This window comes from Salvia miltiorrhiza, chromosome 6 (genome assembly GCF_028751815.1).
Source record: "Salvia miltiorrhiza cultivar Shanhuang (shh) chromosome 6, IMPLAD_Smil_shh, whole genome shotgun sequence".
Lineage (NCBI taxonomy): Eukaryota > Viridiplantae > Streptophyta > Magnoliopsida > Lamiales > Lamiaceae > Salvia > Salvia miltiorrhiza.
Genome location: NC_080392.1, coordinates 9458836 through 9519783, shown reverse-complemented (window position 1 = coordinate 9519783; position 60948 = coordinate 9458836). Strand labels below are relative to the sequence as shown.

General features: G+C 38.5%; 2 protein-coding genes, 1 long non-coding RNA gene and 1 pseudogene across 4 annotated transcripts; 2 read left to right on the top strand and 2 right to left on the bottom strand.

The window, feature by feature from the left end:
* Nucleotides 1–1600: 1600 nt before the first annotated feature.
* On the top strand, nt 1601–33712 carry LOC130988510 (uncharacterized). Its single transcript, XR_009090124.1, has 4 exons — nt 1601–1692; nt 1842–1898; nt 33155–33181; nt 33330–33712. It is a non-coding gene; the product is annotated as an uncharacterized LOC130988510 (long non-coding RNA).
* Nucleotides 33713–36351: 2639 nt separating this feature from the next.
* LOC130990462 (uncharacterized) lies at nt 36352–39441 on the top strand. Its single transcript, XM_057914695.1, has one exon. It carries the CDS (start codon nt 36352–36354, stop codon nt 39439–39441), a length of 3090 nt encoding a protein of 1029 aa, XP_057770678.1.
* Nucleotides 39403–39518, bottom strand: LOC130991041 (5S ribosomal RNA; annotated as a pseudogene).
* An 11965-nt stretch (nt 39519–51483) lies between these two features.
* On the bottom strand, nt 51484–54060 carry LOC130988495 (cation-dependent phenylpropanoid and flavonoid 8-O-methyltransferase 1-like). 2 transcript variants are annotated; one of them, XM_057912367.1, is made up of 6 exons: nt 53877–54060; nt 53369–53498; nt 53205–53284; nt 52375–52519; nt 52156–52287; nt 51484–52082 (listed from the first exon to the last, which is right to left on the bottom strand). In XM_057912367.1, exons 2-6 carry the CDS (start codon nt 53429–53431, stop codon nt 51795–51797), a joined length of 708 nt encoding a protein of 235 aa, XP_057768350.1. In that variant the 5' UTR covers nt 53432–53498; nt 53877–54060; the 3' UTR covers nt 51484–51794. The 2 variants fall into 2 exon arrangements, with proteins under 2 accessions (XP_057768350.1, XP_057768352.1); XM_057912369.1 differs by having other exon boundaries at nt 53369–53455; nt 53877–53946.
* Nucleotides 54061–60948: the final 6888 nt, after the last annotated feature.

Here is a 60948-nt window from a genome sequence, read left to right as displayed (position 1 = left end):
CATCAAGATCTACGGTTGATTCATAATCCTGTGGGATGGATTTATGGTCCTGAGTTCGAATCCCAAAGGTAGCAAAAATTTATTTTTCACAATTCATACCTTTATACAGAAAATTCATACGTGTTCTATATAAAATTCATACATTAAAAATTGCTCTTATTTCTTATTTTAAGATGTGCTCTCACGGTAGCCCACCCCTATATATATATGCGTACAGTGTGTGCAAGAGAATTATTATATATTAAATGTATAAATAACTTGGAAGATTTACCTGTCACAATTATTGCACTTATTCGAAATTCTTGTTTTAGTATAGTCTTAAATTCTCTTTGTGATGATTGAAAGTATTACTGCAACCCCTCCCTATTTATATAAGTTTTAAGCTCTTATATTCAATGAATTCAGAGTAATATAGGGTTGATGAGTCATTTAGTAGGCTACATATAGGCTAGCTTAGTTATTTAGTTAGGAGTGCTCCACGTACTCATATACATGCTTATTATTATTATTATTATTATTATTATTATTATTATTATTATTATTATTATTATTATTATTATTATTATTATTATTATTATTATTATTATTATTATTATTATTATTATTATTATTATTATTATTATTATTATTATTTTGTTTAATCCTTAGCCACCTATATATATATATATATATATATATATATATATATATAGGGTAGGGATCCATAGAGAATTATATTTTTCGAGAGAATGAAAAATAACGAATAAGCCTATAAATTTTACGAATAGATCAACATAAATAATGAACAGATGTATTCAGTAAATATGGTAAAAATAATGAAAATCTCGCCCATATCAGGATTCGAACCATGGCCAAAAATCTTATTCATACGATATATTGATTTATTCATCGAAATTTCAGACTTATTCGAACGCATTCTCTATTCTCAAAATATTTATCATTCTCCATGGATCTTCTCCCAATATATATATATATTTATTCGGATATAAGTATATATAATTTGTACGTTGATCAACTTTTAAGAAATCAAATTTATATGTATATATACATACCCATAAAATATATATAATTGTTGATATAATTTCTATTTGTAAATCATATTCTTGAACCTATTTTTTTTCTTTAATTTTAAGTTATTTTTTCTAATTTATATTTTAATTTATAATGTGGTTAAAAAATGTTTTATTTATTTAATTTTTGGTAGTCTAGTCTTGCCCTAATTAGAAAAAAATAACTTAAAATTAAAGAAAAAAAATAGGTTCTAGAATATGATTTACAAATAGAAATTATATCGACATTTATATATATTTTATGGGTATGTATATATACATATAAATTTGATTTCTTAAAAGTTAATCAACGTACAAATTATATATACTTATATCCGAATATATATATATATATATATATATATATATATATATATATAAATATAGGTGGCTAAGGATTAAACAAAAAAAAAGATATATGCATGTATATGATTACGTGGAGCACGCCTAACTAAATAACTAAGCTAGCCTATATGTAGCCTACTAAATCACTCATCAACCCTATATTACTCTGAATTCATTGAATATAAGAGCTTAAAACATATAAATAGGGAGGGGTTGCAGTAATACTTTCAATCATCACAAAGAGTATTTAAGACTATACTAATACAAGAATTTCGAATAAGTGCAATAATTGTGAAAGGTAAATCTTCCAAGTTATTTATACATTTAATATATAATAATTCTCTTGCACACATTGTACGCATATATATATATATATATATAATATAATCACATACTATATTTAAATTTCTTAGTCTATTATAAATTATTTATCTTTTATCTGATTAGGTGCGGCGCGACTAGAATGTGAATTACTCAAGTTAATTTTCAAAGCTCAAGTTACAGGTGTGAGATTTATTTCAATACATGCTGTGGTTAATCTTTGTCCATTTTAATATTATGTGTTTACCATATGTGAGTTACAATAAATTATATCGCTAGGGGCCCGTTGAATGGGTCCAGGATGGAAAGATCCTTGGTATGCCACAATGCGATATACATGTTAAAGTTATGGTTGCAACCTGTCACAGCCCGCCCTAACTAAGGATAGTTAAGCCGAGTGATCTACGACTAGGGATGGGGTTAAAGAAGAAGGGGAAGAAAAGGGGCGTCATTTATAGCCGTAAAACTTACTCATCTTAATAAAACTCGTCATTTTTATTCATGAATACTCAATTGAAAATAGTCTATGAAAGACAGCATAAAACTTAATTAATATCATTAATCAAGTTATACATCATATGAAACCATTCTCTTAAGACTCAAAGTATGACATAACATACTATAACATCAACAACATCTTGCAGCGGAAAGTAGCTAGACATATGTATGAAGACATATTCTAGACAGGTTAACTATTTATTAACAACCCTGGAGACTCCGCTCATTGCAGCACCATCATCACATCAGCTCAACCTGCACATTTAGAAAACATATGCAGGGCTGAGTACAAAAGCACTCAGTGGGCACGTATGCCTAGGTATAAAAAATACATGCTTCAAAACTGTAAATTGTCATGCCATCATAAACAGTACAGCAAGGGAGTTTTTCGCTAAAAAGGCCCAAGCTTACTAAGTTCATTTGTGATTCTTAAAGTTCGTCTGCAGACTAAGTTCTCTTGTAATCTATCATATCTGGAACTGTGTGCCGGAGAGGTGGCCACCTCTCACGGTCACTTGACCGGCCAACCCGCTAGATGACTCACGGTCACTGGTGTACACTAGTCCTGGCAGGATAGCTATCAACTGCTCAGGACCCGAATTCGATTGCATCATTGGCAAAGCCAAAGCAGATAGATATCATACTAAAATTGAAACATTTTATGGCAAGACAATACTTGAAATAACTTTAACTCAAAGATTTTGTCATGAAATAACTTGCTTGAATGTAACATTTAAACTCATTTGATATATATGAAACTGAAATTAACAGTTAGATCATCTCATGCATTCATTCGTATAAGAGGCCTACGATACGTAGGGGATCTCTATATACGTATAGTAAAAGTAATGCCCACCTGATTGCAGTGTATTGCTACTTAAGACAATGATTCTCTTTCCTTAGCGCGATAGGTTACTCAGACGCTTTTGTTTATTTGAACCTTTGATAACACGAAAACATGTGTTCGAGTGAATAATAGAAAAGATAACAACAAATGCAGTGAATCACTATTCACTCATTTTTCTAACTACCCATATTTCCTTAAACGACTATATCTAACTCATATACAATCGTTCTTCCTTTATCAAAATATTTCATGTACCTTTGAGGATGTAGGAAATTCCATTTTATATTATTCATTTATTTATCTATTATAAATAAAGAATAATTCTATAAACATAAAACGTTTTCCTTTTCCCCATTTAATAATGCCAATCACCAATATATATATATATATACACATCAATAGCTCATTTATAATCTAAAAGTGATATTTTATCAACAATAAAACTTTAAAATCCTTAATAGGAATTATTTTGAATCATTTCCATCTCAACAAAACTGTATAGATTCAACTTCAACTAATAAACTGCTTTTACTCCGAACTCGTATGGAGTCGAATTTTATATCAATAGAAACCTCTTTGAGTCTAGTTTAATTGAAAAAAAAATATGTTGAAAAAATACAAGTAGTTTAAGAGATATAGCGATTTTCCCATCGCTTACCAGATTCGGCAGTTTCTGCCAACTGAAAGTCCAGATTTTTGAAAAAATAGCAAACGTTACCTGAATGAGCTCAAAGTTTATATGTAGATATCTAACACATATATCTTCATACAATAAAAATTTGAGAGCTAAATATCAACATATGGTTACTGAAATAATTACCCTAATCATCTGCCTCACGACAGTTTCAACAGATACTGGCAGTAGACTTCTCAAATTTTAAAAGGGTAGTAAACGAAGTTCAAATAACATGAAACTTTGAACAAATATTCACCACACTCCCATCTATACCCCAGAAATTTCCCATAATATAATAGAAACGGGAATGCATCGAAATAAGGGCGTCAACTTACCCTTGTCCAAGTGAGCACTAATGGAAGTTGTCCGTCGGGGGTTTTCCGGTCGTCGTTCCGCGATGGTGTTTAGCCGCGAAGGTCTACGACTTAGTTTTCCTCGTGCGAGGTAGATCAGGATACACAACGGTGGTTTCTCGATCCTTTTTCGTCGTAAGGATAGTGAGAAACGAAGGCCGTAAGTTGGCCGGTGGCTAAGTCGGGAATTCGACGTTGGCTGCCGAAGGATATTGCGGCCTTTGGTCAAGAAAATATAGAGAAGGCTTCGGCCTTTCGATTGTTGGGTTTGGTAGCCTGAAGATGGAGGAACGAGTACACGTTCTCGGTTCAGAGCCTAGTGGCCGGTCGGCGAAGAAACAGCCCGGCGAAGGGAGCTCACTTGAGCTCTTGCAAGTAAGAAATTTTAAAAAAAATTCTTCTAAACTTTCTCTTGCCTCACACCTCTTGCTGCACTTCTATTTAACAAAGGGAGAAAAAATATACAGTGTTTACAACACTCACAACACTCAACTCACAACCCGTTATACCCCGAGAAAATTACTATCTAATTTTCTCACACCAAAAGCTTCTAACTAAGCTTTTGTCTCAAACCCTCAAACTCTCGTATTTGAGATTTTACTTCAACTTACTCTTGCTCTCTCTAACAGAAAGAAGTATTTTCTGCTTTGGTGTGTTTTTAAACTGCTGCGAATCCTAGTAATTTATAGGCAAAACTGGAATAGTGTTACTGTAGCAAAGGTTGAAAAATCATGCGCATTAGTCCAAAGCAGCCAAAACTTTTCTGCAAAGCACCAACTTTTTTTTTGACAAATTGTTAGCACCAACTTTTTGACTAACAAGGGAATAGTGTAGGAATTGATGTGTTGGATGAAAAATCGAGACATACGTGTAGTGCCGTGATCTAGTTTCTCCTAGTTCCTGTAATAATTCTCCAATTCTCGTTTAATAAATACTCGTCGTATTTATATAAATTAAATCCTCAATCTTGAGATTTAATACGTGAAAGTCGAAATTAATTCGCGACTTAGTACTAAACATATAAAGCGTGAAATAATAAAATTATTATTAACATAAACTCGAGTTATAATTCTAGCAATTCAATTTAAATAACACGATTTATGAATTCGGTTATAAATCTAAAATTTCTAATACTATTGATTAAATCAATCAACTGGTAATGCAAGGTCTCAAACGTGTAGCTAAACCAATAATTTAATTATTGGTTTGATTCATGATTGAATATTAAATCGCAGCTCTGTATCTCTTATACAGACTTTTGCTGAAATAATATTATCTGAATAAAATAGTCACAATAAATAATTAAAAGAATTTTATAACTAATGCACATGTTTAATCTAATATATATTTAAAAGAGCGGGGCATTACATACTACCCCCTTAAAATAAATTTCGTCCCGAAATTTGCATACCTGGTATTCTAGCTTGTGATACTAGTCATTCGTTTCATTCATCTCTTTTGTAGCCTTTTCCATCCTGTGATGGTTCCACTACATGACGAGAACAATATTATTGCCTCGTAACACTTGAACCTTGCAATCTAGTCACTAAACTGATTTCTCTTAAGCCCTGAGCTTGGACTATCTCATCTTTCTTAATCACATACTTTCTTAACTGCGAGACGTAATATTCAGTGTATACATCCACAATCCTCCACTAACCATTAGTGCACTATTCCTGACTTTCGTGAATCCTTTCGTTTTTATTATTCTTGAGGCGAGACACATTTTCTCACCAATATCCATTTTCATTTCGTGCTTTCATAATCCTTTCTTGCAATTCACACTTAACTATTGATGCAACTACACAGCTTGATATTGTCTCCGGATGGTGAACAATTACTAAACCGAATAAGGCAATCACCAATCAGTACTTCATATTTAGTGGTGAAACATCTTATCTTAATTTCCAATTGATGGTACCATCATAAATCTTCACTAATTCGAATCGTCTCTGTTGTCTTACATTGAAATCTCTTTGCTCGAAAAAGCACTTCAAATTCTTGTCAGCTATAAGGACCTCACACTTAACTCCGTAGAGATAGTATCTCCAAATTTCCAACACGTGCACAACCACAACGAGTTCTAAGTCATAAGTCAAGTAATTCAACTTTGGGGCTAATGAGACATAGTGCTCAAGTTCTCTGAAGTTTAAAACAAATACTTGCTTCCTTTGAACATTCCTATTGATGGAGCTTTTGATACTATAGCCGAAACAATCACCCTTCTAGTGTGAGGTTGTTGGCTCTGAGGCTGGGTTAGATCTTAAGTCCTATTCTAAAGTTCTTTTTCTATTCTCGAATTTTCTGTTGTTTTCTTCATTCCATTTTCTTTCCTTCACCACATTTGGAGCACGTCCTGACATTTTGTTGAAAATCCTATCATACTAGTTATCTGCCCTGGTTCTCCACTTGGGATTCCAGAAGTTGCTTTGTTTCTACCGACTATCGGTCAAAAGATAGGTTGATGCTTAGTGTATCTTTCTAACTGTGAGAATATCACCTTCTAGTACTTCGAGAATTGACAGCAAACTAAGTCATTCTAGTCATTACTGTGCTTATCGTGGTAAAATAAGATCTTATTGTGACAACTACATAGTGTGAGTCTATACATTGGGATGACGCCCTACTCAAGGTCAAAATCCTAATTGACGATCACCGAGATCTTAGTTATATGGGCTGACCAGACCCAGCACAATGAATCACTCAGTCAAGTGGGAGCTTCGCCCCCAATCATGTCAACTTCTTATCTCTTATAAAGCTCTAAGTCAACTTCTAACTTAAAGCACTTACTAATAAGTGTTTCATCATAAGTTATTGATACCATGAAAGTCCATTCTATGTTGTTCTAGCCAAGCTATCATGACTAACATCATAATCATAAGCAACATAAGTTCTTATGTGAAAAACTTAATCTCACCGCTATTGAAATAGCTCAAGTGAATCCTTAGTCTTAAAGCATTGCCTCTATGTTGTAACATCTCTATGTTAAACATTTCTATCTTACCAGTCTTTACTTAAATCGATCAAGCGGTGCTATCACGATTAACATTCTCAAAGCATTCTTGGGTGGTACTCAAACGGTTTGTAAGAGGACCCATTATTCTAATCGTATAGGCAGCTAGCCTAAAACGACAACATAAAGCTTTTTCATTCATTCATACATACATACTTCTGTTTCTTTTGAAACCTTAACATATATGGACATTTAATGTCCCTTTCATGAAAACTTTGCTTATGCCGGAAAGATTCAAGGAATCTAACTCGACCATACATACATACATACATTGATTCGTTAAGGGCTCGGGTTGTCCCAAACACGAAATACATTCATTGAGTCGTTATGGGTTCGGGTAGTCCCAAACACGACAAAAAGCATTGACATAGCATCGTAAACATAAGGCGCACATTTTCTTGAAAAACTTTCATAACATCTGAAATACATATATGTATATTTTTGAAACTATTATCGTACCTTTGTTGCGGCAGTGTGACGGCGAGCTGAGGGTTACTGACATTCTTAGAAGTCTAGAGATACTATTCTAGACTCGACATCAAAACTTATGATTATCAGAGACATGAAAGGAAACTTATGCTCTATCTCATATTCTATCTCCTTACTCAACTCTATATAAACTCTCCACTCATCTCAAATCCTTAAGTTCAAGGATAGGTTTCAAGAAAATCATGGTTCCAAGTCTCGATTTGTCTCTCATATAAGGCTCGTCTAATCTCATTCAAACACATAGACAACACAATCACCTAAGGCCCATAAGAAAAACACAATCAAACATTATCAAAACATGCTTTGTTTTTACATTGACTCAACTTCAAAATCTAACCTGTTCTGACTCCGACACCTCCTGGACTCGAGACTCATACCAAAAGAAAGATCTTCGAGTCTAGTTTCATATAAAAAAGTAGAGTCAAAAACTCCAAGTATTGTAGGAGATATGACTGTTTTACTACAGTCTACCATATTCGGTAGTTTTGAGCAATCGAAAACTTGGATTTTTGAAAAATAGTAAACGTTGTCAAACTGGGCTCAACTTTGGTGGATATCTAGCTAACACTATAAGGTTAATACCATAAAAATTTTGAAATCTAGATCACACAGGAAGCTACTGAAATGAATGACTCTTTCTTCTGTTCTCTGAAATTCTCGGTAGTAATGTGCAGTTTAGGTTTTGTATTTTATAAAAATAGTAAACGAAGTCCAAATGACTTGAAATTTTACCGGTGTGCTTAAGACTCATGTAGGGATTTTCTATAAAATTTTCAAAGCTATTAGACATCTAAAAACCATCGATCACAGTAGGTCAATAGGCCTACGAAATTCACCAAAATCTCATCTCAAACTCTTAAATGCTCAACCCAACATCCTTCAATGAAAACCAATCAAAGCTCATTTTAAACACATATAGTACTTGAAAACATTCAAGCACATTATAATACTCATCATACTCAATCTTGACTCTCTTCTTACATCATAACCTCAAATCTTAAGTAAAACATTTCAACGAACGCATCATTAAAATTCTCTTCTCATTTTCGTGCTCAAAATTACTCAAATACTCAAACATGATCTCATTCATCATATAAATCATTATACACATATAGATTCCCTTTTATCATGTAAACTAAACTCTAATGAAACTTCATGTATTATCATAAAACTCTTAATAAAACATGACAAACTTTCACATAATGGTCATAAAGCAATTAGACCTCATTTTATCAATCATCGACTTCTCAAAATATGAAAACTCAAAAACTCATACAAACTAAACTAAGTCAGAAATTTCTTAGCCAACAAAAGACTTACTCAAACATAATTATACACTAATATCATGCTCAAATACATATATCTTAAGCCAAAATCACTTAAATAACACATAGGCAAAAAGTCCTGATTTTTATTAAAGTAAACTCTTTGAAATTTAATAAACACACATGATACCTTAATCCATTCATAGATCTATCAATCTTAGCCAATTAATCACACATATAACCCATCAATTTACAAATTAGAGCATAGATACACATATCCCTAATTTTATTAAACTAACTCATATCAAAATCATCAATTGACATCATATACTCAATTTACTCCCTCCTCCTTAGAATAATGTCTACGTTCCACATAGGCATTAAGTGCAAGGTTCTTGTTTTCATCTTTAGTGGTCCTAACTCAAATTCTAATTTAGAAATCATGTGAGAAACTGTAGTAGCTCTTCCTACAGGAGTGATTACTCTTAACTTGGGACTAGCTCGTTTTGGTTCGAGTTTGAAGGTAACATGCTTCAAACACTTAAAGAATGCAAGGCTCCTGTATTAAACAGGATTCTAACTGGTGCATCCAATATCTTGCCCATACTACCTTAAAGTCCTGCCTTAAACCAGCACTTAAAACTCAAACATCTCTTCATCAGTATCCATCTTCTGATGAGCGAACGTGATAGCTCACAGAGTTCTCAATTATACTCTACAATCGATTTCTTTCCTTGAATCAAACTTCGATAATAAGTCTCTCGCTGCTTACTGTACTCCTCGGTACATATTTCTCAAGAGTAGCCTTGAATTGTTCTCAGGTGTAGTTTACCAGTTGCTCGGGTGTTAAAGTCCTCTGACGTGCCTCTCACTAGTCTTATACATCAAGAGAATCTACTAGGATAACTCAAAAGTTGTAAGAGTTCAACCCTAGAATGACATCAAAACAAATTGTTTCAAGAGACTCAAATGAATGACCAGAGGGTAGAATGAAGTAACTACCAGGTCGAACAAAAATGACCTAGAGTAAGAACCCATCTGGCTTTTCAACCGAAAGTTGAAACACATGGGTTTATAAACCCAAAACACGTCTACTGAGATTTGGATCATGCGGACTGGCCAGGTCCAACATAATCACTCCCCAGTCACACGGGATATACTATCCCGAACTTGGAAATTATGTGTCTTCTAAACCCTCATAATACTATACAAAACTTAAGTTGATACCAGCAAGCTAAAAGCTTAAACTCAGGGTCCTATGTTCTAGACTCTTGTTTCGAAAGTTCAATATTTTTCGACTCTCCTCTCATGTTGCGGTGGTGGTGGCGGAGTATTATCCCGCCTATCCTTCACATCACACTCTTGATGATATCTTTGAGGCATTTTTGAAATCACAAAAGGAAAACTCAACTCGACCAACGCTCTAAGCATCCTCGAAACTCAAGTTCAATTTACTAACTCAACTTTAAGGAAACCTTCACGGTCACCTTAACATTCATCTGTAAGGCAATAAGCACTCACGAAATGCTAACAAAAAGACCACTCTGGTCAACCTAATATATATCCATCAGTAGAATGCCTCTTTTTAGAGGACTTACATAAAGGGGTTATATAAACCCTACAAAAACCATAGTATCTATCGTAATGTCCCTTCTAAACCGACACCATTAATGGTGCTATGTCTCGGTTTGGACTTCCTACGGTAATTGTTACCAGTTAACTCATCTAGTTGCTACTTTAGCACACTAGGAACATCCATCTATTTAACATCAGTAGGGTACTATATTCGCATGCTTATCTATCAGCATGTCAAAAGCTCAAGTATCAATATCTCCTAAGTAAGTTATATACATCGCAATATAATTGAAACTAATCAAAAACAAGGGTGTACTGCTCATACTCTCAAGATCATCCTTAGCTCTAGCCTACATCGGCTTCTCTTCTCATTCTCATCAACTCTAGCCCTCCTTGGCTACTTCTCATCCTTTCAACCCTAGCCTTCCTTGGCTCTTTCTCATCCTTTCATAGTCTATGAACATGTGTTTGAAAATCTGCTAGGGTATCTCTGTACCACATACTGTACGCCTCGTCCTCGTATCCGATCTTCCCTGAGTTCGATCTCACAACAGTCCACTTTCGTGCAGTGCCAACAGTCCTGGCCAACCTATAAGGAGAACTTAAAGGTGACTCTAGGAACTAACTCTACTTGGCTCCAGCAACAGAAATAAACAAAACATAACTTAGCAAAACTCCTACTAAGTAGTACTGTTATCTTAAAACTCAAGCTCAAAACATCTAAATTCTCATCTCGTCCCATCTTTACTCAGTAGGGAATCTCTCTAAACAATGATATTAGATCCCTTAATCTAAATCATCGTGACTTAGTAAGACAACTCAACAATTTTCTCTCAAAGCCATCTCCAAAGACTATGGCTCATGATACCTCCTCAAGTACCATTAAGGTTGCGTGAGCAAAACTCGCGTCACAAAACAACTCAACATATCGTACAATATCTCATTGCAACATGCTAATAACTCATCATTAATCATGCTATTATACTCAAGCTCATAACTCAAACTCATAACTCAAACTCATAACTCAAACCAACAAGTACTTAAAGCAATTGCTAATTCTCTCAAGCTTTAGCTCTAAGTTCTCATTTCATCCTTCTACTTAGAAAAAAAATCTCTCTTAACAATGACATTAGATTCCTTCATCTAAATCATCGTGACTTATCACAATTGCTCAAACAATTCTCATCACAAAACATCTCAAATACATCACATCATAACTCATAATTATGCATCCTCAATCATATAACATCATATGATATAAACACTCTCATGATTCATCATGTAACGTCAACATATGCTCTTACAACATAATAACTCATTATTAATCATGTTGTCATCCTCAAACTCAAACTATGCACCTTCAAAGTGTAACATCATAACTCATCATATAACCTCAACATCATGCTCTTCAAAATTTAATGTCAAATAAACTTTGAAATTTTACATACCTCGTTGAGTCTGGTGTGATGGTGCGCTGAGCTCACGGTTGTTAATAACTATTAGTCTAGTGACTCATTCTAGACTAAACTCAAGACTTATAATTCAGAGCTTTCCTTCGCTCTGATACCACTTTGTCACAGCCCGCCCTAACTAAGGATAGTTAAGCCGAGTGATCTACGACTAGGGATGGGGTTAAAGAAGAAGGGGAAGAAAAGGGGCGTCATTTATAGCCGTAAAACTTACTCATCTTAAGTCTAAGAAACTCCCAAATACAGCACTGCCTTCGGTTTCTTCTCTAGTCACGCCTCTTCCGAGATCCGTCAGGTTACAGAGCTCAGCCGCCGACCTTTGTGCGCACCGCCAGCCGCCGTCCAGACGCCGTTCAGAGCTCAGCCGCCGTCCCAGATCTGCCGCTTCCCATAACAGATCCGAGAGTGTTGTCAGCTCCGAGCCTCCGAAGTCCGGCCCCGCAGCTCCAGTCTCCAGAAGCCGCAGCTCCGACCTCTGAGCCTCCGAAGTCCGACCGTGCAGCCGACCTCTGAGCCTCCGAAGTCCGACCGTGCAGCAGCAGCACTGCCTTCGGTCTCTTCTCTAGTCACGCCTCTTCCGAGATCCGTCAGGTTACAGAGCTCAGCCGCCGACCTTCGTGCGCACAGCCAGTCGCCGTTCAGACGCCGTTCAGAGCTCAGCCGCCGTCCCAGATCTGCCGCTTCCTATAACAGATCTGAGAGTGTTGTCTCCTCTCAACTCTCAAGCTTTCGTCGATTCAGACAGTCAGAGCCCAGCCGCTGACCAAAGCCAAAGCCCAGCAGCCAACCTTCGCACGCATCGCCAGAGCTCAGCCGTCGACCTTCGTGCGCACCGCCAGCCGCCGTTCAGATGCCGTTCAGTGCTCAGCAACAGATCTGCCGCCTCCCAATCGAGTGAGTGAGTTTCACCTCCATCCCAGATCTTGCTAAATATGGATGCGAACTGAATTGAGTGCTCGAGATAGCAAATTACCTCGATTGTGTTCAACTGATTGGTTGTTGTTGGAGTTGAGTGAATGGTGATGACAGATTGTTGGTAAATGATAATGGCAGAATAGTTCCAATTTAAGAGATGGGAGATGAGGTATGGAGAGAGGTGAGGAGACGAGGGGTGGTGAGGACCGGAGAAGATGGGATGGTGAAGAAGCAGTTAAACCAAAAGACTCAAAGGTTTTCGAAACATTGGAAAGAAAGAGACGAGAATGAAGCAAAAAGAGTTACATTCTTTTTCAACAACATTCCAGAAGAATGTAGCTTCGATTTTTTGAGGAGAAAGTTCGGTTCCGTGCGAGAACCGACAGACATCTTTTGTCCAAGAAAGAGAGACAAAAAAGGGAAACCTTTCGGTTTTGTTCGCTTCGAAGATGTGGAAGATAGGGATGGTTTGCTAGTGCAGTTGAATAAGTTGTGGATTGGGAGCTATAAAATTAGGGTGTTCAAACCGAGATTCGAGAGAGAAGTGAAGGTCCAAGGAAGTAAAGGGAAGGGAATAGAATCTGACGCAGGTAGAAAGCCGGAAAAGCCAAAGCTCGTGCATGCCGCAAAAAGGATGATGGGGGTTTCTTTTAAGGAGGTACTCACTGGATCCAAAGAAGGAGAGTCAGGACTTTCAGATTTGCTTCAGTTTAAAACTTCGGATGAGGAAACACGATGGCTAGATGGAGCTTTCACGGGTTTCATCAAAGATGAGTTCTTGTGGGAAGAGATTAATGAGGAAATCAATAGTGAAAGTGCTGGCAAACTGAAAGTGACGACGATGGGAGGAAATTTGGTGTTGATTCGTAGTGTCTGCGACGCGCCAACAGAAAAAGTTTTAACGGAGATGGATGAATGGAGTGAGTTCTGGTTTCAATGGAAGAGGAAATGGAACGTTGTGGATGTGTTCCAACAACGAGTGGTGTGGACGAGGTGGGCAGGGATTCCACTACATGCATGGAATCCTCGTTTCTTTGAGTTGGCAACTGCAAAGTTCGGTCGGGTGTTGAAGATGCATGAGAAGACGAAAGAAAAAGAAAAATTGGATGTTGCTTTGATTCAAATATCCACGGGCCTTAGATCCATTGATCAAGTGACGGAGTGTTGTATTAATGGAGCAAGGTTCACGTTCCGCATTGAGGAAATTCACGAGAATCCTTTCACTTCCATGATCGGAGAGTCGGAGCTCGAGGATTCGGGGTCGGATTCGGGATGGACGAGCGGGGAGGACTCCATGGATCCGGCATCTGCAACCTTCGGAGATCGGAACGAGAGTGGTGAAAGGGATGGTGATGTTTCGGTTCTCCAAGAAATCATCGTTTCGTCTCCTTTGATCCAAACCGTTGAAGACACGTTTGTTGAGGAAACTAATTATGAGGGGGCGGTGAAGGGAGGATCGAAAATGCTTTTGAATTTGGTTGAGGTCGAAGGTGAGACTCAGCCATTCGTTAAGGATGGGCAGATGGACTGCCACGCTTTTCAAAGTCCAAATCAGATTTTGGAGGAACAGAATTGGACCGACTTTCAGAATGTACAGGAAAAAAGTCCAATTGGTGGCTTTACTGGTGATTCTGTTGATGGGCCAGGAAGAAGCGTTTATGAGGGAGGTCATACTTTAATGTCGACCCAAGCGCAAGGAGAGAATAGAAGCGCTATTCCGGAAAGGGAAGAAGCCGATTCAGTCGTGTACAGTGATTGTCAAGGTGCCAAAAATGTGGTGGAGGACAAGGCGTGCAATGAGGAAGGGCAAAGGATCGAAGTCAACGAACTTCAGATATTAAGCTCTGAGGAAGAAAGTCGTTCAAAGCAAAGCAAAAGGTATTCAAAGCAAAGCAAAAGGTTTGATGAACAAAATTCAAAAGGAAAAAAAGGGAGAGAAAAGAAAAAGAATAGAGCCAGGGAGAAAGAGAAATGGGAACACTTCATTTCAGATTTAGAGCCAATTGATGGAAGGGGGGAGGAAGCGGCAGAGCAGGAAAGAGAGGGGGAGAACGAAGAAGGGCAGGAGACGACAGTGGGGGAGCAAATTTCAGGTCAGCAGATCTGGGATTTTGGAAAGAAGATCGGGCTTTCAAGTCAAATTCCAGATGAAGATGTTGCTCGACAGATTGAGGCGCAAGGTAATTTTCTTTCTTGCGTAAATGCTAGGAGTATTTTGAGGAATGTTTAATGAATTTGTTATCTTATAACATTCGGGGCTTGGGGAGTGTTGCGAAGCAGAGAGATGTTACTGATTTGGTGAAAGGGCAGAAGATCGATTTTTGTTGCTTGCAGGAGACAAAGATGGAGGTGTTCAGGGATTTGTTCTGTAAATCTTGGTGGGGGTCTAATTATACAGACAGAGCGATTAGGAATTCGGAGGGAAGGGCAGGAGGAATTGTAAGCTTGTGGAATAGGGAGGTTTTCGAAGCTTCTAGTACGTGGGATTTACCGGGGGCGGTGGTGGTGAATGGTAGGTACAAGGAGGGTGATATTTTATGTTGCATCATCAACGTGTACGCACCAGTAGACACAGGGGATAAGCGGATCTTGTGGGATGTCTTAAGCTCAATTGTGGAACAAAATACGGATAGGAGTGTCTGTATCTTGGGCGACTTTAACTCAGTTAGGAGGAGGGATGAACGTGTGGGCAGTGGGGAGACGTTTGGCGCGGCTGATGCAAGAAGTTTTGAAGAATTTATCCAGGAGAATGATTTGGAGGAAATTAAAACTCAAGGCCGGAAGTTTACTTGGCACAAACCAAATGGAAAGTGCAAGAGTAAGATTGATCGCTTCCTCGTTAATGAGAATTGGCTGGCTGCTTGGGAACGGACGTCGGCACGAGGACTTCAACGTTCAATTTCGGATCACTGTCCGATTATTCTCACTACAAGATCGGAGGATTGGGGACCAAGACCTTTTCGGTTCCTCAATGCATGGGTGAATCATTCGGAGTTCGAGGAGATGGTCAAGCAGGTTTGGACAGGGACTAAGGTGGGGGGATGGAGCTTTTTTGTGGTTAAGGAGAAACTGAAAAAACTCAAAGAGGCCTTGAAGGTGTGGAATCGGACATCGTTCGGTGACATTGATCACAAAATTAAAGAACTTCAGAAGGAACTTCAAGAGAAGGATAAGGTGGATGAACAGAGAGGTCTTGAAGAATCAGAGGTGATTAGGAGAAATGAGATTCAAGCCCTGCTCTCCCTTCAACTGAAGAATAAACAGATGATGCTGCAACAGAAAGCCAAAATCAAATGGCTCAAAGAGGGAGACACTAATTCGGGTTTTTTCCATAGGGCAATTCGTGGGAGACGTGTTAAAAACGAGATTGGCGGAATGCTCTTTGATAACTCGTGGATATCTAAACCGGAAGAGGTTAAAGCAAGAGTGAGGAATCATTTTGAAGCTTTTTTCAAAAGAAAAGAACGACTGATGCCCGATTTCCCCCTGGACTTCATGAGGAGGAAAATTTCAAATGACGAGAGGCAGTGGCTGATCAGGGATTTTGATCTGGACGAGATTAAAGAAGCAGTTTGGAGCTGTAGTGGAGACAAGAGTCCGGGACCCGATGGATTTAACTTCACATTCTGGAGAGCGGCGTGGCACGTGGTTAAAGAGGACTTACTCCAGGTTTTGAAGGAATTTCATGAAAGCGGCAAAATACCGAAAGGTGGTAACGCCTCTTTTATTGTTTTGATTCCGAAGAAAGAAGGGGCTGGGTCGCTCGATGATTTTCGCCCAATTTCTCTTATCACTAGCTTGTTCAAAATTGTGGCTAAAATCCTGGCTGAGAGATTGAAGAGGGTTATGGGGTCGATCATTTCCGATAATCAAAGTGCTTTTGTCAAGGGTCGCTTCATCCTAGATGGGGTGGTTATCCTGAATGAAGCTATTTTTGAGGCAAAAAAGAAGAGAGTGGGCCGTATTTTCTTCAAGATTGACTTCGCAAAAGCATACGACTCTGTGCAATGGGATTTCTTGGATATGCTTCTCGATCGACTTAACTTTGACGGAGTTTGGAGGAAGTGGATTAAAGGGTGTCTGGAATCTGGAATGGCAAGTGTATTGGTGAACGGGTCATCGACGGGAGAATTCAAAATGGAGAGAGGTTTGAGACAGGGTGACCCGTTGTCACCTTTCCTGTTCCTTATCGTGGCGGAAGGCCTCAACGAGTTCATTGAAAGAGCAACGGAGAGGCAGTTCCTGGTCCCGGCGAAGATTGGCAAGGATAAAGTGCCCATTTCACATCTACAGTACGCGGACGATACTATCTTCTTGTTGGAGGCAGATGACAGGAATATGGAGAGCGTAAAAAAACTCCTGATTCTCTTTCAGTTCGCCTCGGGTTTAGCTGTAAATTTCGAAAAAAGTTGTCTTCTGACAGTGGGAGTGGATGACGCAGTTGAGAGGAGATGGGCATCGCTCCTCATGTGCAAGATCGGTTCCTTTCCGTGCAACTACTTGGGTACTAAAGTGGGGGGGCGCAGCAATGGTGTTGGAGATTGGAAGTTTTTGATTGAAAAAGTTTCAAACAAAGTGGCAAGCTGGAAGAAGAGACACCTTTCGTTGGCAGGGCGAATTACTCTAGTCAAGTCGGTGTTGCAATCCATTCCGGTATATCAATTATCTCTCGCTTTCATACCTAAAGCGGTGATTAAGGAACTTAATTCACTGTTCTCCAAATTTTTGTGGGGAGGAGGCACACAGACGGGGGGTATCACTTGGTTCAAGTGGAATGCCTTGTGCCTAAACAAGGATTCAGGAGGTCTGGGGTTTCGGAATATCGATTGGTTTAATCAGGTCCTGTTAAGTAAGTGGCTCTGGAGATTTTTAGGGGAGGGGAAAGCTCTGTGGGTAAGGGTGATCAAATCGATTTATGGGGGGCTAGTGTGGGGGGAAGGGGGTGAATGTTCGGTGGCGGGAAGAGGTGGACAGAAAGGGTGGTGGCAGAAAATTGTGGATAAGGAAGGAGGAAGGAGAGATCGGTGGTTCATCAATAATTTGAGGCGAAGAATTGGGGATGGGCTTGATACCAGCTTTTGGGAGGATGTGTGGGCGGTTGACAAACCCCTTAAGTTTGTGTTTCCGAGATTATATAATTTGAGTCTGAACAAGAAAAGGCTGGTTGGTGAAAGCGGATTTTGGGAGGGAGGGTCGTGGGTGTGGAGGGTGGAGTGGAGGAGGGAGTTAAGGGAGAGGGAGAAAGGGTTTGCGGAGGATCTCCAGTTGGTTATAGCTGATTTTGTTCCTTGTGTTGATGTAATAGACGGATGGAACTGGAAGGCGACACCAGATGGATGCTTCACAATCAAGTCGGCATATGAAATTGTGGCAAAAATAAGAGAGGAGCAACAAGTTTTACCTTTGGAGATGGCAAAGGTTTGGAAGGCCCCAACACCAAATAAAGCCAAGGTGACGGCATGGAGGTGTCTTAGAAACAGATTGGCAACATGTGATAATCTGAGTAGAAGAAATGTCCAGATCAGCGTGGAGGAGAGATGGTGCAATGCCTGTGTTTCTAGTGAGGAAACGACGGAACACCTGTTCCTCTTTTGTCCGAAAGCAGCGGCAGTGTGGGACCAGATCTTTCAATGGCTTGACATCAAAACGGCAAATCCGAGAGGTATTTTTCAACACTTCATTTCTTTCATTGCGGCTGGAAAAAAGAAGAGAGAAAGAAGACTGCTTAAAGCTTTGTGGGTGGGAACAGTGTGGTTGCTCTGGGAAAGCAGGAATGGTAGTCGTTTTCGGGACAAGGCTTGGGATATTGATAGACTTGTTTTACAGATTAAGGGGAGACTTTGGAGTTGGAACGAGGCGTACAAAATCGTGGAGTTAGGAATTACTTTTACTTCTTGGTGTTCCAAAGATTTCAAACTTGTTTTGTTGTTTTGATTGGCATTCCTGATGCCTTGATCCCTTTTCTTTTAATAAAATTTTTACTTTACTGATCAAAAAAAAAAAAAAAAAATAAAACTCGTCATTTTTATTCATGAATACTCAATTGAAAATAGTCTATGAAAGACAGCATAAAACTTAATTAATATCATTAATCAAGTTATACATCATATGAAACCATTCTCTTAAGACTCAAAGTATGACATAACATACTATAACATCAACAACATCTTGCAGCGGAAAGTAGCTAGACATATGTATGAAGACATATTCTAGACAGGTTAACTATTTATTAACAACCCTGGAGACTCCGCTCATTGCAGCACCATCATCACATCAGCTCAACCTGCACATTTAGAAAACATATGCAGGGCTGAGTACAAAAGCACTCAGTGGGCACGTATGCCTAGGTATAAAAAATACATGCTTCAAAACTGTAAATTGTCATGCCATCATAAACAGTACAGCAAGGGAGTTTTTCGCTAAAAAGGCCCAAGCTTACTAAGTTCATTTGTGATTCTTAAAGTTCGTCTGCAGACTAAGTTCTCTTGTAATCTATCATATCTGGAACTGTGTGCCGGAGAGGTGGCCACCTCTCACGGTCACTTGACCGGCCAACCCGCTAGATGACTCACGGTCACTGGTGTACACTAGTCCTGGCAGGATAGCTATCAACTGCTCAGGACCCGAATTCGATTGCATCATTGGCAAAGCCAAAGCAGATAGATATCATACTAAAATTGAAACATTTTATGGCAAGACAATACTTGAAATAACTTTAACTCAAAGATTTTGTCATGAAATAACTTGCTTGAATGTAACATTTAAACTCATTTGATATATATGAAACTGAAATTAACAGTTAGATCATCTCATGCATTCATTCGTATAAGAGGCCTACGATACGTAGGGGATCTCTATATACGTATAGTAAAAGTAATGCCCACCTGATTGCAGTGTATTGCTACTTAAGACAATGATTCTCTTTCCTTAGCGCGATAGGTTACTCAGACGCTTTTGTTTATTTGAACCTTTGATAACACGAAAACATGTGTTCGAGTGAATAATAGAAAAGATAACAACAAATGCAGTGAATCACTATTCACTCATTTTTCTAACTACCCATATTTCCTTAAACGACTATATCTAACTCATATACAATCGTTCTTCCTTTATCAAAATATTTCATGTACCTTTGAGGATGTAGGAAATTCCATTTTATATTATTCATTTATTTATCTATTATAAATAAAGAATAATTCTATAAACATAAAACGTTTTCCTTTTCCCCATTTAATAATGCCAATCACCAATATATATATATATACACATCAATAGCTCATTTATAATCTAAAAGTGATATTTTATCAACAATAAAACTTTAAAATCCTTAATAGGAATTATTTTGAATCATTTCCATCTCAACAAAACTGTATAGATTCAACTTCAACTAATAAACTGCTTTTACTCCGAACTCGTATGGAGTCGAATTTTATATCAATAGAAACCTCTTTGAGTCTAGTTTAATTGAAAAAAAAATATGTTGAAAAACTCCAAGTAGTTTAAGAGATATAGCGATTTTCCCATCGCCTACCAGATTCGGCAGTTTCTGCCAACTGAAAGTCCAGATTTTTGAAAAAATAGCAAACGTTACCTGAATGAGCTCAAATTTTATATGTAGATATCTAACACATATATCTTCATACAATAAAAATTTGAGAGCTAAATATCAACATATGGTTACTGAAATAATTACCCTAATCATCTGCCTCACGACAGTTTCAGCAGATACTGGCAGTAGACTTCTCAAATTTTAAAAGGGTAGTAAACGAAGTTCAAATAACATGAAACTTTGAACAAATATTCACCACACTCCCATCTATACCCCAGAAATTTCCCATAATATAATAGAAACGGGAATGCATCGAAATAAGGGCGTCAACTTACCCTTGTCCAAGTGAGCACTAATGGAAGTTGTCCGTCGGGGGTTTTCCGGTCGTCGTTCCGCGATGGTGTTTAGCCGCGAAGGTCTACGACTTAGTTTTCCTCGTGCGAGGTAGATCAGGCTACACAACGGTGGTTTCTCGATCCTTTTTCGTCGTAAGGATAGTGAGAAACGAAGGCCGTAAGTTGGCCGGTGGCTAAGTCGGGAATTCGACGTTGGCTGCCGAAGGATATTGCGGCCTTTGGTCAGGAAAATATAGAGAAGGCTTCGGCCTTTCGATTGTTGGGTTTGGTAGCCTGAAGATGGAGGAACGAGTACACGTTCTCGGTTCAGAGCCTAGTGGCCGGTCGGCGAAGAAACAGCCCGGCGAAGGGAGCTCACTTGAGCTCTTGCAAGTAAGAAATTTTAAAAAAAATTCTTCTAAACTTTCTCTTGCCTCACACCTCTTGCTGCACTTCTATTTAACAAAGGGAGAAAAAATATACAGTGTTTACAACACTCACAACACTCAACTCACAACCCGTTATACCCCGAGAAAATTACTATCTAATTTTCTCACACCAAAAGCTTCTTACTAAGCTTTTGTCTCAAACCCTCAAACTCTCGTATTTGAGATTTTACTTCAACTTACTCTTGCTCTCTCTAACAGAAAGAAGTATTTTCTGCTTTGGTGTGTTTTTAAACTGCTGCGAATCCTAGCAATTTATAGGCAAAACTGGAATAGTGTTACTGTAGCAAAGGTTGAAAAATCATGCGCATTAGTCCAAAGCATCCAAAACTTTTCTGCAAAGCACCAACTTTTTTTTTGACAAATTGTTAGCACCAACTTTTTGACTAACAAGGGAATAGTGTAGGAATTGATGTGTTGGATGAAAAATCGAGACATACGTGTAGTGCCGTGATCTAGTTTCTCCTAGTTCCTGTAATAATTCTCCAATTCTCGTTTAATAAATACTCGTCGTATTTATATAAATTAAATCCTCAATCTTGAGATTTAATACGTGAAAGTCGAAATTAATTCGCGACTTAGTACTAAACATATAAAGCGTGAAATAATAAAATTATTATTAACATAAACTCGAGTTATAATTCTAGCAATTCAATTTAAATAACACGATTTATGAATTCGGTTATAAATCTAAAATTTCTAATACTATTGATTAAATCAATCAACTGGTAATGCAAGGTCTCAAACGTGTAGCTAAACCAATAATTTAATTATTGGTTTGATTCATGATTGAATATTAAATCGCAGCTCTGTATCTCTTATACAGACTTTTGCTGAAATAATATTATCTGAATAAAATAGTCACAATAAATAATTAAAAGAATTTTATAACTAATGCACATGTTTAATCTAATATATATTTAAAAGAGCGGGGCATTACACAACCAGTCGCCAGGGGCCGGCTGAATCGGTCCAGGACGGAAAGGTCCTTGGTATGCCACCGTGCGACTTTCAGTTACGAATGTTTGATCATATGTGTTTCCATTTTATTAACGTGGACAATTTTTCGCTATTATTTTTACCACGCCGTAAGTATACGGTGTAGTTGCAACATAGGGAAGCAAGGTCGTATCCCACAAGGATTGGTGAATTCAAACTTCTAAATATTATTAATAAGTTGTTTTCAATCTATTTAGACAAACCAAAGATGAAGAGATATTGAGAACTAAAACAAAGCTAAATAAAGCAAGTAAATAAAATAACAACAAGATAAACTTAGTTAATAAATTGGGGAATGACTCGAATGAAAGTTATCCTAGGGACTAGATTTCGATGGATCGTAATGAACTTCAATCTAAATCAATATAAATCTTGATATGGCCTACTTATCTAGGGCGATCTCCCCACTAGTTTTAGCCCCCTCCCGGACGACTAAAACAGTAGATTACGGGTCATAATTGCCGTCCCCGATCAATTTCTAACCTATAACTCCCAAGAGCACAAAAGATCAACAAGCCCTCACCCACCTCTCAACCTCCCGGTTTATTGAGATGATATGTATCAAACTCCTAATCTATTGTAATTATCCTCTCCCGATTCAAATCACAAATTAGAAATGCACAAAAGGTGGCCAACCAATCATACAAGAGATAAATCTAGGACTTGAAAAGATAACAATAAGCACAATCAAGATATATATTGAACAAAGAAATCAATCCATTACAAATCCATCTAATCTAATCCCTAAGATAAGAGATTTTAGCCAAGCATATTCATAATAAAAGCAAATCTCAAGTCATAAGAAAACATAAATAAAGATATAGAGAGATAGAGATTCATAGACAAATCCTATAATCTTGATCTTCAATCATGTAGTCTTGATGAGCTCCTTTCCAAGTCTTCCCCTTCTTTATTTGATTTTGGTGTTGTTTTTGTGTGTGGAAGAGAGAAAAAATGGTAGAGAATGGAGGCTAGGGTTTGGGATTGGAGAGTTGGGGAAGATGAAGTGGGTGTGTTGTTCGCTATTATTTTCACCACGCCGCAAGTGTACGGTGTAGTTGCAATATAAGGGAAGCAAGGTCGTATTCCACAAGGATTGGTGAATTTAAACTTCTAAATATTATTAATAAGTTGTTTTCAATCTATTTAGACAACCAAAGTTCAAGAGGTATTGAAAACTAAAACAAAGCTAAATTAAAGCAAGCAAAGTAAATAACAATAACATAAACTTAGTTACTAAATTGGGGAATGACTCGAAAGAAAGTTATCCTAGGGACTAGATTTCGATGGATCGTAATGAACTTCAATCTAAATCAATATAAATCTTGATATGGCCTACTTATCTAGGGCGATCTCCCCACTAGTTTTAGCCCCCTCCCGGACGACTAAAACAGTAGATTACGGGTCATAATTGTCGTCCCCGGTCAATTTCTAACCTATAACTCCCAAGAGCACAAAAGATCAACAAGCCCTCACCCACCTCTCAACCTCCCGGTTTATTGAGATGATATGTATCAAACTCCTAATCTATTGTAATTATCCTCTCCCGATTCAAATCACAAATTAGAAATGCACAAAAGGTGGCCAACCAATCATACAAGAGATAAATCTAGGACTTGAAAAGATAACAATAAGCACAATCAAGATATATATTGAACAAAGAAATCAATCCATTACAAATCCATCTAATCTAATCCCTAAGATAAGAGATTTTAGCCAAGCATATTCATAATAAAAGCAAATCTCAAGTCATAAGAAAACATAAATAAAGATATAGAGAGATAGAGATTCATAGACAAATCCTATAATCTTGATCTTCAATCATGTAGTCTTGATGAGCTCCTTTCCAAGTCTTCCCCTTCTTTATTTGATTTTGGTGTTGTTTTTGTGTGTGGAAGAGAGAAAAAATGGTAGAGAATGGAGGCTAGGGTTTGGAATTGGAGAGTTGGGGAAGATGAAGTGGGTGTGTGTGGTGAATGATGTGAGAAAAGAGGGGAAAAATGGAGTTTTGGGCTAAAAATCACGTCTGGGCCCACCAAAAGGCGGATCCCCGCCTCTTCCCCGCGGTCACGGCATGAACCGCGGTTGAAAACGCGGCTGGAAGCAGGGGAGGCCGCGGTCATGGGCCGCGGCCGCGGCTCGGACCGCGGGTGACTGTAAAAAACGTTCTGGACTGCTCTGGAGCAGAGGCCCGCGGTCGGGCCCGTGGCCGCGGCCCGGACCGCGGGTTACTGGGCAATTTTGGAGCAGAGGCCCGCGGTCGGGCCCGTGGCCGCGGCCCGGACCGCGGGTGCTTGGGCTTTATGCGCAGTCAGCTTGTTCGGCTCCGTTCTCCCTCGTCCGGACTCGGATTTGGTCACCGTTTGCGCTCACGAATTCCTATCGAGACGTACTTCGATCTCATGTCTTCAAAATTCTCCAATTAATCCTTGATTTTCCCTGAAATCACTCCAAAACTACACCAAGGAATCAAAACTCAAAATTGGGATACAAACACATATTAGCAATCAATTCATGGGGGAAAATGACAACAATTCATGCGATATTGAGGTACAAAAACCATGTTTGTCAACCCCCCAAACTTAAAGCGTTGTTTGTCCCCAAACAACAAAGAGAAGAGAAATAAAAGATAACAAACATGTGAGAATGAATTGGTGTCATTTCAAGGGCTTCAAATTTTTCAAAAAATCTTTCAAAAGTGTATCACAAGTAGAAATGCATTCCAAGAAATCACAAGTGATGAAGAGTTCAATATTATGGCCTCCAAGCTTGAATCCTCACAAATGTGGATGTTTCAATGATGCACTCAACTCTCAAGTGTTTAGATTGGGCGTGTTTGCACTCAAATTGAAACAATGTATGCAATCTACCATAAGCTTGCCATTTATCCTAACTCTCTATACTTCAATGTGTTATAAATAATGATCAACAAGGGCTTTTCTTTAGGTTGCAATGAGGGCTCTTTGGTGAGGTGAGGTGTTTATAGGCAAAGTGACTCATATATAATTCCCAAATTGAATAAGTCATACTCACCATTGTTCTTTTCAAATCAATCAATAACCAATATCCCCACATTTCTTCTTTTTCACCCTATGAATACTTATCAAGATCATGATTCAAAAGGCAAATCACTCCCCTTTATACTTCCTTTATTCAACATTTCTTTTTGCTTTTCTTTTTCTTTTCTTTTCTTTTGGAGCTCATAGGGGACTAGTGATTTTCACTCAATCAAAGTTAGACAAGTAATTTCAATCATTTCCATACATTTTCATCAAAGTAACCACTAACAATCTAAGTTCTACCCATCATTGGTTAATTCAAAGAAAGGCTATAAGGCACAAAGAGGGTAAACTAGGATCGCATGAGAATTTGGACACAATTTAAGTCAAGTGGCTAACAAGGATGGCCTTAAATCACTTCAATATTAACAACACATCTACTTTTATTTTCAAGAGAGGACTCATGGCAAGTTCTAGAGATCAACACACATGCTCAAATGATTTACACTCAAGAACAAAATGAGATTGTAAATGTATGACAATCAAAGACTCAATTCTCACAAGCTCATTTTCATTTTCAAGTTCTTGGAGGTACAACATTTAGCTCATTTGTCACAAGTTCAAACTCTACATGCAAAATCAACAAGTGAAACACAACAATTTATTTTCAAAAGCAACATTCATATCATAAGCCCAACACACATTTCATCCAACTCATGTTTTTCAACAATCAAGCTCAAAAACAAAAGACAAGGAAAAGCTCAAAAACAGAGACAAAATCTCATTATTCAAAAACTAGACTAACTAATTAAATAAACAACGGATAAACGAGATAAGTAACCCATCTTCACCCTCCCCCCAAACTTATTTCACACAAAAGAGAAATAAGTTTGGATGAAGGAGAAAATGGTTACTTGTCTCGTACTCACAAACGAGGTGGAGGCTTAGGCGGTGGCCATTTCTCATCAAATTTGCATGCTCCATCCACCGCGACCCAAAAATATGGTGGCTTTGCAATTCTTGAGACATCCCGGGCGTCATGGTAATCTCGTTCACCATCTAGAGTACCACCACACTCAAACAATTCCTTATTAGACAAATCAAAGTGAAAATCAAAAGATGAAGATAAATAAAAGTGAAAGAAGCAAGCCTTCATAGAATCGCCCATGTCGAGGTAAGGATCGACAAAATTTTTGACTTTGCATTCTTTAAAACTTGTGAAATCTTCATCCTTTTGGAATTGTAGAGGTTGTGTTGGAAAAGTTGGGCTCTCGACTTCAAGGGGTTTGGAGAATTGATCCTCATCTTCTTTATACTCTTCTTCAACTTCTTGAGGCTCTTCACTTAGCATCGGCATTGGTTCCTCATACAAGGTTCCATTCCGTAGGCTAATGGCCATGCACAAATCATCAATTCGCTTTTGATTTTCCATAGTGGTAGCCAAAGACCTCCTTTGCTCATCTAGCATAACCTCCGATTTTGCTAGACTTTTTTCTATCCAAGCTTGTGTAGTTAAGAAGCATTGTAGGAGATCGTCTTTCGAATTCGATTTCTCCACTTGATAGTATCGATTTCCCCCTTGGAAGCCTTCTTGAGTGGAATAAGAATTTTCATAATTCCAACTATTGAAATGGTCCTCATACTCCAATGGTGATTGCCACTCCATGGCATTGCACCCCATGTCATAATACTCACCATAGGAAGGTGTTGGTTGGAAGGCTTTTTGGATCATTGGTTGCCTACAATTTCTTTTGGCTTCCAAAACACGCAACTTAAGTTGCATCAACGCCAATTGTAGTTGGAGTTGCTCAACCAACTCATTCCTTCCATCATCCATTTTTGGTGCCGCTTTTACGGTTTTGGAGCAATTTTCTCTAACAAAAATAAATAAACATATAAATAAACAAACATAAAAACAATATCTAAATTAGATAAAAACAACTTTTCACAATATCAAAAGTAAAAACTCAACCAATCCCCGGCAACGGCGCCAAAAACTTGTTCGCTATTATTTTCACCACGCCGCAAGTGTACGGTGTAGTTGCAATATAAGGGAAGCAAGGTCGTATTCCACAAGGATTGGTGAATTTAAACTTCTAAATATTATTAATAAGTTGTTTTCAATCTATTTAGACAACCAAAGTTCAAGAGGTATTGAAAACTAAAACAAAGCTAAATTAAAGCAAGCAAAGTAAATAACAATAACATAAACTTAGTTACTAAATTGGGGAATGACTCGAAAGAAAGTTATCCTAGGGACTAGATTTCGATGGATCGTAATGAACTTCAATCTAAATCAATATAAATCTTGATATGGCCTACTTATCTAGGGCGATCTCCCCACTAGTTTTAGCCCCCTCCCGGACGACTAAAACAGTAGATTACGGGTCATAATTGTCGTCCCCGGTCAATTTCTAACCTATAACTCCCAAGAGCACAAAAGATCAACAAGCCCTCACCCACCTCTCAACCTCCCGGTTTATTGAGATGATATGTATCAAACTCTTAATCTATTGTAATTATCCTCTCCCGATTCAAATCACAAATTAGAAATGCACAAAAGGTGGCCAACCAATCATACAAGAGATAAATCTAGGACTTGAAAAGATAACAATAAGCACAATCAAGATATATATTGAACAAAGAAATCAATCCATTACAAATCCATCTAATCTAATCCCTAAGATAAGAGATTTTAGCCAAGCATATTCATAATAAAAGCAAATCTCAAGTCATAAGAAAACATAAATAAAGATATAGAGAGATAGAGATTCATAGACAAATCCTATAATCTTGATCTTCAATCATGTAGTCTTGATGAGCTCCTTTCCAAGTCTTCCCCTTCTTTATTTGATTTTGGTGTTGTTTTTGTGTGTGGAAGAGAGAAAAAATGGTAGAGAATGGAGGCTAGGGTTTGGAATTGGAGAGTTGGGGAAGATGAAGTGGGTGTGTGTGGTGAATGATGTGAGAAAAGAGGGGAAAAATGGAGTTTTGGGCTAAAAATCACGTCTGGGCCCACCAAAAGGCGGATCCCCGCCTCTTCCCCGCGGTCACGGCATGAACCGCGGTTGAAAACGCGGCTGGAAGCAGGGGAGGCCGCGGTCATGGGCCGCGGCCGCGGCTCGGACCGCGGGTGACTGTAAAAAACGTTCTGGACTGCTCTGGAGCAGAGGCCCGCGGTCGGGCCCGTGGCCGCGGCCCGGACCGCGGGTTACTGGGCAATTTTGGAGCAGAGGCCCGCGGTCGGGCCCGTGGCCGCGGCCCGGACCGCGGGTGCTTGGGCTTTATGCGCAGTCAGCTTGTTCGGCTCCGTTCTCCCTCGTCCGGACTCGGATTTGGTCACCGTTTGCGCTCACGAATTCCTATCGAGACGTACTTCGATCTCATGTCTTCAAAATTCTCCAATTAATCCTTGATTTTCCCTGAAATCACTCCAAAACTACACCAAGGAATCAAAACTCAAAATTGGGATACAAACACATATTAGCAATCAATTCATGGGGGAAAATGACAACAATTCATGCGATATTGAGGTACAAAAACCATGTTTGTCATGTGTGTGGTGAATGAATGGGGAAAGGAAGAGAAAAATGGAGTTTTGAGGCTAAAATCGCGTTTGGGGTCCATTTGGGGGAGCCCCGCCCTTTTCCCGCGGTCACGGCCCGCGTCCGCGGCCTTCAAACGTGGGGGATGCTCAGGGGACCCGCGGTCCCGCCCCGCGGCCGCGGTTGGTGACCGCGGGTGTCTCCTGAGTCGGGAACAGCTGACCCGCGGTCTTACCCCGCGGCCGCGGGTGGTGACCGCGGGGTACTGGGCGTTTTGCACAGTCCGCTCGTTTTGCTCCGTTCTCCCTCGTCCGGACTCGGATTTGGTCGCCGTTTGCGCTCACGGATTCCTCTCGAGACGTACTTCGATCTCATGTCTTCAAAATCCTGCAATTAATTCTTGATTTTCCCTGAAATCACTCCAAAACTACACCAAGGAATTAAAACTCAACAAAACTCAAAATTGGGATACAAACACATATTAGCAATCAATTCATGGGGGAAAATGACAACAATTCATGCGATATTGAGGTACGAAAACCATGTTTGTCAACCCCCCCAAACTTAAAGCGTTGTTTGTCCCCAAACAACAAAGAGAAGAGAAATAAAAGATAACAAACATGTGAGAATGAATTGGTGTCATTTCAAGGGCTTCAATTTTTTCAAAATATTTCACTAGTGTATCACAAGTAGATATGCATTTCAAGAAGTCACAAGTGATAGTAAGTTCAACATTATAGCCTCCAAGCTTGAATCCTCACAAGGTGAATGTTTCAATGATGCACTCGACTCTCAAGTGTTTAGAATGGACGTGTTTACACTCAATTCGAAACAATGCATGCAATCTACCATAGGCTTGCCATTTGTCCTAACTCTCTATGCTTCAATGTATTATAAATAGAGATCAAAAAGGGCTTTCATTGGGTTGTAATGAGGGCTCTTTGGTAAGGTGAGTAGTTTTTTAGGCAAAGTGACTCATCCCACAATCCATCAATCACAATGAACAAATCAACTTCACCATTTCTCTTATCAATCAAAAACCAAAATCCCTACATTTCATCTTTTCATCCTTAGTGATATCTATCATGGCTATGATTCAAAAGGCAAATCACTCCCCTTTATGCTCTTTTATTCACATTCATTTTCATTTCTTTTTCTTTTTGAGCTCATAGGGGATTAGTGATTTTCACACAATCAAAGCTTGATAAGCAATTTCAATCATTTCCCAAACTTTTTTCTTCATCAAAGCAACCACTAACACTCTAAGTTCTACCCCTTTATCATTGGTTCATTCAAAGAAAGGCTACAAGGCACAAAAGGGGTAAACTAGGATCATATGAGAATTTGGCACAATTGGGGTCAAGTGGCTAACAAAGATGGCCTTAAATCACTTCAATATTAACAACACATCTACTTTTATTTTCAAGAGAGGACTCATGGCAAGTTCTAGAGACCAACATACATGCTCAATCGATTTACACTCAAGAACAAAATGAGATTGTGATAATATGACAATCAATGGCTCAAATCTTACAAGCTCATTATCAAGTTCTTGGAGGCAAAACATTTAACTCACTTGTCACAAGTTCAAACTTTTCATGCATAATCCACAAGTGATACACACAATTTCTTTTCAAAAGCAACATTCATATCATAAGCCCAACACACATTTCATCCAACTCATGTTTTTCAACAATCAAGCTCAAAAACAAAAGACAAGGAAAAGCTCAAAAACAGAGACAAAATCTCATTATTCGAAAACTAAACTAACTAAATAAATAAACAACGGATAAACGAGATAAGTAACCCATCTTCACCCTCCCCCCAAACTTATTTCACACAAAGGAGAAATAAGTTTGGATGAAGGAGAAAATGGTTACTTGTCTCGTACTCACAAACGAGGTGGAGGCTTAGGTGGTGGCCATTTCTCATCAAATTTGCATGCTCCATCCACCGCGACCCAAAAATATGGTGGCTTTGCAATTCTTGAGACATCCCGGGCGTCATGGTAATCTCGTTCACCATCTAGAGTACCACCACACTCAAACAATTCCTTATTAGACAAATCAAAGTGAAAATCAAAAGATGAAGATAAATAAAAGTTAAAGAAGCAAGCCTTCATAGAATCGCCCGTGTTGAGGTAAGGATCGACAAAATTTTTGACTTTGCATTCTTTAAAACTTGTGAAATCTTCATCCTTTTGGAATTATAGAGGTTGTGTTGGAAAAGTTGGGCTCTCGACTTCAAGGGGTTTGGAGAATTGATCCTCATCTTCTTCATACTCTTCTTCAACTTCTTGAGGCTCTTCACTTAGCATTGGCATTGGTTCCTCATACAAGGCTTCATTTTGTAGGCTAATGGCCATGCACAAATCATCAATTCGCTTTTGATTTTCCATAGTGGTAGCCAAAGACCTTCTTTGCTCTTCTAGCATAACCTCCGATTTTGCTAGACTTTTTTCTATCCAAGCTTGTGTAGCTATGAAGCATTGAAGGAGATCGTCTTTTGAATTTGATTTCTCCTCTTGATAGTATTGATTTCCCCCTTGGAAGCCTTCTTGAGTGGAATAAGAAATTTCATAATTCCAACTATTGAAATGGTCCTCATACTCCAATGGTGATTGCCACTCCATGGCATTGCACCTCATGTCATAATACTCACCATAGGAAGGTGTTGGTTGGAAGGCTTTTTGGATCATTGGTTGCCTACAATTTCTTTTGGCTTCCAAAACACGCAACTTAAGTTGCATCAACGCCAATTGTAGTTGGAGTTGCTCAACCAACTCATTCCTTCCATCATCCATTTTTGGTGCCGCTTTTACGGTTGTGGAGCAATTTTCTCTAACAAAAATAAATAAACATATAAATAAACAAACATAAAAACAATATCTAAATTAGATAAAAACAACTTTTCACAATATCAAAAGTAAAAACTCAACCAATCCCCGGCAACGGCGCCAAAAACTTGTTCGCTATTATTTTTACCACGCCGCAAGTATACGGTGTAGTTGCAACATAGGGAAGCAAGGTCGTATCCCACAAGGATTGGTGAATTCAAACTTCTAAATATTATTAATAAGTTGTTTTCAATCTATTTAGACAAACCAAAGATGAAGAGATATTGAGAACTAAAACAAAGCTAAATAAAGCAAGTAAATAAAATAACAACAAGATAAACTTAGTTAATAAATTGGGGAATGACTCGAATGAAAGTTATCCTAGGGACTAGATTTCGATGGATCGTAATGAACTTCAATCTAAATCAATATAAATCTTGATATGGCCTACTTATTTAGGGCGATCTCCCCACTAGTTTTAGCCCCCTCCCGGACGACTAAAACAGTAGATTACGGGTCATAATTGCCGTCCCCGATCAATTTCTAACCTATAACTCCCAAGAGCACAAAAGATCAACAAGCCCTCACCCACCTCTCAACCTCCCGGTTTATTGAGATGATATGTATCAAACTCCTAATCTATTGTAATTATCCTCTCCCGATTCAAATCACAAATTAGAAATGCACAAAAGGTGGCCAACCAATCATACAAGAGATAAATCTAGGACTTGAAAAGATAACAATAAGCACAATCAAGATATATATTGAACAAAGAAATCAATCCATTACAAATCCATCTAATCTAATCCCTAAGATAAGAGATTTTAGCCAAGCATATTCATAATAAAAGAAAATCTCAAGTCATAAGAAAACATAAATAAAGATATAGAGAGATAGAGATTCATAGACAAATCTTATAATCTTGATCTTCAATCATGTAGTCTTGATGAGCTCCTTTCCAAGTCTTCCCCTTCTTTATTTGATTTTGGTGTTGTTTTTGTGTGTGGAAGAGAGAAAAAATGGTAGAGAATGGAGGCTAGGGTTTGGGATTGGAGAGTTGGGGAAGATGAAGTGGGTGTGTGTGGTGAATGAATGGGGAAAGGAAGAGAAAAATGGAGTTTTGAGGCTAAAATCGCGTTTGGGGTCCATTTGGGGGAGCCCCGCCCTTTTCCCGCGGTCCCGCCCCGCGGCCGCGGTTGGTGACCGCGGGTGTCTCCTGAGTCGGGAACAGCTGACCCGCGGTCTTACCCCGCGGCCGCGGGTGGTGACCGCGGGGTACTGGGCGTTTTGCACAGTCCGCTCGTTTTGCTCCGTTCTCCCTCGTCCGGACTCGGATTTGGTCGCCGTTTGCGTTCACGGATTCCTCTCGAGACGTACTTCGATCTCATGTCTTCAAAATCCTCCAATTAATTCTTGATTTTCCCTGAAATCACTCCAAAACTACACCAAGGAATTAAAACTCAACAAAACTCAAAATTGGGATACAAACACATATTAGCAATCAATTCATGGGGGAAAATGACAACAATTCATGCGATATTGAGGTACGAAAACCATGTTTGTCAACAATGATTGCATGTTCTCACACTGAGTGTACCCTGTATACTCATCCCATATTTAACATTTTCAGGTTTTAAAGGTCGGAGGCGCGTGGAAGGTCGAATGACGAATCAAATATTTTAAATTTAGTTTTACTTAAAAATGATGTGTTTAGTCAATGATGTCTGTATTTTAGTTACCTAGTTTAGTGTGTGTTTGCTATGATTTTATGTGATTTTACATGGTTTGCGATATTTTGGATGTAGGAATTGAGCAAAATTGGAGATGGATCTTGTGGATGGAAGAAATCGTAGGAAGTCGAGATTTTGGATGAAATTGACATGAATTTGACGAAGATGATGGACTGTGAAGAAGAAGTTTGGAGATCGGGCTTAGAATTAATTGTCTAGAATTTATTTAGCCCAAAACTCTTCTTTTTAATTATATTTTGAGGTCTCATTTTGATTAAGGGCCGCAGTCCATTTATGGAGGTAGTTAGCAGTGCCTTAGGGATTCTAATCCCTTAAATTAGTTAATTTCTTTTTGATTTAGCTGCCACCTCTAGACCTATATATATTAGGAGTTGACTTTGAGTTAGGGACACCTTTGATTACTTTTATTTCAAGCAATTCACGTTTTTTTGATTTTAGCTTATTAGGTTGAATTTAATTGTTGTTCTTGGGATTTTGGTGAGTGGCGGCTCTAGGCAAGACAAGGCAGACGAGTTTTCTTTCATTGTTTTAATTCAAGTGGTGATCTCTTATTTATTTCAATTGCAATTTATTTTATTTTTATTGTTCGATGTTGCTTTGAATTATTTGATTGTTCTAGTTTTAATTATGAGTAGCTAATTCTTTTAATTCGGCGAGAATAATGAAACACTAATTTATTAATCTGTGAGACCTAATTGAGCATAAAATTGGTTCCTATTGATTCCGATTAATTCCTAGGGTTTAAAGATAATTCTGATTTTATTTAAGCCTGATCAACTTAGATTTAATTGCATTACAGTCAATTAGCACCTCCAATCCGTAATTGTTGGAATAGGGCTGATTAGTGATAAAACTACCATGTTCGTAGTAGAAATTAATTGGTGGATTAATTATTACTAGCGTATCTAGGATAATTGGTCTAAATTGGGTTCCTTCATCTTAATGCTATTAGAATATTAAATCTAGGTCTGACGTCTCCAGCTAGGTTATATTTTAATAAGGGAAATAAGCAGGTCTGGCGTCTCCAGCTGTTTATCGACACAGTAAGTAGGAATTGGGGTACGTACGTCCGTTGCATTTCACGGTATCCTATAACTTGTTGGTTAGTAGGAATTAATTAATCTTTGCGTCGATGATCAGAGCTTTGAATTAGTGTGGATTTATTTGAGCCGAATTACCCTTTTTTTATTGATTTAATTCAAGAGTATTTTATTTGATTAATTTTGCATTCTTAGTTTAATTAATTCTTCCTAAAATTAAGGCGTGGTGGCATCACCGATTTTATAGATTTAGGGATTTGAATGGTTTTTAACTGCTCTCTGTGGAATCGACCCTGATTACCATTATACTAATTTATTTTGGTAATTCCGCAGGAATTATTTGGTGGTTGGCGACGTCCACCAGTCAAGTATTTTAAATATTTATTTCTCTATTTTCACATTAAATATTTATTTATTGTCATGATTTTTCCGCGTGCGTTTTCATTAAAATTTAAATTGGATTTGGGTGTCACATTTCCCTTAATAAATATACGAACTCCGTTGATAACTACTGTATAACGGAATACGTACAATAAGGGTTACTCCGTTGATTCGCTCATGAATACCGAAAGAACACCGCGAGAAGGGAACAATCCCTTTAATTATTGAATTGTCTTGTTGGTCAAGTTAGTTTGTTTCCTTTTAGATGTTTAGGGTTTTATTATAAATAGGAGTTTTATTTATGTTTTAGGGCAGTCGAATTGAGAGTTAAAATGTAGAGGGTGTGATTGTTCTCTTCTCGCGGTGCTCTTCCGGTATTCATGAGTGAATCAACGAATTAACCCTTATTGTATATATTCCGGTATACAGTGGTTATCAACGGAGTTCGTATATTTATCAGTATCAAATATATTTCACGCTTCTACCTGCATCAGTTGGTATCCAGAGCCTTGCTACGCTCCTACGCGATGTCTCCCCGTCAATCAACCGTTCAAAATTTTCAAGATTAACTCCATCATGACGACGACCTTCTGTCTCAACAATTCAAGGAATTACGAGCACAGAATCGAGAGATCTTTGACTTACTACACGGTCAATATGATCGACCCTATGCAGAACATCATCAAGGACGTTTCCGATTCGAGGACGAATCGTTTCAAGGATGGAGAGAATGATGAAGATAGAATCGTATAATATATTATATCTTTAATTATTGATTTGTCTTGTTGGTCAAGTTAGTTTGTTTCCTTTTAGATGTTTGGGGTTTTATTATAAATAAGAGTTTTATTTATGTTTTAGGGGAGTCGAATTGAGAGTTAAAATGTAGAGGGTGAGATTGTTCCCTTATCGCGATGTTCTTTCGGTATTCATGAGTGAATCAACGGATTAACCCTTATTGTACGTATTCCGGTATACAGTGGTTATCAACGGAGTTCGTATATTTATCAGTATCAAATATATTTCACGCTTCTACTTGCATCACATGGGCTCAGTGGTGGAGCTACAACCAAAAGGAGGTGGGGCAATTGTCCCCTCCCCTCAAATTTTTTAGGGTTAATTCTCTCTAAATCCTTAAACTATAGTCATTTTCCGTTTTTTCCCTCAATCTTTGAACTTCCCACAAAAAACCCCCAACTTTCAATTTTTCCTAATTTTTCCATGACTGGTTTTTCGGCCAAATTCGATCACACATGGAATCAGAATTAAGTGATGTTGGGAACCTTGTGGAATATCATAATCCTTGTTTTGATGATACCAAAATTCATAGGTCTTAATTGTAATAGACTAGAACTGTTTTGAACTCAAGTGTTAGAGTTCGTTTATAGTTTAGTTTGCGGTTTCGAAGACTGAAGACTGAAGAACGAAGGATTAAAGACTGAAGATACCAACTGAAGTATCAGTTGAAGAATCAGTTGGGAACTGATTACTTAATGCGTGCCACAGACTGATACTAAAGTCAAGTATCAGTTGAACATTCTTCCTCGGACTGATCTTCCAACGTTCAAAGGAAGCCATGTACTCACAAAACTACAGCCGCATTAAATGCAGAGATATCAGAATCTTACGGACACACGACCGCAAATTGCGGACACTTGATGAACCAGCTGGAGATATTGGCGAGACAAGGTTGGTTGGACAGGTTCGTTGCTGGACCTCCGAAGAAAACGAACAGAGAACCGCACAACCGTAATCATGATAATCACAGGCGTGATGGGAGGGAGATGAGAGATGGCGCGAATGACGGACGCGAAGGAGAACTAAGGAATGAAATACCAGAGCGGCCACCTTTCCAGAGGGAGATTCATATGATCGTAGGAGAAAATGGTACCCCCACATCAAACAGAGCGAAGAAACAACTTGTCAGAGCTGTAAGAACAGGACACTTTAACTCTAAGGTCATGGCTATTACCAGCGCAGCCAGCGAACCCACCATATCCTTCGGCCCGGAAGATGCCAGATCGTTAATGTACCCCCATGATGATGCCTTAGTCTTCTCAACAGATGTGGCTGGATGCCTGGTCCACCGAGTTTTCGTGGACTCGGGCAGCGCGGTGAATATTGTGTACTGGGACTGCTGGAAGGCCCTTGGCTCGGTTGTCAATGTTGAACCAACGAATGCACCACTCTATGGATTCTCAGGAGAATCAGTAGTACCAATCGGTATGGTAGAGCTGCCAGTCACCTTGGGACGATCGCAGGGTTATAAAACCAGAACAATCAGATTCTTGATCATAGACGCTCTGAAACCCACGTACAACATCATCTTGGGGCGGCCCGCTCTAAACACCTTCAAGGCAGTAGTTTCCCCATTCTACCTCAAAATGAAGTTTCCGATAGACGGTGGAAGGATTGGGGAAGTGTGGGGGGATCAAGCTACATCGAAGCAATGCCATGTACAAACTTTAACCCAGCAACAAAAGGATAATATGGGAGACGACCCCAACACTCGAAAGCAGAAACGAAAGCAAACAAAAGTCCCGGGAGAATCCAATGATCAAAGAAAGGAGAAGGTGGGGATAGTCACCGCGTCAAACCCTGAACGTAGAGAAATCATGGAACTTAGAGATGGAATTGATAAACAACCCCTTGTATCCACGAGTGACGCATGCCTGCTCATCGAACTTTTTCTGGACAAGGAGGGATACACCACCAAGATCGGAGCAGGAATGACACCCGTCCTCCAAAGGGAAGTCACCGCATGCCTGCGCAGGAATGCGGATGTATTCGCATTCAATACTTCCGACCTCAAAGGGATCAACAGAGAGCTAGCTGAACATCATCTTAATGTGGACCCGATGGTCAAACCCGTCAAACAGAAAACAAGACACTTCGGCACGGAGAAGGACGCCGCAATTCGGGAACAGGTCCAGGCCCTCCTAGAAGCAGGACACATTACAAAAATCCAGTATCCCGAGTGGATATCTAATGCAGTCATGGTAGAGAAGAAAGCCAAAGTGTGGAGAATGTGTGTGGACTATAGAGATCTTAACGCAGCTTGTCCTAAGGATTGTTACCCACTCCCTCGGATAGATCAGCTAGTGGACGCTACTTCGGGGTGTGAACTCCTGTCCATGATGGACGCCTACCAAGGATACCATCAAGTGAAGATGCACCCGAGGGATGTCGCCAAAACTGCCTTCGCAGTGTGCACAGGGGTCTTCGGATGGGAAAGCATGCCCTTCGGCCTCAAGAATGCAGGGGCCACATACCAGCGTATGATGGACAAGATTTTCAGGACACAGCTAAGGAGAAATATATCGGTGTATGTTGACGACATGCTGGTGCGCAGCACCAAAGCCAGTTCTCACGTGGCTGATCTGGAGGAAACCTTCTCGGTAGTCCGCAAGAACAGACTAATGCTCAACCCCGCCAAATGCACCTTTGGAGTGCAATCAGGAAAGTTCTTGGGTTACAGGGTAACACCAGAGGGAATTGAAGTTAATGTCGACAAAGTCAAAGCCATCCTGAACATGACACCACCCAGGAATGTCAAAGAAATTCAAACACTCAATGGTCGGATTACCGCACTGAGTCGGTTCATTTCACGCTCAGCTGAGCGAAGTCTCCCGTTCTTCAAAGTTCTAAGGAAAGGAAGTCGATTCGAATGGAGCAGTGAGTGCCAAAGAGCTTTCGAGGACCTAAAGACTTACCTCACCAAACTACCAGTACTAACAAAGCCTTCTTCAGGAGAACCATTGTACCTATATATCTCTATGGGAATTGAATCTCTGAGCTCAGTGCTGGTCCGAGAGGAGAACCGGCAACAAAAACCGATATACTTTGTAAGCAAGGTCATCCAGGGTGCAGAGCTACGCTATACTGAGGTTGAAAAAACCGCGTACACAATCATGATCACGGCCAGAAAGTTGAGGCCATACTTCTTATCACACAAGGTCATTGTGAGAACAATAATACCATTCAGACAAATCCTAGGGCGACCGGATCTAGCGGGGAAGATGGTGAAATGGGCCATAGAGCTCGAAGAGTACGAGGTCGAGTTTGAGCCGCGCACTACCATTAGAGCGCAGGCACTGGCGGACTTTATTCAAGAAGCAACAAGGTGGTCTATGAGGGGACCGTGGGCAGCACAGGTTGATGGGTCGGTCAGTAAAGAAGGGTGTGGGGTGGGAATCTACATCACCTCGCCCGAAGGGAAAGTCTATCAATTCGCTATCAAGTTTGAAGATAAGCTATCCAACAACGAAGCCGAATATGAAGCAGTGTTAAGGGCAGCCCACATACTCAGAGAACTCAGAGCCGACAATGCAGTGATTAAGACTGACTCTCAATTGGTGGCGCAACAGTTAACAGGAGGTTACGGGATAAAGGAAGAGAGAATGAAACACTACTTTGACAAAGTCCAGGAGATTGGGAAAAAGTTTGAGAAATTTGAAATACAACAAGTGCCGAGAGAAGAAAACCAACGAGCAGACCTCCTGGCCAGAGTAGCCAGTGCAGTCGAACAAACTTGGAGCGAGGATATTACCTTGGTGTTCGAACCTAAGAGAGCGGTGGTAGCGCAGGTATACAACATTGAAACCAAGGATGATTGGAGAACACCCATCATATACTATCTGAAAAATGGTAAACGAATGGACGAGGATACTTCACGGTATGCCAAATACGAGAATTACTGCCTCATCAATGATCAGCTCTACAAGAGGTCCTTCACACACCCATCCTAGTACTACTCTCGCCCAAGCACGCTTAACTTCGGAGTTCTGATGGGATCCGGTGCATTAGTGCTGGTATGATCGCACCCAATGTATCAATTTCAACAAGAATTTCACGCTATCCACGACCAAGAATTTTCTCATGCAAGAAAGAAAAAATTTCGAATGAGGTTCAGATCTGTGCACATACTGGAGGATCCACAATAAAACCATGTTTACTCACCACAGATCCACGTTGAGAGCAAGCAAGAGTCAGACAGATAGAAAAATTGGAACTCTTAAACCAGCTAAAACTCACGCCCTAACTCAGATGTTCCCATATGCATACAAATGATAAGTGAACTTCTACAAACGAAAAAACTCATCTAAGGAACGAACACCATATCTCAAAGCTACGATTTATAATAGACACATTAAGAATCACACAAACTCAGTAGGCATCAAGAAAAATTTTCATGACTTTTCCTAAGATTTTTCATGCATAACACGCAAAGAACTCAGATCGGAATACACGTTTGAAGATTTACCCCACAACATATTCAAACACCCTGGATCTCCACTTATAACGGGCAAGAATCATGAAGAACAGAACCCCTGAACACACCCAAAAACTCACGCCTTAACTAGCAATTTCCCACAGACGGCGCCAGTTGGTGATGCACTGAATCACCAACACCTAAACTAGAAGATTGATAGGAGATCGGAACCTGAGGGAGATAGACGGATGGATATTTCTTTTACTCTTCAATGGAATAGTTCTTTACAAATATCAGAGCATACATGTGAAACTTGGGAGAAAAGATCGGTCCCTTCTACTATTACAGACATGCTATTTATAAGAGATGAAGAGGAGAGGGTAAGATTGTCTTTTCCTTCATGGCACGTGCTCGGTACGTCATTGGCGTCGTTGTCACTGGTGGTTGTCCTTGCTCCAACGGCCTTGCAGCTTTTGCCTCATTCAGTAAGTAGTTGGGAACTCTTCGCTTGCGCCGGCATCTTTAGGTGTTGGAATCTGCGCTGCCTTCTCCAAGGAGCGCTGGTGCTGCGCTGCTCTCTCGTAGGGTGGCGATGACTGCGCTGCTCCTTCATGAGATAGCGATGACTGCGCTGCTCCTTCATGGGATGGCGATGACTGCGCTGCTTCTTCATGGGATGGCGATGACTGCACTGCTCTCTCAAAGGGGGCGCTGGGATCTCCATTCTTTGTCCTGCACTGTTAGTTTTCCTATTTTGTGCAATAATCATTAAGGCAGTAGATCTTTCATATTGGTAACATATGGAGTACGGGTCGTGTGCTGCGCTGATGAGGACCTTATCCCTCATCACAGTGGTTATCAACGGAGTTCGTATATTTATCAGTATCAAATATATTTCACGCTTCTACCTGCATCACATGGGCTTAGTGGTGGAGCTACAACCAAAAGGAGGTGGGGCAATTGTCCCCTCCCCTCAAATTTTTTAGGGTTAATTCTCTCTAAATCCTTAAACTATAGTCATTTTCCGTTTTTTCCCTCAATCTTTGAACTTCCCACAAAAAACCCCCAACTTTCAATTTTTCCTAATTTTTCCATGACTGGTTTTTCAGCCAAATTCGATCACACATGGAATCAGAATTAAGTGATGTTGGGAACCTTGTGGAATATCCTAATCCTTGTTTTGATGATACCAAAATTCATAGGTCTTAATTGTAATAGACTAGAACTGTTTTGAACTCAAGTGTTAGAGTTCGTTTATAGTTTAGTTTGCCGTTTCGAAGACTGAAGACTGAAGAACGAAGGACTAAAGACTGAAGACTGAAGATACCAACTGAAGTATCAGTTGAAGAATCAGTTGGGAACTGATTACTTAATGCGTGCCACAGACTGATACTAAAGTCAAGTATCAGTTGAACATTCTTCCTCGGACTGATCTTCCAACGTTCAAAGGAAGCCACGTACTCACAAAACTACAGCCGCATTAAATGCAGAGATATCAGAATCTTATCTCTGCAGAGGTCATTCCTATCTGGTGGCTACTTTATCAGAGACGTCAAATCTCCTGTCCATCAAGAGAGCCGTTTCCACCAGACAAGGAACCTCAAAGATTGAAGCCTCAGCCCAAATTCGAATTGCTCTCCAACGGAAGAAATCTTGAGGACGTTCTACGCCAACGGATCTATTCAAGAGTTCTCCTACAAATAGCACTCGAGGATCAACTTCAATCTTAGCCGATTCAACAACATAAGCTGAAGCTCTGCCAAAATCGCTACTCAGCCTAAAGCTTAATCTCTCCAAAGCTTGAATCGAAGAAGAGAATTCCAAAGCCAAAATCAGTCACTACTGATAACATACATTCTCTTAGACCTTAGGCAAACCTCTATTTACCCAGAAGCCAAGGTCAAACTTGCTACAAAGAACTTATTCTTTGCAGTATAGTTGGCACTCGTTCAAACCTCTCCCAAAAGAGTGTTTGAGTGATTCGGAGTTCAGGAAGGTACTCTGACTCTGAGAGTCTTAGCGCGGGTTGTGCTAAGCAAGAGAAATCCGACGCGAGTGAAGCGTGGGTATTGAAGAAGGGTTTTCTTCAGTGGAACGGTTGTGTACACCGGGCAAGCACACGGTTTGGTTTGCAGTGCACCTGTTAAGCAGTTGCGGAGTGGATTGTTGGTCTGATCAACCGACCGTGGATGTAGGAAAGGGTTTTTCCGAACCACGTAAAAGTCTCTGTGTTGTTTACAGCTTTCAGTTTTACTTTCTTACTTGTGTTGTTTCATTTGATAGACTGAATACTGATTAACGGCAAAGAGAAATCTAAGACCAACAACGTGCTCAACCGAGGCTATTACGAAACTAAGTTTAATATTCGCTGCGTATGATATCAGTCTTACTGATCTATCTTTTGATAGTCAGGAAGAGTGTTATCATCTCTGTTTTAGCAAACTCGACTGAAGCCCATAATTGCATCAGTTAAGTTCCAGTAACTTAACTGATAACTCCTTACTGAAGAGCTTTCAGTATCAGTCGTCAACCCTGTTTGGTCAAAACTATTTTCAGTCAACAGATGTCTTTGTTTGCGTGTAAAGTTTGTTTTGATCTCTATCTTGAGATCCCTCTGATTGAGGAATTCATAAAAATAGCCCATAGGTGTATTCTCCCCCCCATACACCTATTCGAGACCCCCCGGGACCTAACAATTGGTATCAGAGCAGGTTGTTCGCAAGAACACTCTGTATCTGATTAGGTTCTAATTGAACTAGATCCTTTTTCTCAAGGGTCTCGAAAAAGTTTTTCTCTTTCAATTTGTGCTTGCTAATTGCTCTGTCTGTTGTTATTTGTTCTCTCTTTTTTGATGGAGACTAACCACAGCAGATTATCTTTTCTACCTATGTTTAGTATTGAAAAATACGACATATGGAAGTTTCGGCTTGAAAGCTTCCTCACCGCCCAACATTGCCGAATGTGGGAAGTCATCACCAAAGGACCAATCATCATCACCGAAACCATCAAACGGATTCCTGTTGATCTACATCAGGATCCTTACGATGAGGTCCAGCCAAAGCAAAAGGCAGACTTCACCACCGAAGAAAGGAAGCAAGATGAGCTAGACAACCTCGCCAAAAGCATCATCTCCGGCACCGTTCCCGACAAGCATGTCATGAAGATCATCAAGTGCGGAACTGCAAAGGAGATGTGGGACATTCTTGAAAGAATGTGCGTAGGTTCAAAGGAAATCAAGGAGAATAAACTGTCCATAGCTTGCCAGAATTTCGACTCCTTCCTCATGCTCAAGAATGAATCTGTCGAAGAAATGGAATTTAGATTTAATCAAATCCTGAATGAAGTTCAATCAATTTCTAAAGATAAATACACTCAACGAGAAATCAACCTGAAGATTCTTCGAGCACTGCCACGAGGAGAATGGCAGATCTACTCAGTTGCTCATCAGCATAAGCCTGGTTTCAGTCAGCTCTCGACAAACAAGCTTTTCTCTGATCTCATGGCAAATGAGTTCGACCTTCAGAGAAATCTTGGAATCAAGAAGGCTGAAGGATCAGACGAAGATGGTCCATCAACCTCAAGAGGAGTGGCACTGAAAGCTTTAGCAAGAGAAGGCAAGAAGCAAATCAAGGAACCAGCGGAACTCAAGCCTGAGGACTTCTTCAGTCAATATGCTTTGTTGACTGAAAGATTCAACAAAATGGAGTCCAAGTTCCGGAAGTACAGAAGGTTCCACAAGCAGCATTACAAGGAAAATGAAAGTGAAAGCAACTCCAGACATTCCACTGATCGAAGCGGAGAAAGGAAGTCAGCCGCTTACGACATCAAATATATGGAATGCTTTGGATGCAGAAAGAAAGGACACTTTCGAAATGAATGCCCTGAACTGACTCAATCTGAGCGCAAAGAGCTGAAAGCCAAGAGAGATCGCATCTTTTCGAAGAAGAAAGCGATGGTTGCTGACGATACTGATTCTTCCAAAGACACATCAGAATCATCCGACTTCAACAGAACTAGCTCAGACGATGAGAGTCAAGCCCTGATGGCCAATGGATCTGAAAGTGTGGCTGACAACAGCTACGACAATGGGATGAATGGCTCAGAGGTAATCTCTCATTTAAAAACTCCTTATACTGATAACTTCCTGATGCTTTCAGGTGACCACTCAGAATCTAGAGAAAGCTCATCCGATGAAACTGACGAGTTCAGTCAACTCATAACTGATCACTGTCAGTTGAGGAAAATGTTCGAAGATCTCCTCAAACAGAATCAAAAAATGGAAAAAGGAGATCAATGATGAACGAGCTAAGAATCAGACAATCATCTACTTTCCGGATGAAACTTGTCTTGATCAGCTAATCATGGAGAACAGTCGACTGGAAGAAAAGCTCAGAATCTCCAACTCGGAATGTGATAGAACATCTCATGAGATCAAGAGGCTCAATCACAAGCTAGAAGAAATAGTCAAGGACTGCATGATGAAGTCACCCATGATGAGCAACTTTCCATCAAAAGGCCTTGTTGAAAGCATTGGAGGAAAGGTTGCAGCTGACAAATGAAAGAATGTCATGATCATTTCAAAGGACATTTCTTCTGAAATCACAACATCAGAAGAATCAAGAGATCATGATATGGATGAAGTTCGCAAAACGCAAACTGATGGCAAGATCAAATGTTCCACCTCCACGGAGCTACAGACGTGCAAAGGAGGCCCCCAACCAGATCAGCCTTCTGAGAAGACTGAAAAGCAGATTTCAGTCAAAGTTCTGGGAAGGAACATCAGGAATCAAGAAGAATCTTCCTCACCATCCCAGGGGAAAGAACGGCCAGACGAGCAAAGCAACACCCACGATGAAAAGCGACTGGACATCAATCGACTCATATTCCATGACATCAGTCAAGTCTCCATCAGTCAGGAATGACTCGAGTATCTCAAGGAAGATACTTCACTGAGCAAAGAAGACCTCAACCACTCATCAGACAGAGTTCCTACAAGAGTGATGCCTTCAAAAGAATTTCTCAACAGAAGAATGCTCATGTGCCAACTGAAGAGCCAACAACGTCAGTCAGACGATCAGCAAAGCGCAAGAGATCAGCCAGACCAATTCTGAAGCAGATATGGGTTCCAAAGGGAACTCGAGCTAACATCGAAGGACCCAAATCTTGATTGGGTACCTGAAATAACTCTTCCTTGCAGGTCAAAATCAGGAAACATAAAAAGAAGGAAGATGTTAAAGCCTAAATTAGAACATGGTATCTGGATAGCGGCTGCTCGAAGCACAAGACAGGCTACAAAGAATATCTATCTCAATATGTTGAGAAAGCTGGATCCAAAGTTGCATTCGGAGACAACTCAATCGGAGAAACAAAAGGCTATGGTGTGCTCAACATGGGTAACGCCAGTATCAGTAATGTTAGCTTTGTTTCTGGTCTTAAACATAATCTGTTGTCTGTAAGTCAATTTTGTCACAGCGGTTTCACAGTGAAAATCAAAAAGGATGAATTCACTGTTAGAAATAATCAAAAGAAGGTGGTTCTGAAAGGTTTCAGACAAGGAAGTCTCTACGTCGTTTCATGGGAGGACAGCCCACCAGAAACATGCCTCATCAGCAAAAGCAGCTCGGAGCTCAACTGGCTGTGGCACAGGAGACTCAACCATCTCAACTTCAAGACGATCAACAAGCTTGCTAAACATCATCTGGTTGAAGGTCTGCCTACTATTGTGTTCCAGAAGAAACAAGAATGTGAAGCATGTCAAAGAGGAAAGCAGACGCAAATGTCATTCAAGTCAAAGTCAGGGCACTCATATGAAAGAATTCTTCATCTACTTCACATGGATCTGTTTGGCCCAATCTCTCCAAGAAGCTACAACGGTAGGAAGTACACCTTAGTAGTTGTGGATGATTATTCACGATATACTTGGGTAATCTTTCTCTTTAAGAAAGAAAGAGACATTGGAGGAACTGCCAAAGCTGCTGAAAAGACTGAGCGTTGAAAAGGAAGTCAACATCATCAGCATCAGATCAGATTGTGGGACTGAGTTCCTCAATACTGTCATTCGTGAGTATTGTGATGAACAAGGAATCAGTCATCAAACTTCTGCAGCAAGAACTCCTCAGCAGAATGGAGTTGCAGAAAGAAGAAACAGGTCTTTGAAGGAAGCAGCAAGGACGATGCTAGCTGAATCAAAACTCCCTTTGAAGTTTTGGGCCGAAGCAGTCAACAACGCATGCTACACGCAGAATCGCTCCTTCCTCACTCAAAGACATGGAAAAACTCCATACGAGTTATGGAAGAATAGAAAGCCTTCAATTGCCTATTTTCATGCTTTCGGTTCTAAGTGTTTCATCCACAACAATGAAAAGAAGAGGTTAAACAAATTTGATAGCAAGGCAGATCCAGGAGTCTTTCTTGGATACTCTGGAACAGAACGTTCAAGCAAAGCCTATCGAGTGTTTAATTCTCAAACTCTTTGTGTTGAAGAAACACTTCATGTGGTCTTTGATGAGTCTACAGATGATTTCAGGGAACAGGAAAATGAAAAGTGTGTCCAGAACACTGAAGGTTCCAAAGTTGAAATTCACAACACCGAGCCCACTACTGTCTTGGTGTGGGGACCAGGAAAAGATGAAGATATTGAGAAGCTTCAGTATCAAAAGATCAGTCAAAGGTCTGAAGTTCAGACTGGAGCTAATGCAGATGGCATCAGTCAAGGGGGAACTCCAGTTGCTGAAGATCGAGTTGAACATGCCGAAGCAGCTCCAGCTCAACTCTCCCCTGCTCCAGAAGGTGCTCAACACTTCAGAACCATTCTGACTGAAAAAGCCCCACCATCTCCAGAAGAGATCAAGAAGTATCGAAGATGGTTTGAACTCCACTCAAAGGAGAACATCATTGGAGAACCATCTGATGGCGTCAAGACTCGAAGATCAATGTGCAACCTCGTCTTTGACATCAATCAGAACTGCATCAACGAAGATAAGAATTTCAGCTGTTTCTTATCATCTACAGAGCCCAAGGATGTTGAAGAAGCTCTGAAGTCCACTCAATGGGTCATCGCAATGCAAGAAGAACTCAATGAATTCAACCGGAATTCAGTTTGGGAGCTTGTGGATCGATCAGACGATGCAAAGGTGATTGGTTTGAAATGGATTTTCAAAAACAAGAAAGACGAAGAATGAAACGTTGTGAGAAACAAAGCAAGGCTTGTAGCAAAAGGATACAGTCAAGAAGAAGGAATCGACTATGACGAAACGTTCGCTCCAGTTGCCAGATTGGAAGCAGTCAGACTCTTCTTAGCCTTCGCAGCTCACAAAGGTTTCAAGGTACACCAAATGGATGTCAAGTGCGCATTTCTCAATGGAGTGCTCATAGATGAAGTCTATGTGGAACAACCTCCAGGCTTTGAGGTTGCTGGACCAGAAAAGGTGTACAAGCTGAAGAAAGCGCTCTACGGATTGAAGCAAGCTCCAAGAGCGTGGTATGACTCTCTCGGAGTATCTTGTTGAACAAGGGTTCAAGAAAGGATCTGTGGACAGAACTTTGTTCACTCTCAACAAATGAGAAGATCTTTTACTTGTTCAGATTTATGTCGATGACATAATTTTCGGATCCAAATCCGAACGCATGTGCAAAAAGTTTGCTGACATCATGACCAACAAGTTCCAGATGTCAATGATGGGAGAAATGAATTTCTTTCTCGGATTGCAAGTCAAGCAGACCAGCGAAGGAATACTGATCAGTCAGTCCAAGTATGCCAAAGAACTGATAGCCAAGTTTGGTATTCAGCACATGAAATCAGTCAAGATCCCAATGAACACAAATTGGAAAGTTGATCCAGGTTTAGAAGGAAAATCTGTCTCTTCGATGAAGTACAGAGAAATCATTGGATCTTTGCTGTATTTGACTGCGAGCAGACCAGACATCTCATTTGCAGTCGGGGTATGTGCAAGATATCAATCAGATCCAAAGGAAGCTCATTTGGATGCAGCAAAGCGAATTTTGCGATATCTTAAAGGCACACCCAATTTAGCATCGTGGTATCCAGCAGACGACGACATCAAGCTCACCGGATATTCAGACTCAGACTTCGGTGGATGCAAGATTGATCGTAAATCAACCTCCGGAACATGTCAATTTCTAGGCAACAAGCTCATTTCATGGTTTTCAAAGAAGCAGACTTCAGTCGCCACCTCCACAACTGAAGCTGAATATGTTGCTGCCGGAAGCTGCTGCTCACAACTCCTGTGGTTAGTCCAACAGTTGAAGGACTATGGGATAGATGAAATAGAAGTCCCAATCTATTGCGACAGCTCCATCGCTATTGCAATCTCCCAGAATCCAGTTCATCACACCAGAGTCAAGCATATTGCTATTCGACATCACTTCATCCGTGATTACGTCGAAAAGAAGGATATCTATGTGGAATGGATTCCAACTGCTGTTCAGAGAGCGGACTTGCTGACCAATGCTCTTCCAGAAGAGAGGTTCAACGATCTGTGCGGAAGGATCGACCTCATCAACCCTGAAGAGTGATGCTGTGTTTGAAGATCCTCTCAAGCAGTCATGCTGATTGGTGGTCAACCATCTGCTGTTCTACGACCGCTGACGTGAAAAGCAATGAAGTCAAATCTTGTCTATTTATATCATGTTGACATCACGACCGCTGACTGGTGGTCAACCATCTGCTGTTCTACGACCGCTGACGTGAAAAAGCAAAGGTGACTGGTGGTCAACCATCTGCAGTGATGTTGTTTCGAAAAACTTTTTCATCTTCTTACGTGGTACAAATCTTGTCTATTTATACCATGTTGTCTTCATTTTTTTTCTGCATCAACTAACAAATCTCCACAGCCTTCACTGTGAGAAAAACTTTCAAACTTTCCAAAGTTGCAAAGAAAATTTGTTCCGACTAAGGAGAAATCTATGACTGCAAAGTCATGGAGTGGGAGAACGACGCTCACGTACCTGGTCTTCACCGGACCCTTCCACTGGATCTCAACGTCTCTCCGACGTCAAAGTTTGCTCTACCCTCACTTGTATCCAGCGAAGCGAGAGTCTTCCATCCTCATGCCTGGCGCTAGGGCTGTCAAACCTTGCGGGCCGGGCCGGCCCGGCCCAACCCAGCGGGCCTAGGCAATTTTTTAGGCCGGGTCGGGCCGGCCCAAAATTTTAGCGGGCCTTGAACAATGAAGCCTAGCCCGGCCCTATATGGGCCGCCGGGCGGGCCGGGTCAAAACGGGCCAAAAATTATATATTTTTTTCTTTTTCTTTTTAGCTCCAAAAATTAATAAATTAAATCAAATTTAAAGAAAAAAATGAAGACAAATTCGACCTTAAACAATCTACATCTAACTTACATAATTGACTAAAATTAAATGTAAACAAATATGACTAAAACTAAATGTAAATAATATGAATACAAGTAAAAAAACAAAAACTAATTGCAAAAACAACAAAAACTGAAAACGATTTATTCACAAATTAATTAATACAGTAATCAAATCATCTGGAATCAAATAACAACCACAAAAAATAATAAAAAATAAATAAATCTTTCAAATAAAAATAATTTAATATTGATTGTTGATTGTTAATTTAAATCCTAAGTTAGACTTCGACTCGTCATTGTCGTCAATTGAAGAAATTGACTTAGATTGGGTTGGTTTCATTGGGATTGGCCGATTGGAATTTGGGAGGAGATATAAATTTTTGAAATTTTCACCTTCTATACTGACGGGCCGATTTAGGCCCGAAAGCCCGGCGGGCTTTTTGGCCCGCAGGCCGGGTGACCCGGCGGGCCGCATGGGCCGGGCCAGGGAGGCCCGGTTTTTTTTGGGCCTTGAAAATCCTAGCCCAGCCCGGCCAAAACTACGGGCGGGCCGAGCAGGCCCATCGGGCCGAGCCATTTTCGGCCCATTTTGACAGCCCTACCTGGCGCCAAGAAGCTTCACAGCTTCTGGAGGAGATCTTCCTTATCGCATATATTGCACTCCTCCCTGGCTTGCAACAAACAACGAGAATTCTCTCGTTGTTGGCCGGCATCTTCAGCCGCACAAGGTCTATTCTTCAAAGACCCGGTGTTGGCGAATCGACGGTGTTAGTCTTCTCAGCTGCCACCGGTTCGATTCTTCCTTCTCACGCCTTCCTTCACTTCTCTCCTTCTTTCTCCAACCCCAGCTATTCCTTCTCCCTTCAAGGCATCCTTCTTCATCTTCCAAGGCAGCCTTCTCCCCTCGTCTTTCCTTCAATTCTCCGTCTCCCTCCTCACCTCACCACTGGCGTCTCCTTCCTTCTGCATCTCTGGACTCACCCTATTCTCGAATCTTCTCAAGAGCTTCTGAGACTAGGAGTTGGGTCCCGTCTGATCACTGCTCCCATCGACAGCTCTCTTTTTGATGTTGCTAAAAAGGGGGAAAGTCAGAAGTCAGAGAGAAACCTTCCCTAAGGTTGCTCCTGTCCTCTATTTCTTGACTGAAGATGGGACAGCAAAAGGATCACCAGAAGTTGTAAGGAGAACCTTCTAGTAAAGACCTCAACTCAACGGAAAACAAGTGAGAGTGGAACAAGCTTAGGAACATGAAGACACGAAGACAGAAGATGAAGATCAAGAAGTTCAAAGGCGCAGCCATGCAGACTGCTAGAGTCCATGGGTTACCCATGTTGTTTTTGTTTTTCTTTTTTACTCCAATGTAAGTCTTGCTCTGTACCTCGACTGATGGCTTATCAGCCATTCTTTAATGAAAAGAACTTCTGATTGATCTCAACCTGAAGACAATGACTCTTTGTCCAGGCTCTGATTATGTTTTTCTGTCTTCTCCTTGTTCTATTTTAGAACTGTTTCGTTCTTAACTCTAAGTACAAGTTTTTAGGTTCTATTGTTAAGGGGGAACTGTTTTCACCCCAGTTTTAGAACTTGTGCTGTGAGTTCAGTCTTTTTGTTGTCTAGAACTGCTGTGTGGTTTTGGCATCATCAAAAAGGGGGAAATTGTTGGGAACCTTGTGGAATATCCTAATCCTTATTTTGATGATACCAAAATTCATAGGTCTTAATTGTAATAGACTAGAACTGTTTTGAACTCAAGTGTTAGAGTTCGTTTCTAGTTTAGTTTGCGATTTCGAAGACTGAAGACTGAAGACTGAAGAACGAAGGACTGAAGACTGAAGACTGAAGATACCAACTGAAGTATCAGTTGAAGAATCAGTTGGGAACTGATTACTTAATGCGTGTCACAGACTGATACTAAAGTCAAGTATCAGTTGAACATTCTTCCTCGGACTGATCTTCCAACGTTCAAAGGAAGCCACGTACTCACAAAAGTACAGCCGCATTAAATGCAGAAATCTCAGGATCTTATCTCTGCAGAGGTCATTCCTATCTGGTGGCTACTTTATCAGAGACGTCAAATCTCTTGTCCATCAAGAGAGCCGTTTCCACCAGACAAGGAACCTCGAAGATTGAAGCCACAATTTTTAGCGACGAAAAAAGTATAATTATGAATAGCAAATCAAACACCCCACTAAATCATGATTTCATTTTAATACAATTTAATTTAATTTTGGTATTAATACACTTTAATTTGATTTCACAAAATCACTAAATCGTATATAGCTTACAATATTTCAGTTTTGATGTCAAATCACACCAAACTAAACCACAAACTTGCAATGATCCAAACTTAGATGCATAGGTGCACATTACATTTTCTCATGCACCCAATGAATCATATATATTCATTTTACAGACTCAAACCGCACCAAAATTAGAGGGAATGCAACAAAAGCATATCATATCATATCACATAATAATTTGCAGAGCATCCAACTTAACAATTTATTCCGACATATTGAAATGCATGATGAGGAGCATCATCCAAAAGATGAAGAATTTCAGTTGCGGCGACAGATAGTGATCCCATCACCAAGAGGGACTTGAGAGATTTGCACTCTAGCATCACCTGCAATGTACTTGTTAAACTCTATCGAATCCTTCCTCGTCGCCAGCTTGCGCTCCGGAACCGAACCCTCATCCATCGCCACCGTCCCTTGCCAAAGGGTGTTATCGTAAACAGCAATACCGCCCGGTTTCAGAAGCTCCAACACTCTCTCAAGGTAATTTGCATAGTCAGCTTTATCAGCATCAACAAAGGCAAAGTCGAACGTCCCCTTATTCTCAGGCTGCAGCATCAAACACTAATTTGGTTAGCATTGGCCATTGTCTCCTGGAGGAAAAGGGAAGCAAAACTCTTACATCTTTCAGCAACTGATCAAGAGCCGGAAGAGCCTCGGACTCGATAAAATTGATCTTGTGCTCCACCCCGGCCTTCTCGATGATAGGCAATCCAATCAGGTACGAGCTTCGGTTCATGTCTATGGCCGTGATCTATGCCCACATTTTTAATGTCATAATTAAATATGTAGCTATAGCAACCAACTAAAACGATATGATGTAGGAAAAAGTGTGTGTAACCTTTCCATCATCTGGAATTGTGAGGGCAGTTACGAGAAGGGAATATCCAGTAAACACTCCAATTTCAATCGTCTTTTTCGCGTTGATTGCCTTTAAAAGCAAGGCCATAAACTGTCCCACATCAGGTGCCGTACCCATCACAGCCCTTTGAAAAAAAATATGAAGATAATATTCATTAATCTCCTGATCAGATGCAATGATAACAAACAATTAATGTTGAACATGAACAAACTAATTAATCTTGTAAATATCTACAAAAAAAAAATGTGTCAACAACAAATTTCACTAGGAAATTGTACCTAACTATCAGAATCATAGAATGTTTCTATTTCTATTTCCAAGTATGTATTAACAGTGGCGGAGCTACGGCAAAAGGAGGTGGGGCAATGCTCCCCCTAATTTTTTTTTTAATATACCTAATATATTCTTATATATATACATATTTAATTATAAAAAATATATATATTTGCCCCACCAATTTTTTTTTTAAAAAAGGGGCAAATTATTATAAGATTTATACTAATATTGTTTATTTGTTAGGTTGGTTTGGTAATTATAAAAATGCCTAAAATGTACGGAATGCTCCCAAAAAATTTGTAATATATATTGAAATTATATAATCTATGAAAATGTTATTCTTTATTATTACTCTTATAATTGTCTTTTAATAAAAAATACCTAAAATATACGGAATGCCAAAAAATTCAGCCCCCGAACTAAATTCCTAGCTCCACCACTATACGTATACATGTGTTTGGATAGTTACTAGAAAGATCCACTAGTACTTACAGCCCAAACTAGTCTGAGTTTAGATGAAGCAATTATATTACCTTGGATGAGTGGATGTGATAGCTCTGAGCTCCTTGAGACATTGTTGTTCGCGTGGATACACGCTAGTACCCATTATATACTTGTGAAATTAATTAAACAGAAAATGTAATTAGTTTAGTGGTAACATACAAAATAAACATTATATTTGTAAGAGAATGGTGACCTTGTACAACTCTGCGGTTTGCAACAAGCCTTTTTGTTTAGGAGTACTAGCTTTGGTCTCCATCACTAATTCCTAACAACTCAAATCCTTCAAATACAATCAAGAAATCAGTATTCTTGCTGCTGCAGAGCTAACAAGTCCACAGAAATCGTAGCCATTATTTAGAATCAAAAGGCTGTCAATAAGGGAAAACTTACCTCGCAAATGGAAATAAACACCCAATTTTTATTTTTATTTTTGCAAGAAGAAATCAAACGAACATTCAAATGAGCCATAGAAGCAGATGAATTCTAATCACACAAATAGATAAATCAAATCAGAGCAACAAAAAATGGCAATATTAGCATTGGTTAGTGATCCATTACTGAAAGGACACAGCAACAACGGATCAATTCAAAGAATCCTTTGACAACGACAACAGAGCAAGCGAAAACAACACCAAACTCAAATCATTGCCGAAAAAGATCAATGCTGCATTTCATTTCAAAAAGGAAACACACACTAGTACCTCTGTGCGTGAAAATTTGTAGCCTACTAAATGACTCATCAACCCTATATTACTCTGAATTCATTGAATATAAGAGCTTAAAACTTATATAAATAGGGAGGGGTTGCAGTAATACTTTCAATCATCACAAAGAGAATTTAAGACTATACTAAAACAAGAATTTCGAATAAGTGCAATAATTGTGAAAGGTAAATCTTCCAAGTTATTTATACATTTAATATATAATAATTCTCTTCACACACTGTACGCATATATATATATATATATATATATATATATATATAATATAATCACATACTATATTTAAATTTCTTAGTCTATTATAAATTATTTATCTTTTATCTGATTAGGTGCGGCGCGACTAGAATGTGAATTACTCAAGTTAATTTTCAAAGCTCAAATTACAGGTGTGGGATTTATTTCAGTACATGTTGTGGTTAATCTTTGTCCATTTTAATATTATGTATTTACCATATGTGAGTTACATTAAATTATATCGCTAGGGGCCCGTTGAATGGGTCCAGGATGGTAAAGATCCTTGGTATGCCACAATGCGATATACATGTTAAAGTTATGGTTGCAACCAGTCGCCAGGGCCCGGCTGAATCGGTCCAGGACGGAAAGGTCCTTGGTATGCCACCGTGCGACTTTCAGTTACGAATGTTTGATCATATGTGTTTCCATTTTATTAACGTGGACAATGATTGCATGTTCCCACACTGAGTGTACCCTGTATACTCATCCCATATTTAACATTTTCAGGTTTTAAAGGCCGGAGGCGCGTGGAAGGTCGAATGACGAATCAAATATTTTAAATTTAGTTTTACTTAAAAATGTTATGTTTAGTCAAGTATTTTAAATAAAATATTTATTTCTCTATTTTCACATTAAATATTTATTTATTGTCATGATTTTTCCGCGTGCGTTTTCATTAAAATTTAAATTTGATTTAGGTGTCACAAGGTGGTATCAGAGCAGGTCTACTTTCCTGTAGACTCTGCAACATATTTTACGTAAAAATTTTAAAAGTCATGTGTGAGAAAGTCATTCGACCACTACGCGCTCCGACTTCAAGGTAAATGTATTTTAAAGGTATTTCAAGGGGATGAGTATAAATTGTTTACGTTGAAAGTATGTTGAAATTTGCTGTAATAATTGAAGTTATCATGAGAAAATTCAAGTTCAGTATTTAAGATATTATGTTGAAGATTATTGCAGCTATGAATTGTTAAATTTCAGGGACGAAATTTTTTTAAGTGGGTAGGTTTGTCACAGCCCATAACCATTTATTTCCTTTACTATTTTTATTTTGAAATTTTTAATATTTTAATTTATAATTTGGTTGAAAAATGTTTTATTTATTTAATTTTTGGTAGTCTAGTCGTGCCCCTAAATAGAAAAAAATAACTTAAAATTAAAGAAAAAAATAGGTTCAAGAATATGATTTACAAATAGAAATTATATCGATATTTATATATATTTTATGGGTATGTATATATACATATAAATTTGATTTCTTAAAAGTTAATCAACGTACAAATTATGTATACTTATATCCGAATATATATATATATATATATATATATATATATATATATATATATATATATATATATATATAGGGAGAGGTTCAAATAAGAACCACTAAATAAAATTAGAACGGAGAACCATTTTAAGCCATTCGATCATCAAGATCTACGGTGGATGCATCATCTTGGTGAATGAATGCAGATCCTGGGTTTGAATCCTGAAGGGAACAAAAATTTTATTATTTTCGGATGCATTAAATTTAATAGCGAATGCATTAATTTATATAGCAGATGCATTTATTTTAATGGTTCTTATGTTCTCACGATAAGTGTGGTTCTCATTATAACTGCACCATATATATATATAGGGGAAGGCTAAAATAAGAACGCTTCTTAAAATATAAATTAGGAACCATTTTCAGCCCTTAGATCATCAAGATCTACGGTTGATTCATCACCTTGTTGGATAAATTCATGGTCCTGAGTTCGAATCCCAAAGGTAGCAAAAAATTATTTTTCGCAATTCATGCCTTTAAACAGTTTATTCATGCGTGTTATACATAAAATTCATGCATTTTTGCTGGTTCGTAATTCTTAAAATAAGGGTGGTTTATTGAATAAATGCCCCTATATATATATATATATATATATATATATATATATATATATATAGGTGGCTAAGGATTAAACAAAAAAAAAGGGATAATTGCGTGAAAATACACAAACTTTGTCAAAAATCCATATTTGACGCGAAGTTAGGATTTTATATTTTAATACATCAACTTTCGTTGTTGTCCAAATTTGACACGACTTAATTCTTAAAAATTCAAAAAACAACTCATTTTTGTAAATAATTATACAAAGACCCACTTATGTTATTATTTGGGACATTTAAACCAAAACAAGATATTTCCTTATGATGTTTTCTTTTAATCTTTGATCCGCGCCTAAAATGGTTTAAAAGAAAACATCATAAGGAAATATTTTGTTTTGGTTTAAATGTCTCAAATTATAACATAAGTGGGTCTTTGTATAATTATTTACAAAAAGAGGTTATTTTTTGAATTTTTAAGAATTAAGTTGTGTCAAATTTGGACAACAACGAAAGTTGGTGTATTAAAATGTAAAATCCTAACTTCGCGTCAAATATGGATTTTTGGCAAAGTTTGTGTATTTAGATGCAATTTTCCCAAAAAAAAAAGACATATGCATGTATATGATTACGTGGAGCACTCCTAACTAAATAACTAAGCTAGCCTATATGTAGCCTACTAAATCACTCATCAACCCTATATTACTCTGAATTCATTGAATATAAGAGCTTAAAACTTATATAAATAGGGAGGGGTTGCAGTAATACTTTCAATCATCACAAATAGAATTTAAGACTATACTAATACAAGAATTTCGAATAAGTGCAATAATTGTGAAAGGTAAATCTTCCAAGTTATTTATACATTTAATATATAATAATTCTCTTGCACACACTGTACGCATATATATATATATATATATATATATATATATATATATATATATATATATAATCACATACTATATTTAAATTTCTTAGTCTATTATAAATTATTTATCTTTTATCTGATTAGGTGTGGCGCGACTAGAATGTGAATTACTCAAGTTAATTTTCAAAGCTCAAGTTACAGGTCTGAGATTTATTTCAATACATGCTGTGGTTAATCTTTGTCCATTTTAATATTATGTGTTTACCATATATGAGTTACATTAAATTATATCGCTAGGGGCCCGTTGAATGGGTTCAGGATGGTAAAGATCCTTGGTACGCCACAATGCGATATACATGTTAAAGTTATGGTTGCAACCAGTCACCAGGGGCCGGCTGAATCGGTCCAGGACGGAAAGGTCCTTGGTATGCCACCGTGCGACTTTCAGTTACGAATGTTTGATCATATGTGTTTCCATTTTATTAACGTGGACAATGATTGTATGTTCCCACACTGAGTGTACCCTGTATACTCATCCCATATTTAACATTTTCAGGTTTTAAAAGCCGGAGGCGTGTGGAAGGTCGAATGACGAATCAAATATTTTAAATTTAGTTTTACTTAAAAATGTTATGTTTAGTCAAGTATTTTAAATAAAATATTTATTTATTGTCATGATTTTTCCGCGTGCGTTTTCATTAAAATTTAAATTGGATTTGGGTGTCACAAGGTGTAGCCGGCCCCTGGCGACTGGTTGCAACGATAACTTTAACATGTATATCGCATTGTGGCATACCAAGGATCTTTACCATCCTGGACCCATTCAACGGGTCCCTAGCGATATATAATTTAATATAACTCACATATGGTAAACACATAATATTAAAATGGACAAAGATTAACCACAGCATGTACTAAAATAAATCCCACACCTGTAACTTGAGCTTTGAAAATTAACTTGAGTAATGCACATTTTAGTCGCGCCGCACCTAATCAGATAAAAGATAAATAATTTATAATAGACTAAAATATAGTATGTGATTATATATTATATATATATATATGCGTACAGTGTGTGCAAGAGACTTATTATATATTAAATGTATAAATAACTTGGAAGATTTACCTTTCACAATTATTGCACTTATTCGAAATTCTTGTTTTAGTATAGTCTTAAATTCTCTTTGTGATGATTGAAAGTATTACTGCAACCCCACCCTATTTATATAAGTTTTAAGCTCTTATATTCAATGAATTCAGATTAATATTGGGTTGATGAGTCATTTAGTAGGCTACATATAGGCTAGCTTAGTTATTTAGTTAGGAGTGCTCCACGTAATCATATACATGCATATATCTTATTATTATTATTATTATTATTATTATTATTATTATTATTATTATTATTATTATTATTATTATTATTATTATTATGTTGTTTAATCCTTAGCCACCTATATATATATATATATATATATATATATATATATATATATTTATTCGGATAGGGGTGGGTTACCGTGAGAGCGCATCTTAAAATAAGAAATAAGAGCAATTTTTAATGTATGAATTTTATGTAGAACACGTATGAATTCGCTGTATAAAGGTATGAATTGTGAAAAATAAATTTTTGCTACCTTCGGGATTCGAACTCGGGACCATAAATCCATCCAACAGGATTATGAATCAACCGTAGATCTTGATGATCTAAGGGCTGAAAATGATTCTTATTTTATATCTTAAGAAATGCTCTTATTTTAGCTCTTCCCTATTCGGATATAAGTATATATAATTTGTACGTTGATCAACTTTTAAGAAATCAAATTTATATGTATATATACATACCCATAAAATATATATAAATGTCGATATAATTTCTATTTGTAAATCATATTCTTGAACCTATTTTTTTTTCTTTAATTATAAGTTATTTTTTTCTAATTTATATTTTAATTTATAATGTGGTTAAAAAATGTTTTATTTATTTAATTTTTGGTAGTCTAGTCGTGCCCCTAATTAGAAAAAAATAACTTAAAATTAAAGAAAAAAAATAGGTTCAAGAATATGATTTACAAATAGAAATTATATCGACATTTATATATATTTTATGGGTATGTATATATACATATAAATTTGATTTCTTAAAAGTTGATCAACGTACAAATTATATATACTTATATCCGAATATATATATATATATATATATATAGGTGGCTAAGGATTAAACAAAATAATAATAATAATAATAATAATAATAATAATAATAATAATAATAATAATAATAATAATAATAATAATAATAATAATAATAATAAGATATATGCATGTATATGATTACGTGGAGCACTCCTAACTAAATAACTAAGCTAACCTATATGTAGCCTACTAAATGACTCATCAACCCTATATTACTCTGAATTCAATGAATATAAGAGCTTAAAACTTATATAAATAGGGAGGGATTGCAGTAATACTTTCAATCATCACAAAGAGAATTTAAGACTATACTAATACAAGAATTTCGAATAAGTGCAATAATTGTGAAAGGTAAATCTCCCAAGTTATTTATACATTTAATATATAATAATTCTCTTCACAGACTGTACGCATATATATATATATATATATAATATATAATCACATACTATATTTAAATTTCTTAGTCTATTATAAATTATTTATCTTTTATCTGATTAGGTGCGGCGCGACTAGAATGTGAATTACTCAAGTTAATTTTCAAAGCTCAAGTTACAGGTGTGGGATTTATTTCAGTACATGCTGTGGTTAATCTTTGTCCTTTTTAATATTATGTGTTTATCATATGTGAGTTACATTAAATTATATATCGCTAGGGGCCCGTTGAATGGGTCCAGGATGGTAAAGATCCTTGGTAAGCCACAATGCGATATACATGTTAAAGTTATGGTTGCAACCAGTAGCCAGGGGCCGGCTAAATCGGTCCAGGACGGAAAGGTCCTTGGTATGCCACCGTGCTACTTTCAGTTACTAATGTTTGATCATATGTGTTTCCATTTTATTAACATGGACAATGATTGTATGTTCCCACACTGAGTGTACCCTGTATACTCATCCCATATTTAACATTTTCAGGTTTTAAAGACCGGAGGCGCGTGGAAGGTCGAATGACGAATCAAATATTTTAAATTTAGTTTTACTTAAAAATGTTATGTTTAGTCAAGTATTTTAAATAAAATATTTATTTCTCTATTTTCACATTAAATATTTATTTATTGTCATGATTTTTCCGCGTGCGTTTTATTAAAATTTAAATTGGATTTGGGTGTCACATTTCCCTTAATAAATATACGAACTCCGTTGATAACTATTGTATAACGGAATACGTACAATAAGGGTTACTCCGTTGATTCGCTCATGAATACCGAAAGAACACCGCGAGAAGGGAACAATCCCTTTAATTATTGAATTGTCTTGTTGGTCAAGTTAGTTTGTTTCCTTATAAATAGGAGTTTTATTTATGTTTTAGGGCAGTCGAATTGAGAGTTAAAATGTAGAGGGTGTGATTGTTCTCTTCTCGCGGTGCTCTTCCGGTATTCATGAGTGAATCAACGAATTAACCCTTATTGTATGTATTCCGGTATACAGTGGTTATCAACGGAGTTCGTATATTTATCAGCATCAAATATATTTCACGCTTCTACCTGCATCAGTTGGTATCCAGAGCCTTGCTATGCTCCTACGCGATGTCTCCCCGTCAATCAACCGTTCAAAATTTTCAAGATTAACTCCATCATGACGACGACCTTCTGTCTCAACAATTCAAGGAATTACGAGCACAGAATCGAGAGATCTTTGACTTACTACACGGTCAATATGATCGACCCTATGCAGAACATCATCAAGGACGTTTTCGATTCGAGGACGAATCGTTTCAAGGATGGAGAGAATGATGAAGATAGAATCGTATAATATATTATATCTTTAATTATTGATTTGTCTTGTTGGTCAAGTTAGTTTGTTTCCTTTTAGATGTTTGGGGTTTTATTATAAATAAGAGTTTTATTTATGTTTTAGGGGAGTCGAATTGAGAGTTAAAATGTA

Bases quoted from the DNA above. Each gene is read 5' to 3' on its own strand.
- LOC130988495 (XM_057912367.1), bottom strand. From the start codon at position 53,431: ATGGAGACCAAAGCTAGTACTCCTAAACAAAAAGGCTTGTTGCAAACC. The intron at 52,520-53,204 runs GTAATATAATTG...TTTTTTTCAAAG, and splicing joins ATCACATCCACTCATCCAAG to GGCTGTGATGGGTACGGCAC. The intron at 52,288-52,374 runs GTTACACACACT...ATGTGGGCATAG, and splicing joins CAATTCCAGATGATGGAAAG to ATCACGGCCATAGACATGAA.
- LOC130990462 (XM_057914695.1), top strand. From the start codon at position 36,352: ATGAACCAGCTGGAGATATTGGCGAGACAAGGTTGGTTGGACAGGTTC.